General features: G+C 34.5%; 3 protein-coding genes across 5 annotated transcripts; 2 read left to right on the top strand and 1 right to left on the bottom strand.

Annotated features, from left to right (window-relative positions):
- Nucleotides 1-5,823: 5,823 nt before the first annotated feature.
- Nucleotides 5,824-9,713, top strand: LOC108483430 (uncharacterized protein At1g76660). Of its 3 annotated transcripts, none has more exons than XM_053029830.1 (3): nt 5,824-5,882; nt 7,758-8,946; nt 9,232-9,713. In XM_053029830.1, exons 1-3 carry the CDS (start codon nt 5,853-5,855, stop codon nt 9,438-9,440), a joined length of 1,428 nt encoding a protein of 475 aa, XP_052885790.1. In that variant the 5' UTR covers nt 5,824-5,852; the 3' UTR covers nt 9,441-9,713. The 3 variants fall into 3 exon arrangements, with proteins under 3 accessions (XP_052885790.1, XP_017642307.1, XP_017642308.1); XM_017786818.2 differs by lacking the exon at nt 5,824-5,882 and adding an exon at nt 6,104-6,586 and having other exon boundaries at nt 7,755-8,946; XM_017786819.2 differs by lacking the exon at nt 5,824-5,882 and adding an exon at nt 6,106-6,586.
- Nucleotides 9,714-33,798: 24,085 nt separating this feature from the next.
- On the top strand, nt 33,799-35,568 carry LOC128280640 (uncharacterized). Its single transcript, XM_053018867.1, has 3 exons — nt 33,799-34,161; nt 34,543-34,875; nt 34,924-35,568. The coding sequence occupies exons 1-3, from the start codon at nt 33,799-33,801 to the stop codon at nt 35,566-35,568; spliced, it is 1,341 nt and encodes a 446-aa protein (XP_052874827.1).
- A 22,366-nt stretch (nt 35,569-57,934) lies between these two features.
- LOC108483176 (stromal processing peptidase, chloroplastic) lies at nt 57,935-70,055 on the bottom strand. Its single transcript, XM_017786430.2, has 24 exons — nt 69,511-70,055; nt 69,067-69,364; nt 68,711-68,952; nt 68,075-68,273; nt 67,646-67,693; nt 67,338-67,445; nt 67,057-67,245; nt 66,665-66,964; nt 65,953-66,054; nt 65,138-65,272; nt 64,666-64,890; nt 63,877-64,080; nt 63,587-63,757; nt 62,920-63,069; nt 62,394-62,531; nt 61,983-62,210; nt 61,741-61,893; nt 61,422-61,548; nt 59,913-60,033; nt 59,447-59,567; nt 59,267-59,347; nt 58,992-59,093; nt 58,640-58,790; nt 57,935-58,300 (listed from the first exon to the last, which is right to left on the bottom strand). The coding sequence occupies exons 1-24, from the start codon at nt 69,675-69,677 to the stop codon at nt 58,209-58,211; spliced, it is 3,852 nt and encodes a 1,283-aa protein (XP_017641919.1). The 5' UTR covers nt 69,678-70,055; the 3' UTR covers nt 57,935-58,208.
- Between the last annotated feature and the right edge of the window lie 2,034 nt (nt 70,056-72,089).

Raw genomic sequence — 72,089 nt, 5'->3', positions numbered from 1 at the left:
TGGTAATTTTTCTATAACATGAAATTTACATTGAATTGAATAGAAAGTGAATTAAATTAGTTAAATTGTATTATATATTTCAAGACAAGCAACCTTCAGAATTAAATCGAGGAAAAGATAAAGTTGTGGAGTAAACGATCGTATTCTCCGTTTGAGTTTGAGGTAAGTTCATATAGTTAAACAATTAATGTTTATTTATTTGATTGATGAATGATATCATGGAATTATTCATATTTATTGTTGAATTTTGAAATGGAACTAAATGTTCAAACAAGTACATTGCAGGATTGAGTACAATCGTCTTATGCAAGTGATGAATTAACGAATAAGAACATGGTTGGACTATGGCAGTATTTGTATGTAAGACCATAGCTGGGCTATGGCATTCAAATGATTGGACCATAACCGGGTTATGGCATTACGAGTGTAGGACCATGGCAGGGCCATGGCAATTCACGTGTAAGACCATAGTCGGACTATGGCATAAAGAAAACAATATACTCATATCCATAAGCTGTTATCAAATTTGGAAAGAGAAGGTAAGTATATTTATCGATATTTAAAGAATTCAATGAGCTCCGTGATAATACGAGGTGATCCGAGTTAATACGAATTAGTACAAGTATTCATGAGAAATACGGAAAATAATATATAGTGATTGAATTCATGCATGGCTAACCTACTCATGTTTATGTGATAGGCTGTTGGCCGAATTGGAATTTGTCTATATTTATTTATGCTTATTTAAATTGTGGATGAATTGGTAAGTTATATTGATTAGTATTACAAACTTACTAAGCTTAATTGCTTACTCGGTTTATGTTTTCGTGTTTTATAGTATTTCGAAAGCTCATTTGATTTGGAAGCCGTTGGAGATCGTGTCGCACTATCAAAATCTCATTTTGGTACTTTTGACTTGGTATATTTTGGGTTAAATGACATGTATAAGTGTTTTGGTTAAGGTAGCCGATATGTTGGTTGTGTAATTAGCCAAGTGAGTTGGCCTGAGAATGATATATGTTTTGATATGTAAATATGTATATATGGCCTTTTGATATGTTGTGTATAGTGGCTTTGTGAATGCCTTGTTGTGGATTGGCATATTGTGTAGCAAATGGTTGGAATTGATATGAGTATGCATGATAAGTTCTAGGAACAAATTCTCATATATGAATTTGACCTTTTAGGTAAAATTTGTAAGTATGTTTGATGTGTGCTAAAGTGGTTAAGTGAATGTGCTTATGGATATCATGTTGTATGTGTGATAGTGTATGATATAAACTTGATATTGGTTGGCTTGAAGTGCTTGTTTATGCTATGGTTGTATGTGCATTGTTGAGTTTAGGTTGGCACCACTTTGGGTGAGGAAAATGGCTTAGAAAATAGCCTATTTTTTTGTCCACACGGGCAGGGACATAGGCGTATGTCTCAGTCGTGTGTGACACACGACTATGTGTCCCCTGATACTTATTTAAAAACCAAGTCAGTAGCTTCACATGGCCTAGCACACGGGCGTGTGACCTGGCCGTGTGGCACAAGTCAGTATACCCTTCAATTTTCACACGACCTAACACACGAACGTGTGAGACCATTTCGAAAGGTACACGGCCTGGTACACAGGCATACAGTCTGATCGTGTGACCCAAGTCAGAGAGTTATACGGGGTCAGACACGGGCTGGGACACGGCCATGTGATCCTATTTCGAATGCCCTCACGGCCTAACCATATGGGAATGTGTCCCTTGCACTTTAAAAATTTTCTATATTTTTCTAAAAATTTCTTGAGTGCTCAGTTTAGTCCCGAACCATTTTTAATGTTTATTTTAGGGCTTCAAGGGCTCGTATTAGGGACTATATGAATGAATTTTAATGGTTTTTTATTTGAATAAGAATTGTATATGAAATGTTTAAATGATTGAATTATAAGTCTGGTTATGCTCCGTAACCATGTTCCGGCATCAGATACGGGTTAAGGGTGTTATAGAAATCCTCTCCATGTTCAATTTCAGAATCAGTATCATCATCATTAGAGGTAATAAGGACACTGAATGTAAATGTAAATGCCACATAGTTGCGTAGGCGTTTTTCATTTGAGTCTGAACTAGTAATAGAATCTTCACTACTCCAAGTGACACATATGGATTTCTTCTTTTTCTTCAATGTGTTTGCGCATTAAGCCTGGATGTGCCCAAAACCTTGACATCCATGGCATTAGATTCCTTTCTTTTTTTCTTTGACAACCTTTTCTGTAATTACCACACCTTTAGATCTATTTTTTGGGAAGGTTTTTGGTTGCTTCAACTTCTTGAATCTCTTAGATTACTTCTTGAAAGCTTTATTAAAATTTTGAGTAAGTGAAACTATTTGTTCCTAAAGAACTTCAATCATAGTGAAACCTGCAGTGTCCATTGTGTCAATTAATTGTAAAGCAATACTCTTTTCACATTTTGATATGCTCCCTCTAGATTTATCAATTATAATCTCGAAAGTCTGTAAGAACCTAATTAGTTCATCAATCCTCATATTGCTTCTGTCTTTTGCTTCCTATATGACAATTACTTTGATGAAAAATCTCTTAAACAGAGATCGTAGTACTATTTTAACGAGTTTTGAGATAAACTATTCATCTTCAAGTGCAAATGCCTGGTTTGACAAGACACACAACTCTGCATAGAATTCACCAATTGTTTCATTATCTTGCATCTTCAAAGTTTTGAAATTTTTTGTCAACATTTTCATTTTTGATTGTTTTACTATGTTAGGACCTCCATAAGTAGTCTCAAGGATATCTTAAGCCTTCTTGGCAATTATGCACTTTGAGATTCTTTTGACCTCCTGAGTATCCACACCATAAAAAAAATTAAGAGCTTTGGAATTGGAATTAGCAAGTTGTTTTTTTATCAGTAATTTAGGCAAATTCAGATTTTAGAGTTCTCCTCGTTAATGTTTCAAAAATAGGGGTTCACAACTAGAGAGGACAGTACACCAATCTTTTTCATCCATAGACTTGATGAAGGCTTTTATTCTAGCCTTCTAGTAAGAGTAGTTGGAACAATCCAACATAAAGAGATGAGACACTAAAGATCCATCCATTTTTAATTATCAACACAAAAAAATCCACTAGCTACATTAAATGAGAGGCTCTGATACCAATTGTTGAAGACTTAGTCGATAATTGCAATGCAAAATAAGCAATGCTAAAAGAAATGTAACTAATAGTGTCAACTAGAGGTGCCACAACAACAAGAACATAGAAAAACACAACCAAAATGTTTATGCTTTGGTTTCCTCACATCTGCAAAGTCTAGCTAGTGAAATAATCCACTATCTTTCAACATTATACAACAAGTGGTTTAAGTCCTAATCCACCTCAGTTTAACAACCTCACTTTTGCACTTAAAGATCCAGTCACTCACCTGTAAGTTTTCCCTTTGAAAACTTAGGTTGTAAACCAAACAAAACCTTTATTTATACTCTTAAAGCACTCACACTAACAAGTACCTTATTGAACAAATAAGCATAGAAAACTCTCGATACAAAACCTATACAAGTCTCAAGTATATATATACTTGTTTTGACTTGGTAACATACTAGATCAATTACAATCAATCTCACTTACAAAACAGTAGCTAAAATGGCATATATAATATATTAATAAAGTCTAAGATACTCAGAACACATTTGAAAAATCAATCTTCAATGCAGTCTTAATATAATCTCCTTATATCAAAGGATTTAATTGTTTGATCCAATCTGATTCAATCTTCAAGATATGTTGCTTTATATAGATTAGTCTTTATAGATAGGCTATCATATTTCCATAATTAACAAACTCCTTAACCTAAGGATTTTGTTCAAAAATATTGCCAACTCCAAAAATGGCAAGCTATGTTGCTTATCACAATGTCGGGCATAGTGTCCATTACTTCTGGCACTACTTGAGCCATTGCTCACATAATTACCTTAATGGTCTAAAATATTGAACTTTTAGTTTAGGTTTAGTCCTTGATAACTTTATAGGGATGTTTGGTCATGTAATTTAAGATTATCAAGGGTAATTTTACATTTTAGAAGTATATTCTCATGTTTAGATGAAGAATATTACCTTATATAGAATTACTAATAGTGCAAGTGTAAGTTTTTAGTTTTTATTAAATTTGTTATGTGAATTGCAACTACTAGAAACAACTTAAAATTGGAAAAGTAAAACAAAGAACACAACCCACTAGTTACCCGATTCAAATCCAATTCTACGCCTATAAGACCTTGCATAGAGGTACGCTTTCACATCTAAGGTTGTGTTTGTTTCATCGAAACAACTTTTGAAAAATAATTTCTAGAAAATGGATTTATTTTATGAAATGTTTGGATAATTATGTGTAAAATATTTTTCATTATTTGGTAAATTTTCTTGAAATAAATTTCTAAAATTTGTTCTTTAGTGAAACAAACACAATATAAGTATATTTGTTACAAAATATTAAAGCAACATATTCTTTTAACAATTGAAATTTATTTTATAATAAATAATATTTTTATAATAATTAGTATAATATATAAACTTAATAATAAAAATACCAAATTAAAAATTATTATAAATTAAATATATTACATATATGAGAATGAATAGTGACACATTAAACTAGGAGGGATAAATGAAACAAAACATGATTTAAACAAATATTCATATTTATATAGTTAAAATATCCATATTTTATAATTGATTATTAAATATTTATAAATTTTAATATATATTTATTATTAAAACATAAATACAAATATTTTAATAAATATATTATTTAAAATTTGAATTTATTATTGTTAAAATTAATTATTAAAATAAAATTGTAGTATTAAAATTATTAAAATAATAAATTATATTAATAATTTATTATATTATTAAATATAAATAATTAAATATGTATTTTGAGCATTAGAATATTAATTTTAATATTTTAAATTTTATAAAATTAAAATAAAATTATTATTAATATAATAATATTAGGTTTGCTCATAAATGTCTCTTTTTAAAAATGATTTATGCTTTTTAAAATGGTAATTAAATTTACAATAAAATGAACTTATTTTTAGTTGATTGTAAGTCATTTTCAATCAATCAAGCTATTTTCCATGAAACAAGCATAAGAAAATGCAAGAATATTACAAGTCATTTTCTATGAAACAAGTGTATCTTAATTTTTATTTTTATGATTTGACATGATAGATATTAATTTATCAAGTTTTACATGAAATTTAATTTTATGGTTCTCACAAAATTTTGATATATTTGTTCATTTTTATATATATATTTTTTGCATATTTGTGTTGTTTCTATTCCATGTGATGTTTTTATTATTTTCTTTTTATTATAATAATACAAATTTGATTCTAAAACCGTTGTTGGTGATAAATCCAGCTAAGCAACAAAGAAATTGAAAATATCAAATACAAATATTTTACGTGGAAATTTTTTTTCGAAAAGGATAAAAAATCACGAATAAAAATAATTTCGCTAAAACGGCAAAAACTAAGAGTACAAAAGATAGAGATAAAACTAAATTCGAAACTTGAAATAAGAATTTTCAAAATATAAACACAAAATTCTTAGAAAACTTGTAAAATTAATACATAAAATGTGTAATGGGTTATATTTCTAAGGTGAAAAAGATAATATTTATAAGCTAAATTTATAAGCCGATGATATTAAAATCATAAAAAAAACAGAAAAATAGGAGCATAACCCCACAATCAATTACTTAAGAATTAAGTAATTATAGTAAGGTTACATTAATATAAATATTATGTATATTAGAAGTTAACAATGTATTTTAGTTTTGTAACATCAAATTAATATGATGATGAGTATGAAACAAAACAAAAAGGTAAGAGTGATTCCATCTTTAACAGACTCTATTTCTTTTTGCAAAAGTTGATAGCTTCCCTTCGATTTCTTCTATATTTTTCTTCTTAATATCGATGTCATAACTAATTTAAGTAGATGAGTATAGTCATAATTAGTGATAGAAAATACATGCATGACATCTCGTTTTAACCAAAAACAATATTTGTTGTAAAAATGAAAACTGAAATAGAGAAGATGAGTAAATGGAGGTGGGCAGTAGAGGAAGTATCCATGAATTGAGGCCCACTGAAATGTCATGGCTCCACTCTACTTTAATTAATTCCCACTTTCTTCCTAATTTCACACTCTGCCTCTAATCAATATATATATATATCCTCTTTTTATCAAATCACAATTTAATATTAATAAAATTAAAAGACGAAGGAAAAAAAAAAAGGTAAGCAAGTAGCAGGCCAGGCCTAGAGCAGTGTAAAGAGTAAAGAGTAAAGGAGTGTTGTCGCTCTTCTTCATCTTCCAAATGTTAGTGAAAGAAATGTAATGAATGATGGGTTCTTCAAACCTCCTTCTCTTAATTTAGCTTTCTCCTACCATTTCATATGTTTTCTTTTCATACTACTGCCGCTCCTATATCAAAACTAACTTCTTAATTCCGAGTAAAAGGAAAGAAAGAAACCGCCGCCCCTTATGGGTTCCGAGCAGAACAGGTTCCCTCAGCAAGAACGGGTACGGTTTTTTGGTACCTTGTTGTTTAGATCTGTTCCTTTTGCCTCCAATTTTGTCTCAGATCTGATTTCTTTTTTCCTATTACTTCTTACTACTACTGGCGTCTACTCTGCTTAGATTTGCTTGCTACTTGTAATATGCTGGTTTTGTGTTTCTTGTTTCTTAGAAAAAAATAGTAAAAAAAGAAATTTTAAACTGATCTGAAGAAGAAGATAATTTTTATCTAAGCTGGGCCCATTTGATTGAGACCTACACTCTTGATGAAATGCTGGATTCTTGGTGTGGTTAATTGGCTTTTTGTTTTGTTTTGTTTTGTTGAATTGTCACCAGTCGTCAGATTTTTTTTAATTTTTTAATTTTATTTTTTGAAACCATACATACATGTACTTAGTTTCTTGCACTCTTGTTCAATTTCTTGCACTCTTGTTCATTCTATAGATCCAACTACTTCTCCACTTCCTTACTGCTTGGCTTGTTCAAATCTTGTTTGCCAAAGAATTTTTGTTAATTACAGTTAACTATTTGAGATACATAGATCCCTTAACCATGCCTAAGTTTAGGGTTTAGGGTTGCATTCTTCTAGACTGGCGCTCATTTTCTTTTACATAAAATTCTTGTTCTCGTTCAGGGAACATCAGTTTTCTGTTTTGGGTTATTAGGTAGAAATACCATACCTGGCTTTGGATTATCATTTATAGTTGGGTTTTACCTGCACACACCTTTCAGTCTCTCATCTTGTAAGGATTTGCTCCCTCTCTTTCGTAACGTGTGTGCATGTGAGATGTGTCTCTATATGCAAAATCTTTTGACACATCTCCAAAAAGATTTTTTTGTGATCTGTCGGTATATAACATATATTGTATATATCTATGCTTCAATGGTGCTCTCTTTTTTTTAAATATATATTATTTCCCAAATGTATTACAGATTCTTGATTTCTTGTACACGGATTCTGAAAATTCTGGGTATTTGTTATATGCGCCATCTTTTAATGTTGCAGTAGCCAGTAGGTTTAGATATATTTGTAGCGCTTGATTAGTTTTTCTGAATTTGTCTGGCTTTTGTAGAAACTATGAGGGTTGCTAGTTTTAACTTGTTTAATTTCAAATTTTCTTTTCTATTGACTATTGAGGATCTAATATAACCTTTCAATGTTTAATCTTGTTAGCAGAAGAGATGGGGAGGATGCTGGGGGGCATTTTCCTGTTTTGGTGGTACACAGAAAGGTGGAAAGCGTATTGTACCTGCATCTCGTATGCCTGAGGGCAATGCATCAGCCACCCAGCCTAATAATGGTACTCAGGCTGTTGCTGGATTGACCAACCAAGCTACTACGTTAGCTCCATCTCTTCTAGCACCACCTTCTTCTCCAGCGTCATTTACAAATTCTGCACTCCCTTCAACAGCTCAATCACCAAGTTGCTTCTTGTCATTATCGGCTAACTCACCTGGAGGACCGTCATCCACAATGTTTGCCACTGGACCATATGCCCATGAGACACAACTAGTTTCTCCTCCTGTTTTCTCAACCTTTACTACTGAGCCTTCCACTGCTCCTCTCACTCCCCCTCCTGAGTTGGCCCACCTGACTACGCCCTCTTCACCTGATGTCCCTTTTGCACGGTTCTTGACATCTTCTGCAGATCTTGAAAGTGCTAATAAGACTAATTATATTGCTGCAAATGATCTTCAAGCTACATATTCACTGTACCCTGGCAGTCCTGCCAGTAGCCTCAGATCACCAATCTCTAGGACCTCTGCTGACTGTTTGTCATCATCCTTTCCTGAACGGGAGTTCCCTCCGCAATGGGATCCTTCAATTTCTCCCCAGAATGGCAAACATTCAAGGAGTGGTTCTGGCAGGCTATTTGGGCATGATGTAACTGGTTCCTCCATAGGGTCTCAAGATACTAATTTCTTTTGCCCTGCTACATTTGCTGAATTCTATCTGGATCAGAACCCACTTCCGCATGCTGGTGGGAGATTAAGTGTTTCGAAGGATTCAGATGTTTACCCTACCAGTTGCAGTGGGCATCAAAATAAGCAGAGTAAAAGTCCTAAGCAAGATGTAGAAGAACTTGAAGCTTACAGAGCCTCCTTTGGATTTAGTGCAGATGAAATAATCACCACTACCCAATATGTGGAGATTACTGATGTTACAGATGACTCATTTACAATGAGACCTTTTCCTATAGATAAACCTGCTTTTGAAGAAAGTACAGAACCTGCATCGATTGCCAAAGGATCGAAGACAGATAGGATACAGGAAAACTTTCTGGATGAGAAGGGAAAATCAAAATCTGATCTTGTCAATTGGGCTGTACACCATGATGTGCAAGTTGCATGCAATGGATACGAAGGTAAAGTGTCCTCTAGTTGATTTAAAGTTCATTTATTACTCTGGCTGTTGTCGGTTGTGAAGAAATCATAGGACCAAAATTTTTCTGAGAATGTGGCATTTTCATATTGATCCTTCTAAGCATTCTGGATTTCATCTCTTGCGTAATTTCTAAATAATGAATAGGGCATATATATATTACGTCGACTTGGTATTTGAACGAGTTTATGCTTCATTTCAGTCATGAAGATAGTTATTGTGCCCTGTTGCATGAAATTCAGTAACGTTCTCTCCTAATATGGTGCAGATCAGAAATCAAGGAGGCAGGTGGGTGATGTCTCAGGATCAAGTACACCTATCAACCATACCTTGACTGATGAAGAGGATATATACTTGAAGAAGAGTTCATCAAGGAGCAGGAAATATCAACTAGGCTTGTCTAGCTCTGATGCAGAGATTGACTATAGGAGAGGAAGAAGCTTAAGAGGAGGTAAAGGAGATTTTGAATGCCATTGAGAAACAAGTAAGTTATGAGCTGCTTCCTGATGTAGTGAACTGCAGTTTTCTTTTGTTATAACTTGTGTTAATGGTTCTTTCTTTCTTTTGTTGTCCATCTCTGGGTCGGGTGTGTGACCTGATCTCTCTCTCCGATTACGAGTGTATTCTGTTATATTGACCCTAGCTTCCTGCTTCACTATGATTTACATGTTTTGTGATGCATGTAATTATATCTATATTATACTCTTGTAAAATGCAATTTAAAGCTCAATTTACATGTTTTGTAATGCATGTATGTGTGTGGGGTGGGACCATATCTGGATATTAATCATGCTTCGTTTCTGCATAATATAATGTCAATGTGATAACTGAGCTGAGAGAGTAAATTTTATTTAAAGAATATGGGTAGACATTTGTGTCTTTTCTAATTATGTATAAAAATTGAAATAAATACATACCTAAAATTCTCATAACCTCTCTAAATCCCACTCTCTAGGTTGTTGGTTTTATCTAATCCAATATTTTATCATTAATTTTGAGCAGAAAGTAAAAAGTGTTTTACAACTTCTACCCACCATTCTATATGAACAAAAAAGCTCAATTCAATTGGCCTGAGAAACCCTAGTAGCCATTTAAAGACATTTTGAAGACAAACTAGATCAAAATTAACATTATGATTTATTATTCTAAAATATTAAATCAATAATTAATAAAACAGTTATTTATAAAAAAGAAATGAACATAACCTTTTATTTTTCATTTTTCATGTCTTTTTATTTTATTTTATTTTTTCTGAATGGTCAAGTCTTTCTTTTATTAAATAAAAATTATATGTTAATTTATTAATTTTATAAATTAACTTATTATTAACCAAATTCGTAAAATTTAAAGTTTAGTTGTAAGATTTAATCACATAAAAGTTTGTGTAGTAAGTTTAATGATATTTTGAAAGTCTAATGGCAAATATTAATTAAAATAACAAATTTCAAAATTCATGATGGAAAATTTACATTTTAATCCAATATTGATCAAAATAAAATATAATGATAAATTTCAAATAATATAGTTACAAATTTGCATTTTAACAAAGTTGGTGAAAGTTATTATTTGGAACCAACAAAATCGTTTTAGCATTAAAAAGGGAAAATTACCAATAAAAGCCCCGTTTTTTTTAAATTTACCGAAATGGGCCAGGTCAAAAATTATTAATCGGAATGGGTCAGTTTTTACAAAACGCGTCCACGTCGGTAGCGTTGTCGGGAAGAAACGCTTCCTCAAGGAGGCGCTTTCACGTGATGAAAACGCTTCCTTGAGGGCGTGCATTCATCACGTAGGCAAAGCGCTTCCTTGAGGAAGCGTTTCCGTGTTTGAACAAGAGTAATACTACTTTTTTGACCGTTGGTAACCCCCCCCCCCAACGGTCCAAAAAAAAAACTATAAAACCCCTCAACCCCTTTCATTTTTTTCAAACTTAAATCCTTTCAATATTCTCTCAAATTCTTTTCAAATCTCTCAAGTTTCTCTTAAATTCCTCTCAAAATTCTCGTTAATTTTTTTCAAAAAAGCTCTAATTTTATTTTTTCTAGGTTTATTTTTTAAAACAAAAAAAATTTGATCGTGTTATCAATGGTCGGAGAATTAATTCGCTTCGATGATAAACACATATTCGTTGAACAAATGCAAATGGTAAGTGTTAAATTTAATATTTAAATATTATTTAAGATTTTTGTCATTTATGCAAATTTAAATAATTTTTATTTTATTATTTCTTATAAAAGTCTGTAGATCGGATATTGCAATGCTATATCCGTAACATGATTGGTCCTCCATCACCGTTGATAGAGGATTACCTACGGGAAGCGGGTTTTTGGCACGTGGCAATGATGGGCCGGGAGTGCAAGTTAGACCTGAAACTTATTAGTGCGTTGATAGAAAGGTGGAGACCCGAGACGCACACATTTCATCTTCCATGTGGAGAGTGCATCACTTTGGAAGACGTGCATTTGCAATTAGGATTGCCGGTGGACGGGGACGCAGTCACTGGGTCCGTTCATTCTGCTGATTGGGGAGCGATATGCTACGAGCTTTTGGGTGCTATTCCGGACAATATTAACGGAGGTCGGATCGAGATGGGTTGGTTACGAGACACATTTCCGGAGCCGGATGATGATTCTACCGAACTAGAAAAAATTCGATATGCTCGAGCATACATTTTTCAAATAATTGGAGGTTATTTGATGCCGGACTTGTCACGAAACCTTGTACATCTGAGATGGCTGCTGAAACTCGTTGATTTTAGAACAGCTGGTGAATTTAGTTGGGGGTTTGCCGTGTTGGTAACACTGTACCGGGAGATGTGCGGGGCTACGCGACCGAATAAAACGAAAATCGGAGGTTGCCTATCACTACTGCAATCATGGGCACGGTTTCGCTTTCCATTTTTATGTCCTCGAGTGGACCACCCATATACATTCCCACTCATAACGAGGTAAATTTTATATTAGATTTTACAATTATTACGTAGATTTATGCTAAAAATTTATTTAATTAGGTGGAACCATTCGGCAAGTTATGCTCGATTACCTACCTGTCTTGAAAATATACGGCTTCTATTAGATCAACGATCGGAAGCACAAGTAAGTATTGAAAATATATATATACATACATAATAAAATAGTGGATTCGTATTTAGTATTTAGTATTTAGTATTTTTTATTTAACTAATATTTCCATCATTTTTATATAGTTTCAATGGACACCATGCGAGGATCCGGCAATTCGGGCAGTAATTCTAGATGAATACTTGCAAAATCCGAATGCTTGGCATGTAAAGGTCCCATTGGTCAACTTTGCTATTGTGGAGATGCACCAATCAGACAGAGTATTACGGCAATTTGAATTCCGACAACCGATTCCTGTGGCACTTGAGGTGTTGGATGAACATCACAAAATCAACTTACGGCAATTGCATACAGATTGGCCAAGATTCTGGTCACACAATATCCAAATGTGGGAAGATCGGTATGATTATATACCTACTCGGGAACCGATCATCGTTCCAGAGTTGGCGTGCGTGCCAGAATACATGCCATAGTTTAGGATCCATGGTAAGCCATATTTACTGTTAGAAGAGGAGAGGCAGTGGCAATTGCGTGTCCAAAGGGAACGACGTGGCCCTTTAAATCCTAGAAGAAGGGACGACGACGCAGCCCATCAACAAATACCACACAATCACCCTACCAAAGAACAGACCTACACGATCCCGGCCCAATAGTTCAACTGTCGACACTCACAAAGACAACCTCTTGAGATGATGCCGTGTACGTATCCTAGCCCTTTTATGTATCCTAGCCCTTATATGTTTCCTTTTCTAGTCCTATGGCAGGTTGGAATGCATGGCTCGGTTCATCTCCATTTCGACACTCGAGTGGACCGATCTATAGGCGTACCGTCATACGAGGATCGCAGTGTAATACCCTTACCCGTATTCATTGCTTAATAGGATACGAGGCATTACCGAGTTTACAATTAAATTTTTTATATTCAATATAGCCCTTTATAAATATCTAACCTTCCCTGCAATATTAAATCGAGACCAATCCACATCAACCAAATCAATTCAACATATTTTCAAGATAAATTCATGCATATTTATAAGATAACGTCATCACATATCTAAAACCAGGTTTGTTAACCATACTAATGGCTAACTTTACATTCATTTCACGTTAACATTTACTTTGTTAGCTTATACATGCCATTGATTTCCAAAATAAAGTTTCTTTATATACCGAAATCCTGAGGTTGAAGTGTGATGTGTCTCCGACCAAATCCGATCTCCGAGCTCTTAACACTACAAAACAGGAAAAAGGAACGGGTAAGCACTTTGTGCTTAGTAAGCTCATGTAACAAGAATTATACTTACCTAATATTTTCAATACAATATAATAAACATTCATATATCCATTCAATGCATTATTACCCTAACATGCACAAACTCAACATTCAAGTTAGTACAATAATTTCCATGTATCAATAATATATATACCATGATTGATGAGCTCGTCAATACCATGATTTCCATTTCCTTGTTATTTTTCCATATTTATCCCGTTGAATTTATCGGAATTTCGATGGATTTTCAGAGGTACACATTTTTTTTTTGAATCATTCAGAGGTACACATTTATTGTACAATTCCGGGTCCGTCAAATCATATTCATGTGCGCACATATCCATTTCAGAGAGCACACTCTGCGAACCTCAACCTTGCAATGGGATTACCGTCTAGGCTAAATCCTCGCAATATAAACTCATAGAGTATTGTCGGGATTACCACCCGAGCTAAATCACCGCAACGACAATTACTCTAATGAGCTTGGATCTGAATTATCATCCAAAGCTAAATTGAGACCTAATTGGATTACCCGTCTGGCTAAATCCATTTTACACATATTCTTCGGAGGGCTATATCAGATAGGATCACCCGTCCTGCTAGATCCTTTTACCGTCAATTCCTTTTCGAGATCCATCGAATTTTCCTTTCATTCAAACGGGATTTCTTCCCATCTTATCAAATATACCAATGTTTCATAAATTTCCATATAATGAACATTCAAATCATATTCAGATCAAAAACATGCATTTCAAGCATTTAAGAATATAATTCAAGTTACACGAACTTACCTTGATACTTGTTTGTAAACAATAAAAATCTACTAATCCCGAACTTTTTCCTTTCCTCGATCTAGCTTCGTATTTGAATCTTCCGGATCTAAATAAATAAATTTAATTATCAATTTAATACATTTCATGTTCATATGCAACATTCTCTATAATTCAACTATTATTTATAGTTCACTCAAAGCTGTCTACTTGAGTCATAGTCACTAAATTATTTATAACTTGAGCTACGGAACTCAAAATTAAGATACGTTAATTTTCTCTGAAACTAGACTCATATATATTTTTACCATAAAATTTTCAGAATTTTTTGTTTAGCCAATAAGTACAGTTTATTCTTTAAAGTCACCCCTATTCTGCTGTGGACAGTTCTGACCCTTCTTCACTAAAAATTAATTATCTCTTCATACAGAATTCAAATAATGTTCTCGTTTGTTTCTATTAAAATAAGACTCATTAAGGATTCTAGACATATAAATTTAAGCCCATAATTGTTTTTCTTAAATTTTTTATTATTTTTCAAAGTCAGAACAGGGGAACCCGAATTCATTCTGACCTTGTCTCACAAAATTCATTATATCTCAAAATTTACAAATCCATTGCTTACACTATTTCTTCTATGAGAAACTAGACTCAATAAGCTTTAATTCCATTTTTTTTCATCTTCTAATTCGATTTATACAATTTATGGTGATTTTTCAAAGTTAGTCTACTGCTGCTGTCCAAACTGTTTTTGTGCAAGCAGTTTATTACCATTTTTCCCCTAAGCTTTTAATAAATGATAATTTCGTCCCTACTCAATTAGCCTCTCAATTGAGCTGATTTTTATCAATTAACATTTTATTCTATCACCTTAAACTAGTTTACAACCTTTAGGAATCAGAATTTCAGCAATCGACTTTAATTCCAAGCATTTTCACAATTAGGTCCTAAAAATCAATTTCTATTGAAATTACCTAATAAAATCATCTCATAAACAAATTAAAGCTTTAATTTAATTCTATTTCATCATAAACTTACAACACTCAACCATGGCGACTTTCAATTTCATCCATGAAATCAAAAACTAATGAATTTAATAGTAGGACCTAGTTGTAAAAGTCTTAGAAACACAAAAATTACAAGAAAAAGGCAAGGATTAACTCACTTGGTGCAAAAATTATGAAATGTCAGCTTATAGAACCCTCCTATGGCGTTTTTAGCTGCTGGAATTGAAGAGAAATGAAGAGAAATCTAGATATTTCCTATTTAGTCCTAGCTTTATTTAGTTAATTTTGCAATATTCCAATTTTACCCTTAATTTATCAATTTTTCTGCTGATTTCATACCCTTGCCGTCCAGCACAAATAACTTTTGGGTCTAATTGCCTTTTAAATCCTTTCTCATTAGACTCTTAAGCTATTTAATCACTCTAGCAACTTTTACACCTATTACAATTTTGTCCTTTTCATTTAATTGACTACCCAAACATTAAAATTTCCTAACGAAATTTTAATACCACATTAATAACATTTCATAAATATTTATAAAATTATTTTTGACTTGGTTTTACGAGATAGAGGTCTCGATACCTTGTTTTTACCCAATTTCTTCAATAATTTCTTTTTCTATCTAATCACTAAATTGGTAAAATTTTTCTATCAATATTTTCATACGATTTTCCTATCATATCAATTTTCAAGCAAAAATATTGAAATAAATTTCTCTTTAAATCGTGTCTATTCCGATAACCTTGAATTTAGGCCATTACAGCAGGAGGGGCCGTCGGGGAGCTCTTTGTTTTACCAATCCTCATCACCTTATGGGTTTCAAACACCTCCGCAATTAATGATGCAAACACCTCCACAGTCACTATTCTATCAAGGTGGGTCATCCTCCCAACACCCACAACCAGAATCCTCGCCGGAGCAAGTACAACCCCCGCCAGAAGCTGGACAAAGGAGGAATCCAACGCAGAATCATGACGACCTCCATGTGGCAATCGAATCCAACCGACACGGACATTGATTTTATTTTAATATATTTGTACAAACATTTTGAATCTTTTATATTATTTCATGTAATTAGATAAAATGTTGTTTTAAATAAAGTAATTGTAATTTACTTTTATATTTTTAATAAAATGGAAATTATTTTAAATAAGGCAACATTTTGAATATTTTATATTATTTCATGTAATTAGATAAAAGGTTGTTTTAAATAAAGTAATTATAATTTACTTTTATATTTTTAATAAAATGAAAATTATTTTAAATAAAGCAACATTTTGAATATTTTTATATTATTTTATGTAATAAAATATAAATAATACAACATATTGACAATTACAACAACTATCAACTATTGCGATTTGGACATGATCTACTTGTATGGCCTGGGTTCCTACACCATCCACATAACTTCTGTTGATTGGTTGTTTCTCGGATATCCATATTGTTGCGTATTCTAGTCGAGCAAGGTCGACCCTTTGGTTTACGCCGCAACTCTCTATCCGGTAACAGCTTAAATAGAGCAAGCGATACAGAGGGCCACTTACGCTCATCTGGGACCGGTGGGAATATGTGTCTTCACACGTTGTACATGTATTCCAATTTGTACACGTCGTCGACATAGCTCATGGGATATAGACGAAGATTTTGACAAGCTGCAATTACATGAGCGCATGGATAATGAAGTGCGTCAAACCTCCCACAATCGCAAGTCCTATTTCTTAAGTATACACGATATTGCCCGCTAGTAATACCTTGGTGCGGTTTGTAAAACTCTGTCACACGAAACCATAAGTTGTCTCGATCGTGACACACTGTGTGCATAGTGTTCACCCGTGCCTTCGCCTTGTTAATTTCTTGCAACACCTTTGCGCACCATACATGGCCTCCATGCATTTGGCCTACATAACTCGCTGCTCGTTTCGAAAATAGTGCCACTAAACGAAAATATCTCTCGCACAACTGATGTTATCAGTAAATGACGTGTTCCTTTCAGAACAGAATTTATACATTCTGTCAGGTTTAAGGTCATGTGACCATATCGTAAGCCGCCGTCGTATGCTTGTGTCCACTGTTCGAAAGGTATATTACATAGGTAGTCATGGCCCTCTTCGTTAACTGAATGGAAAACTGCCAACATCTCATGAAAACGGTCCTTACTTATCTCATACCCTGCCAATATAAGTTGATAGCGAAAATTACATACCACTTTTCCATTTAAAATAAATTCAATATTCCAAACGAAATTATATTAATAAAGATAAAGTTAAATATCCATGTTGGTTACTTGTCGTTTTTCTGTTGTAGAATGAAATTGCCCGTGGTAGTTGGACGCAAAGTGTCTTAGGCAATACCGATGGTGTGTGTGATGCCACATGCTTCCCTGTCGCGCAATTGCGGCTAGTATTCCGGTGCCCCGATCTGATATGACATAGATATTAGGTTGGGGGAAAACATGCCTCCTTAGCCTAGAAAGAAAGAAATCCCAGTCATCAGCTGACTCCCCTAGTGTTATTGCAAACGCAATTGGAAGGATTCTTCCACTGTCATCCTGTGCCACAGCTAGCAATAGCCGATGGGTATATCTACTGTACATAAAGGTACTTTCAATTTGTACCAATAGCTTACAATATGCAAATGCGTCTCGGCATTGCTTAAAGCTCCAGAAGAGACGTTTAAATACTTGGCATCCACAGAGCAATCGGTCGTTGTAGTATGCAGGTTCTGTTTGAAGGTCTGTTATGCAACTTGGGACGTATCTCTCTAGCACTTGACACCACTGCCATATTTCATTATATGAAGCGTCCCACCCACTATGCATCTTCTCCAAAGCCTTCTACTTAGCTATCCAAGCCTTGCGGTAAGAGGGCGTACCCCATTTGGTTACTTAATATTGGCAATTAAGACCGCATCAAGTCCTAGGATCTCGCCTTCACCGTGGGTAGTATTAAGCTAGCTAACATAGCTGAATCCATCTTGGGATGATCTTGTGAAATACCACAACGAAGCACGTTAAATAATGTAACATTACATAATAACAAGATTATTCAAAACCTTAAATATCAGACTGCAAAGACATGTATGTGGACTTTTATACTTTTTTATCTCCCATAACCCTGTCCTTTTCCTCAACGAGGCGTAGATTTTCCATGAACAACTTCCGTCTTGCACTGCACACTTCGCCTCAAACTTATCGAATTTAGATTTAACCACGTGGTAGTTAACACCGTTATTAATGCTATGTTGTTTCAATGCACCAAGAAAATTATCCTTATTGGAAAACTCCTTACCAACTTCAAATTCACTCGAATCCAATAACGAACTTGTATGATCACGTATTCTGTGTGGTAGATCTGGAAACTCCAATGTATTATCTGCAGATAGATCAACATTATGCATATGGGCTGGAGGCGAGTATGCCCTGAATCGTGGATCTTCTTCTTCATCTGAACCCCCTTCAACATCTTCGAGTTCGGTTGGAATAGGCTCCGCTTGAAAATAATCCAACTTCGTACCATCGCCGCTTGCCTCGAGGTGGATCCACATTGGACTCATCATCTAACCCACCATCATCTGCGACGTATGAGGTCCCCTCACCAGTGAACATCATGGGGAGTACATCATCCCTTCTTCTGGGCGTTTCATAACGTCCCCAATTGGATGTAGATTGCTAAGCACTATAAGTTGATGTCGTTCCCCAGTACGTATTTCCAGCATCAAATATCGACCCACCTAGGTGCATGTCCCATCCACTAACAGAGTGTCGTGCAGGGGTTGTGTATTCCATACTGCTACCAAAAATTGGCGGTTCTGTGTTATGTAACCCATTAACGGAGTGTCGGGCAGGGGTCGTGTATTCCTCTCAAACAGCAGCCGCAAACGTATCATTTGGTGATGCAAATTGTACATATAACTCAATATATGGTGCTCTACTAGCAAGATGAGTCTGTACTATTGCCTCCAAGCTACGAGCACTTTTGATGTCGAACGAGTCATATGTTACTGGATCAATAGAAGCACAAAATTGATACCTAATAGACAACACTTTCATTGGCGTCGTTCCGAATATTTTACGCCTAATCTTTTTACGAAGTTCATCAACTCTATGTTCGTTAAAACCAACAGTATTGTATTCTCCGAAAAAAACAACACCGTTCTCGGTGACGAACCTCACCATCATAGTGAATAACAAAGACTAATGCGTTCACTCATCTTTAATTTTATCCTTCTTAGCCTCTTTTTTTTTTTTTGCTGTAAGTTATGCAACCCGAGAACAAAATTTGGCTCATTTATAGCCCAAGTTATTTCGAAACCATCAGAGCAAAAGAGCATCCACGGGGAGCTTCTTTCAAGACTTTTGCTGAAAATGCATCTTGCTTGAAGCGTTTTGACACTATTTATGCGATACCGCCTTCTCAAAATTATTTTTCAGAGACCATCAGTAGCAAAAGAGCATCCACGGGAGCTTCTTCCAAGAATTTTGCTGAAAATGCATCCCGCTTGAAGCATTTTTACCACTATTTGAGCGGAACACGCCTTCTCAAAATTATTTTTCAAAGACCATCAGTAGCAAAAGAGAATCCACGTGGGAGCTTCTTCCAGTAATTTTGTTGAAAATGCATCCTACTTGAAGCGTTTTTACCACTATTTGCGCAGAACGCCTTCTCAAAATTATTTTTCGAGACTCATGTAGTAAAAGAGCATCCACGTGGAAGCTTCTTTCAAGATTTTTGTCGACAATGCATCCCGCTTGAAGCGTTTTTACACTATTTGCATGTATATCGCCTTCTCAAATTTATTTTTTCAGATACTACTATAGCAAAAGAGCGTCCACGGGAGCTTCTTTCAAGATTTTTGTCGACAATGCATCCTCGCTTGTGCGTTTTAACACTATTTATGCAGAACCGTCTTCTCAAATTTATTTTTCAGAGACTCTCAGTAGCAAAAGAGCGTCCACGTAGAAGCTTTTTAGATTAACAAATAATTTAATTAAGTTACCCTAAACCCCAAACCCTAATTTATTTGATTTTTTTCTTAAATACCTTAAAACCCTAAACCCTAAACCCTAAAATCCTAATCTAATTTTTTTTAAATTTATAATTAATTTACTCAAGTAACCCTAAACCCTAATTTATTTGATTTTTTCCTTAAAAACCATAAACACTAAATCATAATCTAATTTTTAAAATTAGTAATTAATTTAATTAACAAACACTAAACCTTAATTTATTTAATTTTTTTTCCTTAAAACCCTAAAATTTAAAAATCCAAAATTCTCAAAACCCTAACTCTAATTGCAGAAAACCCTAATAAAAACACGGGGAAAACGCTTCCTCAAAGAAGCGCTTTGCCTACGTGGACAGAAAGCGCGCCCTCAAGAAAGCGTTTTCTATCCACGTAGGCAAAGAGCTTCCTTGAGGAAGCGTTTTCCTACTGTTTCCCCTGACAACGCACTGATGTGGACGCGTTTTGTAAAAACTGGCCCATTCCGATTAATAATTTCTAACCTGGCCCATTTCGGTAAATTTAAAAAAAACGGGACTTTTATTGATAATTTCCCCCATTAAAAATGATACACAGAATTTTTAAATTTATTTTATATTAATTTTATGCTCACATTTATAAGTGAAACATATATATATATATATATATATATATATATATGTTCCAATTTCAAACTATATATAATGTTCCAATAGTTGCAATTGAAATGTTGCAAATAACCATTACACTTTGTTATTACTCAAAAGTGATAGTTATGTATCTTGTTATTAAAAGTTGTGCTACTTCATCATTAACAAAAAGTTATAATTATCTAATGAATAGTTGAGTTCTTTGTTAGTAGATCACGCTATCCAAATAGGTATCTATTAGACAATTATGTATTCATAAAGAGACATAATAACTTATCTGATTAGAAGAAAATTTTCATTTGTATGACATATCATACCAAAAGGCACCAAGACAAGACAATCAAAACTTGTAAAGTTTCTTTATATTTTCCTCTATCTTCTAAGTTTGAAAGAATGTTGTATAAGAATTAATATAGAAGTTATTTATAAAATTAATATTTTTGTTAAATTTAGATTTACATTTTAAATGTGAATAATAGAAGGACTAAATTCCTGAAAATAAAGTAGAGAGACTAAATTTCAAATCTATAAACTATATTTTAACTAAAAAATATTTATATTTGATATACTAACATTTTGTAAATGATGAACTATCAATGAATTTATTTAATTATTAAATGAGAGTGAGTAGATTTACTTTTAAATGTTTTAGATGATGTGAATATATAAATAGAAACTATAAAATCATTTAAAACGCTAGAGTTCATTTTGTTGTCTTTAAAATGTAAAATTCTATTTACCAAATAAATATAATATTATTTAGTTTAAATTAATAATTTATTCTTATTGGACTTAATACTTATTTTTGGCCACTATAAAATACGTGAGTTGTCAGTTTACTATCTCCAATTTTCATAAAAGCACATCTATGTTTAATAAATGTAAAAAGAAATCCTCAATTTTAAAAATACCAGAAAATTTTAATGAAAAACATAAAAAGCAATATGAAATTCTATTTTTAAAACATAAAAGTTCTTAAAAATCTAAAAACTCATAACTTTTTTCCTATTTTTTTAATTGTAATTACTCTTAGAATGTGTTTGGATGAATTTTTTTTAGATTTTAAAATGCTAGTATTTTTAGAATTTATCGATTCAAAATGTTACAACTTGTAATTTCTTTATTTGGATAAGTAATTTGTTTAAGAAAAATAAGTTAATAGAATTTTGCAAATTAAAAATTAATTACGCTTAAAGTTTAATAATATAAAATATTCAATATGAAATTTTTAAGTTTTTAAGTTTTTATAATATAGGGAGATCATGTGTATTAAATAAAATAAAATTATAAAAAAACCACTGTAGATGGCCCATTTCGCCCGGGCCCAAACCAATACTAAAATTAAAACAAAATACCCTCAGACCCAATTCAATCAAGCCCAATACAAACCCAATCCTAAAACCCATTTACAATGCAGCCCAATTGGCCCAAAGCTTAAACAACTTCAGGAAAAAACCCTAGCCCTTGCCCTCGCGCCGCAAGTCACCCCGAGCGCCCCACTACTCGAGCCAGACACCTCCTCCCCGCAACGTGCGCTGCTCCACCACGCCACGTCAGAGTTGTGCACGCCATATACCTGCAAATACATTGAAAACCGATTGTAGAAAGCTATAAAAGCCTTGGAAAACATTTGTAAAAGGAGTTTTTTTCCCAATTTTTTACATACATAATAGCAAAGAATGCACGAAAGCAATCCATATCAATAAAAATCAGATTGAAGATTCAGGAGGTTGTTTTTTTTATTCTTTCTCATTTCGTATATTTTTCCCTTTTTGTTTTTTCTTACTTTCTTTTTCTTTGCAAATTGATTTTAAAATAGAAATCGGAGGAAAAGAAACTTACCTGGGTTCGCCGTGGATCAGCGTCAGAGGCGATGGCATGGAAGTGCCGATGGCTCTCCATTTGTGGTGCACCAAGATAGGGTTGAAACCCTAACAGAGATTTTTGGTGTTAGTTTTTTTTCCTCTTAAAAGACGGCAGATGTAACACCCCTAACCCGCATCCGCTGCCAAAACAGGGTTTCAGAGCATTACTACCATTTGCAGATCACTTAAAAAAATTAAAATACTTACCGATTCAATGCATCATATAAAATAAATATATTACCATTCAATCAACAGTTTGGCAGTTGTATAAGCATCAAACAACAACATTGTTAGTATACTTGCACATATCTCATATAAATTCAACATTGATATATCTATTTTCTCGACATGTCGCACTTGAGTTTAATAATAGTCTCAACTTACATAATTTCCTTTTATCAACATATCAAAGATAATCATATATGTACATGTCATGAAACATATCATGCTCTTACCGTTTCTTCACAAGCATATATCATTCATTTCATTATATCAATATTTTATGCTCCATCATTTCAATATATTTTATTTATATTTATTCGGTAATAGCTTATATCAAACTTAACATAAATTATATTCCATGTACTTATACTTATTTCATTTATCCATTTTCATAATTATTTCATACAACGCTTTTGTACATATATTTCCATATGACCAGTTTTTGTAAACATTTCACACAACCATTTCATATAACCATTCGTCATCTGATACATTTTACCTGAATATCAATTGTTCAACAGATGTCATAACGTCTCCCATCCACGGTCTTATTTATCTTTGACGTGATGCCATAGTGTCTTTCAACTATGGTCTTACTCATTTTCTGTCATGTTGCCATGGTATCTTTCAACCATGGTCTTATTCTTTTCATGTCACGTTGGCATGGTATCTTTCAACCATGGTCTTACACATTTCATATCAGTTGCCATGGTATCTTTCAACCATGGTCTTACACATTTCATATCAGTTGTCATGGTATCTTTCAACCATGGTCTTACACATTTCATATCGAGAGCACACTCCCTGAACCTCAACCTTGCAATGGGATTACCACCCAAAGCTAAATCCTCGCAATATAAACTCATAGAGTATTGTCTGGATTACCACCCAAAGCTAAATCCTCGCAACGACAATTACTCTAATGAGCTTGGATCTAAATTACCATCCAAAGCTAAATTCAGACCCTAATTCAGATTACCCGTCCGGGCTAAATCCGTTTTACACGTATTCTTCGGGAGGGCTATATCAAGATAGGATCACCCGTCCAGGCTAGATCCTTTTTACCGTCAATTCCTTTTTAAAGATCCATCGAATTTTCCTTTCATTCAAACAGGATTTTTCCCATTTTATCAAATATATCAATATTTCATTAATTTTCATACAATGAATATTCAAATCATATTCACATCAATAACATACAATCTCAAGCATGTAAGAATATAATTCAAGTTACACGAACTTACCTCATTACTTGTTTGTGTTTATAATTTCATTAATCTGATATCTTTTCTTTTCCACGATCAAGTCTCATATTTGAGTCGTCCGGATCTTTATAAATAAATTTGATCGTCATTTTCATTCATTTCATATTCTAATGCATTTAATTAATGCTCTAGGCAAAATTACCATTTTGCCCCTAAACTTTTAATTAATGACGATTTCATCCTTTGGGTCAAGAAAATAAAATTCTTGCAATTTAATCCTTATTTCCAGATATTATTCTCATATATATTAATAACAATCCATGAATTCTATAAAATATCAGAATTTTTCATAATTTCAACACTTTTCAATTTAATCCCTAAAACATGTTTTCCCCCGATCTTGAACTAAATTAATAATTTCATTCAATTTTGTAATTTAAATAATAAAATAATCCATTTCATGCAATTTGGTCAATTCTGACATGTTTACAAAATTTCCCATAAAGTTTTACTTTTATTCAATTTAGTCCCTGAGCCTAAAATATGCAAATTAGCCATGCTAGATGAATATTCATACATATTTTTCCTCCTCCTCCTCTCCATTCCACATCCTTAATGTAGATAACACACTTGTAAGTAACATTATCCATAATTTTTATTATTTACTTTTATGAATATTCAAGTCGTCTATCTCGCATCATAGTCACTAAATTATTTATATCTGGATCTATTAAACTCCAAATTAATATCCGATAATTTTCTCTGAAACTAGACTCATATATATTCTTACCATAAAATTTTTAGAATTTTTGGTTTAGCCAATAAGTACATTTTATTTATTAAAGTTACCCCTATTCTGTTGTCTAACAGCTTCGACCCTTCTTCACCAAAAATTAATTATCTCCTCGTACAGAATTTGAATGATGTTCCTGTTTATTTATTTGAAAAAACTCATTCAGGATTATAAACATATAAATTTAAACCTATAATTATTTTTATCCAATTTTGATGATTTTTCAAATTCAAAATAGGGGAACCCAAATCATTCGATCTTGTCTCACAAAATTTATTATATCTCATGATTTAAAATTCCATTGCTTATATAATTTATTCTATAAGAAACTAGACTCAATAATATTTAATTTCATATTTTATTCATCCTATAATTCGATTTCTAAAATTTTTGGTGATTTTTCAAATTTAAACTCATCTTGTTGTCCAAAACTATTTTAGTACAAGATATTAATTACCATGTTATAACACCATTATTTTCATTTTCTACACCATTTCTCATCACTTTCTCTTATTTTCTCTTCACTAACATATCAAGAACATAGGACCTTATGTAAGAAAATGCTACTATAACATTATTTCCATGCTTTGTCAATAATAACAAACTTAAAAACATATTGAAATCTTGATATACTTACCTTGTTCTATTGATACTAATCTTTAACTTGATTTTCTCTCTCCTCCAGCTTCTATTTCTTGAATCCAACTTGATATTCTAACTCCCCATGCTCTCCTTAACATTTTTGTCTCTTGGTAGCTATGGAAATTCATTTGATTTTTGAGTGAAAATGGTAAATTTTTTATAAAAGGACCAAATTGTAAAGAAAGCAAAACTTTCTTTCTTCCTCTCTTTCTCTCACGTTAGTGCATGAGAAAATATGGATGAGAATTTCTCAACTTTCTTTCTTTATATACTAATAAAATATCTTATTAAAATATTAATAAAATAATATTTATCTAATTAAATAATTATAAAATATCAAAATATCTCTAGCATCATTATTACTTTCTAGATTTCTCTCTCTTCCAATTGACCATTTTTCCCTTCATTATCTTTTAAAATTCCATCATTGAGTCATCATTTAATTTGGTAAAATTACAATTTTGTCCCTCATAGTTCTTCATCTATTCAATTTGGTCCTAATTCATCCATTTTCCTTAGTTTCTAGATCATTCCACTCTTAAAATATTTACACTATTGCTCCTTCAAATTTTTCATATTTACACTTTAACCCCTCAAATTTTGAATATTTACTCTTGTGCAACAAAACTTTTCTCACTTTTACAATTTAGTCCTTTCTTGAATTAATATATCATAATATACTTCTCAATATTGACATAACTCAAAATTTCCCTTTTTGTCACTTTATTTCCTTATTTTACTATATCAAGGATAATATCTTACTGTAAAATTTTTTAGGGTATTACAGCAGAACAAATGAAATTGAGGCCAAAATTTAGGGTTTTTACGCATACAAAACGACACCATTTCGTGCCTGGGGCTTGAGTGACAAAACGGTGTTGTTTCAAGGCCTCAATCCGCGCAGGTGACCTAACCCGGGGAGGATCCGCGCGTTTTTTCAAAAATAGGGCATTTGCACAATCGGTCCCTCCCTCTTGCCCCATTTTAGGGTTAGGTCTTTTAACCTTTTTAATTTGGCCTAAAAAATTCGTATAAATTACATTTCGATCCGCTTAAACGCTATGCTCAGAACCAGGCTAATTTCGCTTTCAATCCTCATTCTTGTTGCGTTGCTTTAACCCTCAGCTTTGTTTTAATGTTCTATTTTACCCACTTAGGTTTAATTCAATTTCAATTAAGGTTGTTTTTTATTTTAATTAAGTTTTAATTCATATTTTTTATTCACCCTTTAAATATATTATTTTAACATGCTATTTTGCATGGTATTAATTAATTATATATTGTAATTTTTTTATTTTCTTTTGTATATTCCATTTTGTTTTATTAATCTATTTATTTTAAAATTCTCTTTTATGAACATTCTTTACTTCAAATATTATATTTTCACTTTTGTGTATATTATTTATATTAAACTGCTCGTATTTTAGACATTTATTTATTCGTATATATATCGCTTTTGCATATCATTTATATCGCTTTTATATACATACATACATTCTTTTCACGCTTGCATATGTAAATAATACCTATATCATCAATTCGAATTGTTGTACATTATGTTTTTGTATATATTGAGGATTTGTATTATTTTATTATTTTCTTTCAAATTTATTTATGATTAAACATTTCCTTTTAAATTTATATATAGTTTTGGTCTTTTAAAGCTATTTTATGATGAATTATTGTTTATTTCAAATGTCTCTTATATTATTATTTTCACACATACATTTGTAATAAGTATTTCATTATATGCATATTATTTACCTAGATGGATTTATATTTTGTATATTATGTATTTTGTTTTTAGTACTTCTTTTTAAAACTCCTTCATACATACCTCGTTTTTATTCTCACACGAAATTTGTTGTTTGCATATCAATGATTTCACATTTTGCACTTCTCACATTATTAATTCTTCTTTATTTTTAAAACTTGCTACATTTCATTTGTGTTGATTTGCTTGGTACTTCTCTTAAAATTGCCTTGTAAGTCATTGGCTTTTGTGTGTTAATATTAGTCTTTGCATAAGGTACATTGTCATTGCATATACTTTATTTTCATATGATTATGATTTGTTTGTTTAGAACGCTTGTCATGTAATATTATGCTATGTTCGTGATTATGCTTTTATTTCTTGCCATCATTGAGATTTAAACTCCAATCTATTTGAACAACATTAGTGGTTTCATTTCTTCTCCAAGCAAACCAAGCAAGTATGTTTTGGCTCAATTTTTATAATTGTTAAGGAAATACTCCATGTTTAGAAGTTTGAGAGATCGTGCCCAATCGTGTTAGGTTTCGATTTTTTCATTCGACTGAAATATAGAATATCCTTTTAAAATTTTGTCTATGTCCTCTTAAATTAAAAACAAGGCAATATTTCGTATTTAGGAGTTTGAGAGATTATGCCCAATCGTGTTGGGTTTCGATTTTTTTCATTCGACTAAAATACGGAATATCCTCATAAAATTTCATCCATGTTTTCTTAGAATTAAAATAAGGCAATATTTCATATTTGGAAGTTCGATAAATCGTGCCCAATCGTGATGGGTTTCGATTTACCGTTTGACCAAATAGCTAAATATCCTTTTTGAAAATTCCAAGTGCATGGGTTTTGAAAATTATAAGATGATCTTGTATTGAGGGTTTGAAATATCGTATCTAATCGTGCTGGACATGGCATTTTATTCCTTCTGAACGAGAGAATCCCAACACCCAATTCAAGTTATCTAAACGCTCTTAAAGGAATTGTATTTTTCAAAATCTTTTCCAAATTTTCAATATTAGGACGTTAATTGATCAATACGGTACCAATTTTGGGCGTTACGAGGGTGCTAATCCTTCCTCGCACGTAACTGACTCCCGAATCCTTTTTCTAATTTTTCGTTGACCAAAAATATTGTTTTAATAAACCAAAATGCTTTATTAAAATGATCGAACACAAGGTGACCCAATCACACTTAAAAAAAAAAGATTGGTGGCGACTCCATTTTCATTTTAAAGTCAACCCCCGTTTTTCAAAATAAAAATGGTTTCGACAGTTTGGCGACTCCACTGGGGACCAATAAGAGAGTCAAGCCGTAAAATTAATTATTTTCTGTCCTTTTTTCGAAAATTAAAAGTTTAGTTTTTAAATACACGATCCTCATTGCATTTCATTGGTGTTATGGTTTCCATCATTTTATTCATGTTTTTGAGTTTCTATGTCCCTTCGCATCATCTTGCATGACCATTGTGGTCGCACCTTTTTAAGTGGGAGTGAGAAGCTATACCTTCGTGAGGTTTTCACCTCCGCATGTGTTAGTAGACTACTTCCGGAATACATCCGTACCTACGTCTTCGTGAGGTTTTCACCTCCGCATAGCCATAGGAAAATGTATTCCCCTGAACTGAAATCAATCCGCATGAGCCTATAATGGGTGAGGGTTGAGGAATCTGCTGGTTCAGGTACCCTTTTCTTAGAACCGAGCCATATATAGTGAACTCTAAGAGCTCACCCTAGATAGAGCTATGTTGAACCCTAGTGATTACCTAGATAATTGTTTGATTATTTTCTTTATTTGCTTCATTTTATTATTTAACACTGACTTGTTCTGTTTTATTGTGGCTTTAATTGCATATCATTTCATATTAAAGAGGTGTCAATTTCTGTTCGGTTACTAAATTAGAAAGTTTATCATAGAGAACGAATTCCTTGATAAAGTAGAAGATAATGCGGTTGTCCGTATATGGTCAGAGAAGATGCAACTTGAGAAAGGAGATAGCCTGTCTGAGGGATATAGGTTAGAATTGTGGGCCTTCACCCGTATCTGCGTGACACAGAATGAGCTCCAGGAATTAAGGGATATATAGGCCAGTTGGGGCGATGAGACTAAGCAACTGTTAAATCAAAATTTCGGCGACCTACCCTACCTGCTCGACATTAAGGTAGATAAGAACTTGTTCCGGGCCATAACTCAGTTTTGGAATCCCGCGTATAGTTGTTTCACTTTTGGCAAGGTGGACTTGGTGCCTACTGTGGAGAAGTATACAGCTTTGCTTCATTGTCCAAATGTTCAAGTCGATAGAGCTTATTCTAAGGCTGCTAATGCCCTACCTTTTGTAAAGAAATTAATGAGTATCACCGGGATAAGTGAACAATGGGTTATAGCCCGAATTCAGCAAAATGGTGATGGTAAATGTATTCCTTGGGTGAGTTTAAAGGATCTGATCATTGCACATCCAGATATGAAAAAGAAAGTTGACCTTTTCCCTTTGAGTATCTATGGTTTGGTAATTTTCCCCAAAGCTCTAAGGCATATAGATGAAGAGGTTGCCGATTTATTTGATCGACTTGACAAGGGAGCCACACCGGTGCTGGTAATTTTGGCTGAGACATTTAAATCCTTGAGTGCATGTCAGATGGCAGGAGAAGCCAGATTTATAGGGTGCGCGCAGTTATTGTTAGTTTGGTTCCATAGCCACTTTTGGAAGGTGGATAAAGTTTCTTATTGGGTTTTCTCTGAGAATTACTCCCCGCTAAAGGAAATAACAACCACACCCAGGAGAGATGACATATCAGAAGATAATTGGATTGCACTCCTTCGAAATCTCGAAGAGGAAGATGTTGAGTGGGGAGCTCCTTGGTGGATTCCCGATGAGATCCTCTATCAGTGTGGGAGTTTTGATTGGGTACCTCTGCCTGGAATTTGGGGAGCCGTTGGATATGCTCCCTTGCTTATGTTGAGGCAATACAGATCAAGATAGTTTATACCAATAACGTATGGGTTAGCTTAGAGTGAGTTCTCGTATAGGGGGGACAATTATAAGAAGAGAGTTCGAGAGATTGTTGATGCCTGGAGACAGATACGCCGGATGAAGAGATTGACTGTAGGATCAATGTTGACTCCTGAATACAATGAGTGGTTGAGTAAAAGGATCAATGATAATGTCCCTGGGCCGAATTTAAAGGGTATTCAATCGATGGAAGAATACTTGCAAGTAATCCCCTCCGAGCTAGAAATCATCAAACAAGACTTTGAAAAGCGAAATTCAGAGTTAGGGAAAAAGATAAAGCAATTGGAGGAGGAAAAGATGCATTTGAGGTTGAATGTTGATGTTCAGAAACTCGAGGCCGAGAAGCTAAGGAAGGAAAAGAGGAAAGCTGAAGAAAAATTGGACAGTTTGAAGGCTGACTACAAGAGGTTACGTGTGTCAATGAGAAAGTTGGATTGGGGAAGACCTCGGAGTAGTGGCGACAAGAAGTCTAGGAAGAAAAAGCTAGAGCTGATCAGTAAGAAAAGAGGTTCCATGAGGCTCGAGCACGTGAAAATGCCTTAAAGAAGAGCTTGGTTGAGGGCCAAGATGAGAAGGAAATGTTAGTAGCTCGGTAGCGAAGCTAGAGAAGGCACTGCATCAGCACCGTAGGCGCAACTCCGACATTGAATTAAGAGCCAGCCTGAGCAGGATCGAGGATTTGAAAGGGAAGGTAGAAGAGCTCGAGTCTGTATTACAGAACTATGAATTTCGAATCGAATTCCTTAAGTTGAATAATGAGCAATAGAAGGAATAGCTCCGTTGATCGCAAGACCAGGTCAAAGATAGAGATCATATCATGGGCAAGGCTGTGGCTTAGATTTGAGAAGTGGCCGATCATTTACAGACCTTAGCAGTTCAGGATGATGTGCTAAGTGTGAAGTATGAGTTAGAGTCAGACCGGGGTCGTGAGCTAGCTTGCCTTCTGAAGAAAGTTAAAACTTTGGGCATTAGGGCAAATTCATATATATGATCTGTTTTATGTAAAGGATTTTGTTTTCTAGTCAAGTTTTCTAAATGAAATTGAATCATCTTACATTCATCCTATGCATATGCATTACATCGCATCATGTGCATTAAATTTCACAAAGGAACCCTAATTAATTAAAGAAACTTTTTTTCTAAGTTACCCTGGAACATCAATACTACACACAGAAAAAGACCAAAACTATGGATCAAAAGCTGGAAAAACTGGAACAAATGCAAAAAGAAATGCAGGAATGGCTGCAAGCACAGATGTAAGAGCAACTGACCAAGATTCAGCAGGATATGAAAGATCAGATGTAAGAACCACAGAAGGACATTATGAATCAGTTAACTCAGTTGCTGCTCGGAGGGCTAGGAAAAGGGAAGAGCCCTATGGTCAACCTTGAGGACGATAGTGAGATCCTTGCTTACCCTCCAGGTTTCACCCCAGTAAATACCTCAATACCACCGTAAAAGGGGTGTCTATCAGTATCAAACCCCAGTATCTGGCTGGTGTCTCAGCACCGATGAATTTCCCGATGGGCTCGTATTCTAAACCCAAGGATAATCGGGTAAAACCTTCGATCCCCAACTTTGATGAGATAGAAGCAGTGGAGAAGGCAAAATGAGAACTCCCAAAGCAGTTGGAAGTTTGGTACAAATGGCTAGAGGAGAAATTCAAGGCACTGGAAAGCGCAGATAATCAATGTGGTATGGATGCTAAAGAGTTAAGCTTGGTTCTAGATCTAATGCTCCCTCCGAAGTTCAAAATACCGCAGTTTGAGAAATAAAATGGAACCAGCTGCGCTGAGGCTCACATCACGATGTTTTATCGGAGAATGGCTGGCCATGTCAGTAATGATCAATTGCTAGTTCACTGTTTCCAGGATAGTCTGAGTGGGGCTACGACCAAATGGTACAATCAGCTAAGTCGCACCTAAATTAAATCGTGGAGGAACCTAGCACAGGCCTTCATGAAGCAGTATGAGCATGTGACGGACATAGCGCCTAACTGGATCACGTTACAAAACTTAGAGAAGAATTCAAATGAGAGTTTCAGGCAATATGCTTAGAGGTGGAGGGAAGTCGCTACGCAAGTTCAACCGCCGCTCTTAGAAAAAGAGACAACCATGTTTTTCATTAATACTTTGAAGGTACCTTTTATTAACCACATGCTGGGAGGGAGGATAAAGAGTTTCACAGACATAGTGATGTCCGGTGAAATGACAGAGAATGCGATAAGGTGTGGAAAGATAGAGGCTGGGGAGAGCGTCAAGAGGTCAGCCCGAAGAAGAGAGAAAATGAGGTCAGCAATGTGAGCATGGGTCATTGAAAACCAATCACAGTTAATCAACTGAGAACGACGGTCACGGGCCAGAAAACTTTGTCAAAACAAGAGCCCAATACAAAGCAGAATACAGAGAAACCCCAATTTACTCCCAGTCCTATAACGTATCAGGAGCTGTACAAAAATTTATTCGATGCACACGTCGTATTCCCGTTCTACTTAAAATCGTTGCAACCCCCATACCCCAAGTGGTATGATGTAAGTTCCCAATGTGAATATCATGCGGGCATTGCAGGACATTCGATAGAGAACTGCACTTCTTTCAAAAGAGTAGTCAAAAAGCTCATCAACATGGGTGTTGTGAAGTTTAATGATGCACCTGATGCGGGAAACCCGTTACCCAATCATACTGTTAATAGGGTAAACGCAATAGTCGAGAATATGAGAAGAAGAGTTAAGTTGGATGTAGCGGAGGTGAAAACCCCGATGAGGGAGGTTTTGAAAAAGATGGTAGAGAGAGGTCTAATCATGCAAGACTTTGGGAGCAAATCTTAAAAAGCAGGGAACTATTGTGAGTTCCACTGAGAGGAGGGCCATAAGGTTTAAACGTGATATGAATTCAGAGCCCTGGTGCAAGGTCTAATGGACAACAAGGAGCTGGAGTTCTTTGAGTTTGCTAAGGAGAAAGATGTATGCGCCTCAGAGGAGGGGCTAATAAAGAGGGTCTGTGAGGTCAATTACCCAGTCGTGATCATTTCACAACTGAAAGTCGATGAAGCTAGAGCAAGAACGACGCTAAGAGTTGTGATTTAGAAACCCCTGGCTTTTCCTTACAAGGATAGTAAAAGGGTGCCTTGGAATTATAACTATAATGTGATGTCATCAGAAGAAAGGAGACTGGTCAGCATGCCAGATACGAAAGCCGAGCCTGTAAAAGAGAAATTTTTTATGTTTGAATAGGGGGAAGAGAGGACAAACCACTAGTTAATGAACCGGTAACCGAGGATGAAGCTAAAGAATTTTTGAAGCTCATAAAACATAGCGAGTATAGTGTTGTGGAACAGTTGCACAAGTAGCCAGCACGCACATCGGTACTAGCTTTGGTCCAAAATTCAGAGGTACACCGTAATGCATTGATGAAGTTGTTGAAAAGACCACATTCATAACTCTGTGGGGAACCTTTTGCTATAAGTTGATGCCGTTCGGGTTGAAAAATGCGGGAGCAACGTATCAAAGTACCATGGTAACTTCATTTCACGACATGATGCACAAGGAAATTGAGGTTTACGTTGATGATATGATCGCAAAATCTCGAACTGAAAAAGAGCACATACAGGTTTTGAGAAAATTATTCTTGAGGCTGAGAAAGTTTCAGCTAAAGCTCAATCCAACAAAGTGTACTTTCGGGGCTGGATCAGGGAAGCTGCTAGGTTTCGTTGTCAGTGAAAAAGGAATCGAGGTCGACCCCAACAAAGTCAAAGCTATACAGCAATTGCCTCCACCGCGCTCTCAGAAAGAAATTCGAGGTTTTCTGGGAAGACTAAATCACATCGCCCGGTTCATTTTGCAGCTAACAGAGAAATGCGACCCCATATTTCAGCTTCTCAAGAAACACAACCCAGGTGTGTTGGACGAAGAGTGCCAGAAGACCTTTGACAAGGTTAAACAATATTTTTCCAATCCTCCAGTGTTAACGCCACCTAGCCCGGATAGACCATTGATATTGTATTTAACAGTATTTGACCATTCAATAAGATGTGTGCTTGGTTAACACGATAGGACAAGAAAGAAAGAAATGGTGATATACTACCTCAGTAAGAAATTCACTGAGTGTGAGATGAGATATTCGTCGATTGAGAAGCTATGTTGTGCTTTGGTTTGGACAACTTGGCGTTTGAGGCAGTACATGTTGTACCATACGACTTGGTTAATCTCGAAATTAGATCCCCTTAAGTACATAATGGAGTCAGCCACTCTGAATGGAAGGATGGCCCGATGAAAAATTCTACTTTCTGAATTCGACATAGTTTATATGAACTAGATGGCCGTAAAAGGGAGTGCAATAGCAGATTTTCTAGCCAGTAGAGCTTTAGAAGATTACGAGTCTTTAAACTTTGATTTTCCTAATGAGGATCTGATGTATGTGGCAACCACCCAAGAAGACACTCCAGAAGATCATTCTTGGAAACTGAATTTCAACGGAGCATCAAATGTCGTTGGTAATGGAATTGGGGCAGTCTTGATATCCCCAAGCGGAGATCATTATCTATTCACTTACAAATTGAATTTTGATTGCACAAATAATATGGCAGAGTACGAGGCATGTGTCATGGGTATCCGTGCATCCGTAGAGCGCAAAATCAAGGTGTTAGAGGTATATGGGGATTCTTCACTGATGATTTATCAGTTCAAAGGTGAATAGGAAATAAGAGATCCAAAGTTGATCAACTACCGAGAGCTGGTTCTGGATTTAATCAAGGTCTTTGAGGATATCACTTTTCATTATCTCCCACGTGATGAAAATCAGATCGCTGATGCCCTGGCTACGTTAGTTTCCATGATCAAAGCAAATAATCAAGAGGAAATGAAGCTGATCCAGATGAGTATTTGTGATGCCCCAGCTTATTGCTGCAATATCGACAAAGAAGGGGAGAGGGATGATCATCCTTGGCATCAGGATATTTTACGATATGTGAAAAATCGTGTATGTCCTGATCAGGCAACTGAAAATGATAAAAGAATGTTGAGGAGGCTGGCCGGTGACTATGTCTTAGACGGGGAAATCCTGTATAAAAAAAGGAAAGACCAAGTGCTACTAAGATGTGCTAACACTGTTGAAGCAAAGAAAATCCTGGAAGAAGTCCATGAAGGTGTCTGCGGGATACATGCCAATGGGTTCACAATGGCCAGAAAAATCATGAGATTCGGGTATTACTGGTCTGTAATGGAAGGAGATTGCATCAACTATGCTAAGAAATGTCATAAGTGTCAAATTTATGGTGACAAGATCCATGTGCCTCATTCACCTCTTCATGTTATGACTTCCCCATGGCCGTTCTCAGTGTAGGGCATGGACGTCATTGGGTCGATTTCATCGAAGGCTTCTAATGGATATCGTTTCATCTTTGTGGTCAAAGTGGGTGGAGGCTGCTTCATATGCCAATGTCACGAAGTCGGCAGTCAGCAAATTCTTGAAAAAGGAAATCATATGTCGATATGGCATGCCAGTGAGGATCATATCTAACAACGCGTTAAATTTAAATAACACCGTGATAGTGGAGGTCTGCAGCTAATTCAAAATTAAGCACCACAACTCATCACCATATCGCCTAAAAATGAATGGAGCAGTTGAGGCGGCTAATAAAAATATAAAGAAGAATGTGGGGGAAATGGCTGAGACCTACAAAGATTGGCAAAAAAAGCTAGCATTTGCTCTCTATGCTTATGGAACGCCGATAATAACTTCCACTGGGACAACACCTTTCTCGTTGGTTTATGGGATGGAAGCAGTTTTGCCTATTAAAGTCGTGATTCCTTCTCTTCGGGTTTTATCTGAATTGAAGCTAGATGAAGCAGAACGGGTCCAATCCTGGCATGATCAGCTGAACTTGATTGAAAAAAAAAGGCTGAGAGCTATCCGTCATGGTCAAATGTACCAAAAGCGAATAATGCAAGCTTACAACAAGAAAGTTCGCCCAAGAGTATTCCAGGAATGGGAATTGGTATTGAAAAAGATTCTCTTATGCAAAAGGATTTCAGAGGGAAATGGATGCCAAACTGGGAAGGACCTTATGTAGTGAAGAAGGCTTTCTCTGGAGGGGCATTGAAATTAGCAGAAATAGATGGTAAAAGCCTTCCCAACCCGGTAAATTCAGATTCAGTCAAGAAGTACTTCACCTGAAAAAGGAAAGGCCAAGGCAAAAACCCAAAAAGGGCATTTTGGAAAAAAAAAAGAAAAAAAATGGAGAGGCTAAGGCGAAAACCTGCAAAGGGCGTTTTGAGACCAAAGGGGTTTTGAGTTGAAAACTTGGAAAATGGCAACTCAAATTGTGATGAAGAATGGGGCATGTTGCGACTTTGTTCTACCAGAATTAACAAGAAGGAGGAACATTACATCTTGAAGGCATCAATGAAATACTTCGAACCTCCTAAACACACATCTAGCTCCCAAAGGTTTTTGAACAGTCCGAATAGAAAAGCTCACGCTGCAATATCTAGGGCACCAATTTTTCGTCTTATACATCTTTTGTACTTTAGTAAAATCTGTTAGCTTCGTTCTCAATAAAGTTTCATCTTGTCCATTTTGATAATCTTTTTCAAAGCATTTTCTATTGAAATATTGATTAATGGACTAATAATACTTTCATAAAGGGAGTTCTGCATATTACTCTAGAAGCTTTTAAGTAGTGCAAGAACCCGAAATAGGTCATTATTCAGAACCCATCAAGCTTAAAGGTTAGGGTTACTTGATAAGTTAAAAGATTTAAGTTAAGACTATTGCTTCAGATGTCTGTTAAAGATATCAGTTGAACAAGAAGAAATACGTCAATGAAAACAGCGAGCAATAACAGCCTAAACGATAAAAAAGGGCAGTTCTCATGACATTCTTCATTCATACCAATCTCATTCATAACGCATCTAGCTAGGAGCATTTGATTCATTTTGATCATGGCATCCTAATTATTTGACATAAGCATCACATCTAACTAGGAGCATTTGATTCATTTCGATCGTAGCATCCTAATAAGCGTAGATACATGAAACTGATTTTACAGATCATGTTCCTCAAAGGACAGTGTGGTTGTATCGATGAAGTCACGAGCCTTAACCCTCTAAGCAGAAAGGTAACAAGCTACAAATTACAGATCTTATCTCCATGTATCGGCTATGAAGCAGATCAAAAATTACAAATCTTATCTTCATGTATCGGCTATGGAGCAGATCAAAAATGGCGAGTCTTATCTCTATGTATCGGCTATGGAGTAGATCGAAAATGGCGAGTCTTATCTCCATGTATTGACTATAGAGCAAATTTTAGCCACCAGCCTTATCTCTTTGAGGCAGTAAGAGAGCAGGTTGAAGATACGAGTCTTATCTTCCTGAGGTAGCAAGGAAGCAGACTAAAAATTACAAATCTTATCTCCGTGTATCTGCTATGGAGCAGATCAAAAATGGAGAGTCTTATCTCTATGTATCAGCTATGGAGCAGATTTAAGTCACCAGTCATATGTCTCTGAGGTAGCAAGAGAGTAGGTTGAAAATACGAGCCGTAACCCTCTAAGCAGTAGGGTAACAGGCTGCAAATTATAGATCTTATCTCCATGTATCAGTTATGGAGCAGATCAGAAATAGCGAGTCTTATCTTCATGTATCGGCTATGGAGCAGATTTTAACCACCAGCCTTATCTCTCTGAGGAAGCAAGAGAGCAGGTTGAAGATATGAGCCTTAACCCCCTAAGCAGTAGGGTAAAAGGCTGTAAATTACCAATCTTATCTCCATGTATCAGCTACGAAGCAGATCAGAAATGGCGAGTCTTATCTCCATGTATTGGATATGGAGCAGATTTTAGCCACCGGCCTTATCTCTCTGAGGTAGCAAGAGAGCAGGTTGAAGATACGAGCCTTAACCCCCTAGGCAGTAGGGTGACTGGCTGAAAATTGCAAATCTTATCTTCCAGAAGTCGCAATGGAGCAAGTTGAGGACGTGGAATAGATTGAACGCACAATTTCTATATCCTGAAGATGCAGTGGGTTGGAGTGAGGCTACTTGAAGAAGATGGGCATAAAGAGGTCGAGATATGACAAGAACGGGCAAAATGGCCCTTTTAAGGTCTTTGCTCTATTCTCGTTACACTACAATGAGAAAATAATGGCAGCTATAGACGGCCCATTTCGCTCGGGCCCAAACCAACACTAAAATTAAAACAAAATACCCTCAGACCCAATTCAATCAAGCCCAATACAAACCCAATACTAAAACCCATTTACAATGTGGCCCAATTGGCCCAAAGCTTAAACAACTTCAGGAAAAAACCCTAGTCCTTGCCCTCGCTGTAACACCCTGAAAATTTCTGCAGGAAGATATTATCCTTAATATAGTAAAATAAGGAAATAAAGTGACAAGAAGAGAAAAATTTGAGTTATGTCACTGGGAAGTATATTATGACATAATGATTCAATAAAGGACTAAATTGTAAAAGTGAGAAAAGTTTTGTGGCCCAAGAGTAAATACTCAAAATTTGAGGGATTAAAGTGTAAATATGAAAAGTTGAAGGACTTAAGGGTGGAATGATCTAGAAACCAAGGAAAATTGATGAATTAGGACCAAATTGAATAGGTGAAGAATTATGAGGGACTAAATTGCAATTTTATCAAATTAAGTGATGACTCAATAATGGAATTTTAAATGAACACTAAGGGCAAAATGGTCAATTTGAAGAGAGAGAAATCTAGAGACAATGATGATGTTGGAGATATTTAGATAAATTAAATAAATAAATATTAGTTTATTAATACTTTAAATTAATTTTTAAATAATATTTTATTATTTTATTATTATTTTATTATTTTATTTAGTATATATAAGGAAAGAAAGATGAAGAATCATCATATTTTTTTTCCATGCAAACCAACGTGAGAGAGGAAGAAGAAAAGAAGTTTTATTTCTTTACAATTTAGTCCTTCCACCAAAAACTCATTGTTTTCACCTAAAAATTGAAAGAATTTCCATAGCCATCAAGAGAGAAAGATAGCAAGGAGATGATGGGGAGCAAGAATGTCAAGTTGGATTCAAGAAATAGAAGCTGGAGGAGAGAGAAAAATCAAGTTAAAGATTGAAGTCAATAAGAAAAGGTAAGAACATCAAGATTTCAATATATTTTTAAGTTTAATATTGTTGAAAAAGCATGGAATTGATGTTGATTTAGAGTTTTCTTTTATATGGTCTTATATTCTTGTCATGTTAGTGAAGAGAAAATAAGAGAAAGTAATGAAAAATAGTGTAGAGAAAGAAAATAAGGATGTTATAAACATGGTAAATAATACCTTGCACTAAAACAGTTTTAGACAGCAGCAATAGTCTAAATTTAAAAAATCACCAAAAATTGTGGGAATTGAATTAGAGGTCAAATAAAAAATTATATTAAATCTTGTTTAGTATAGTTTCTTATAAAAGAAACGGTGTAAGAAATGAAATTGTAAATTGTGAGATATAGTAAATTTTGTGAGATAAGGTCAGAATGATTTCGGGTTCCTCTGTTCTGAATTTGGAAAATCATAAACAATTTGAGAAAAATAATTAGGGGCTTAAATTTATATTATTAGAATTATGAATGAGTCTATTTTCAAGAGAAATAAACGAGAACATCATTTGAATTCTGTACAATGGGATAATTTATTTTTAGTTAAGAAGGGTCAGAATTGTCAGACAGCAGAATAAGGGTGAGTTTAAAGAATAAACTGTACTTATTGGCTAAACAAAAAATTCTGAAAATTTTATGGTAATAATATAAATAAGTCTAGTTTCATGGAAAATTATCGGATCTAAATTTCGATTTCTTTAGTTCAAGATATAAATAATTTAGTGACTGTGACGCAAATGGACAGTTTTAAATATACATATAAGTAAATAGTGAAATTATTGATATTGTTATTTGTAGCATGTTGTATAAATTAAGGATGTGGAATGGAGAGGAGGAGGAGGAAAATATGTATGAATACTCATCTAGCATGGCTAATTTGCATGTTTTAGGCTCAGGGACTAAATTGAATAAAAGTAAAACTTTATGGGTAATTTTGTAAAAATGTTAGAAATGACCAAGTTGCATGAAATGGATTATTTTATCATTTAAAATTACAAAATTGAATGAAATTATTAATTTAGCTCAAGATCGGGGAAAAACATGTTTTAAGGATTAAATTGAAAATTGTTGAAATTATGGAAAATTCTGATATTTTATAGAATTCATAGGTTGTTATCAATTTGTTTAAGAATAACAGCTGGAAATAAGGATTAAATTGCAAGAATTTTATTTTTTTAGCCTAAGGATGAAATCGTCATTAATTAAAAAGTTTAGGGGTAAAATGGTAATTTTGTTTAGAGCATCAATTGAATGTATTAGGATATGAAATAAATGAAAACGACGATCAAATTTCTTTATAAAGATCCGAATGACTCGAATATGAGACTTGAACATGGAAAAGAAAAGATATCAAATTAATGAAATTATAAACATGAACAAGTAACGAGGTAAGTTAGTGTAACTTGAATTGTATTTTTAATTGCATGAAATATTGATATAATGAATTACCTGATTTATGTTTATGAAGAAATGGAAAAAGAATAGTATTTATCATGACATGTAAATAGGTGATTATCTTTGATACGTTGATACAAGGAAAGTAATTAAATTGAGACGAGTAATAAATTCAAGTACAACATATCGAGAAAAATAAGTATGTTAAGGGACAATATGTTTGATTTTAATTGGTTCCAAATATAAACGTTAGATGAAATGAAATATCTGATAAATAAATCGGTAACTCCAGTAATGCTCTGTAACTCTATTCCGGTGACGGATTCGGGTTAGGGGCGTTAAACTCGTGCCGCAAGTTACCCTGAGCGCCGTACTACTCGCGCCAGACACCTCCTCTCCGCAACGTTCGCTGCTCCACCACGCCACGTCAGAGTCGTGCACGCCATACACCTGCAAATACATTGAAAACTGATTGTAAAAGGCTATAAAAGCCTTGGAAAACATTTGTAAAAGGAGGTTTTTTTTCCTAATTTTTTACATACATAATAGCAGAGAATACACGAAAGTAATCCATATCAATAAAAATCAGATTGAAGATTCAAGAGGTTGTTTTTTTTTTATTCTTTCTCATTTCACATTTTTTCCCTTTTTGTTTTTTCTTGTTTTCTTTTTCTTTGCAAATTGATTTTAAAATAGAAATCGGAGGAAAAGAAACTTACCTGGGTTCGCCGTGGATCAGAAACGGAGGCGATGACATGGAAGTGCCAATGACCCTCCATTTATGGTGCACCAAGATAGGGTTGAAACCCTAACAGAGATTTGTGGTGTTAGTTTTTTTTCCCCTTAAAAGACGGCAAAACAAATGAAATTGGGGCCAAACTTTAGGGTTTTTACGCGTACAAAACGGCACCGTTTCGTGCCTGGGGCTTGAGCGACAAAACGACGTCATTTCAAGGCCTCAATCCGCGCAGGTGACCTGACCTGGGGAGGATCCGCACGTTTTTTCAAAAATAGGACATTTGCACAATCGGTCCCTCCCTCTTGCACCGTTTTAGGGTTAGGTCTTTTAACCTTTTTAATTTGGCCCAGAAATTTCATGTAAATTACGTTCGATCCGCGCTTAAACGCTGCGTTCAGGAACCTGGGCTAATTTTGTTTTCAATCCCCGCATTCTTGTGTGCGTTGCACTTTAACCCTCAGTTTTGTTTTAATGTTCTATTTTACCCACTTAGGTTTAATTCAATTTCAATTAAGATTGTTTTTTATTTTAATTAAGTTTTAATTCATATTTTTTATTCATCCTTTAAATATATTATTTTAACATGCTATTTTGCATGGTATTAATTAATTATATATTGTAAAATTTTTTTATTTTCTTTTGTATATTCCATTTTGTTTTATTAATCTATTTATTTTAAAATTCTCTTTTATGAACATTCTTTACTTCAAATATTATATTTTCACTTTTGTGTATATTATTTATATTAAACTATCCGTATTTTAGACATATTATTTATTCGTATATATATCATTTTGCATATCATTTATATTGTTTTTATATACATACATACATTCTTTTCACGTTTGCATATGTAAATAATACCTATATCATCAATTCTGAATTGTTGTACATTATGTTTTTGTATATATTGAGGATTTGTATTATTTTATGTATTTTCTTTCAAATTTATTTATGATTAAGCATTTCCTTTTAAATCTATATATAGTTTTGGTCTTTTAAAGCTATTTTATGATGAATTATTATTTATTTCAAATGTCTCTTATATTATTATTTCCATACATACATTTGTAATAAGTATTTCATTATATGCATATTATTTACCTAGATGGATTTATATTTTGTATATTATGTATTTTGTTTTTTAGTACTTCTTTTTTAAAACTCCTTCATACATACCTCGTTTTTATTCTCACACGAAATTTGTTGTTTGCATATCGATGATTTCACATTTTGCACTTCTCACATTATTAATTCTTCTTTATTTTTAAAACTTGCTACATTTCATTTGTGTTGATTTGCTTGGTACTTCTCTTAAAATTGCCTTGTAATTCATTGGCTTTTGTGTGTTAATATTAGTCTTTGCATAAGGTACATTGTCATTGCATATACTTTATTTTCATATGATTATGATTTGTTTGTTTAGAACGCTTGTCATGTAATATTATGCTATGTTCGTGATTATGCTTTTATTTCTTGCCATCATTGAGATTTAAACTCCAATCTATTTGACCAACATTAGTGGTTTCATTTCTTCTCCAAACAAACCAAGCAAGTATGTTTTGGCTCAATTTTTATAATTGTTAACTTGAGCCCCCTCAACATAAGGAAATACTCCGTGTTTAGAAGTTTGAGAGATCGTGCCCAATCGTGCTGGGTTTCGATTTTTTCATTCGACTGAAATATAGAATATCCTTTTAAAATTTTGTCTATGTTCTCTTAAATTAAAAACAAGGCAATATTTCGTATTTAGGAGTTTGAGAGATCGTGCCCAATCGTGCTGGGTTTCGATTTTTTTCATTCGACTAAAATACGGAATATCCTCATAAAATTTCATCCATTTTTCTTAGAATTAAAATAAGGCAATATTTCATATTTGGAAGTTCGATAAATCATGCCCAATCATGATGGGTTTCGATTTACCGTTTGACCAAATAGCCAAATATCCTTTTTGAAATTTCAAGTGCATGGGTTTTGGAAATTATAAGATGATCTTGTATTGAGGGTTTGAAATATCGTATCTAATCATGCTAGACATGGCATTTTATTCCTTCTGAGCAAGAGAATCCCGAAACCCAATTCAAGTTATCTAAACGCTCTTAATGGATGGGTCGAATTGCTGAGCTCGGCTGGCAAGCGGGATCGTTTTGGCTTAGGGTATAGGCTAGACGCCAGACAAAGAAAGGAAGAGTTGAAGAGGAAACAGGATAGACGAAGGGCACGATTGAGTGGGGCAGAGGTCAAGTGGAGTCAACGACCTTTCCCCACATATCCAATACATTCGTGTCAGGAGGAATTATTCATCTGGAGTCAGAGATAACAAGAGAAGGGACAGCTGAAGACTTGATGGGCAATTTGAGCATCAATGCCCTATCTGAGGAATGAGTGATGGAAAGAGACTTATCAGGCATTCGCCCTTATGAGCCTGGAAGTGTTCTAAACAATTGGACTGTGGAAGAAATTCCTGTAGTTCTTATAGCTAATACAGAGTAATGTTCAGAACACACTTATTGTTTTAAGCCTAGAAACAATAAGAATCTTTTGTGAAATAGGCTCATGTCTAAACATCCTTATTTTCAATAAGAAATGCATTTTTGTATCTCATTCTGGGTAAATTTTCTTTCATATTCTCATTACATTCATAATCATACGGTACAAATAAGCCACTCTTAGATTCATTCTTCGGATATTTCTTTCGTGTTACAATAGGTCTCTAAATATCAATTACGCGAGCAACACTGTTATGGACCCTGAACATTCTTTTGAGCAATATATATGTTTAAAAGGATCTCATGATTTTGAAGATGACGAGGATTGTGGGTTATCTCCGGATTTGTTAAAGATGGTAGAATATGAAGAGAAACAGATCCTGCCCCATAAAGAGACAACCAAGAATGTAACTTTGGGAGAGGGGAAAGAAGTAAAAATCAAAACTTGCATAACTGAGGAAACAAGGCAGGACCTCGTTAAACTACTGCAAGAGTTCAAAAATGTCTTTGCATGGTCGTATCAAGACATGCCTGGTTTAAGCGCTAATATTGCATTACATCGCGTCCCAATAAAGGAAGAGTGCAAGCCAGTTCAACAAAAGCTCCGAAAGATGAGACCCAATGTCGTAGTAAAAATAAGAGAAGAAGTCAAGAAGCAATTTGATACTGGGTTCTTACAAGTGGTGAATTACTCGGAATGGGTAGCCAATGTTGTCTCTGTCCCTAAGAAATATGGAAAAGAATGGATGTGTGTAGATTACAGGGACTTGAACAAGGCTAGCCCAAAGGATAACTTCCCACTGCCTCACATTGACACTTTGGTGGACAACATGGCAGGTTACTCATTGTTTTCCTTCATGGATGGTTTTTCGGGGTACAATCAAATAAAGATTCATCCTGAGGACATGGAAAAGACCACATTCATAACTCTGTGGGGAACCTTTTGCTATAAGGTGATGCCGTTCAGGTTGAAAAATGCGGGAGCAACGTATCAAAGTGCCATGGTAACTTCGTTTCACGACATGATGCACAAGGAAATTGAGGTTTACGTTGATGATATGATCGCAAAATCTCGAACTGAAAAAGAGCACATACAGGTTTTGAGAAAATTATTCTTGAGGCTGAGAAAGTTTCAGCTAAAGCTCAATCCAACAAAGTGTACTTTCGGGGCTGGATCAGGGAAGCTGCTAGGTTTCGTCGTCAGTGAAAAAGGAATCGAGATCAACCCCGACAAAGTCAAAGCTATACAGCAATTGCCTCCACCGCGCTCTTAGAAAGAAATTCGAGGTTTTCTGGGAAGACTAAATTATATTGCCCGGTTTATTTCGTAGCTAACGGAGAAATGCAACCCCATATTTCAGCTTCTCAAGAAACACAACCCAGGTGTGTGGGACGAAGAGTGCCAGAAGACCTTTGACAGGGTTAAACAATATTTTTCCAATCCTCCAGTGTTAACGCCACCTAGCCCGGATAGACCATTGATATTGTATTTAACAGTATTTGACCATTCAATGAGATGTGTGCTTGGTCAACACGATAGGACAAGAAAGAAAGAAATGGCGATATACTACCTCAGTAAGAAATTCACTGAGTGTGAGATGAGATATTCTTCGATTGAGAAGCTATGTTGTGCTTTGGTTTGGACAACTCGGCATTTGAGGCAGTACATGTTGTACCATACGACTTGGTTAATCTCGAAATTAGATCCCCTTAAGTACATGATGGAGTCAGCCACTCTGAATGGAAGGATGGCCCGATGAAAAATTCTACTTTCTGAATTTGACATAGTTTATATGAACCAGATGGCCGTAAAAGGGAGTGCAATAGCAGATTTTCTAGCCAGTAGAGCTTTAGAAGATTACGAGTCTTTAAACTTTGATTTTCCTAATGAGGATCTGATGTATGTGGCAACCACCCAAGAAGACACTCCAGAAGATCATTCTTGGAAACTGAATTTCAACGGAGCATCAAATGTCGTTGGTAATGGAATTGGGGCAGTCTTGATATCCCCAAGCGGAGATTATTATCCATTCACTTGCAAATTGAATTTTGATTGGACAAATAATATGGCAGAGTACGAGGCATGTGTCATGGGTATCCGTGCATCCGTAGAGCGCAAAATCAAGGTGTTAGAGGTATATGGGGATTCTTCACTGATGATCTATCAGTTCAAAGGTGAATGGGAAATAAGAGACCCAAAGTTGATCAACTACCGAGAGCTGGTTCTGGATTTAATCAAGGTCTTTGAGGATATCACTTTTCATTATCTCCCACGTGATGAAAATCAGATGGCTGATGCCCTGGCTACGTTAGTTTCCATGATCAGAGCAAATAATCAAGAGGAAATGAAACTGATCCAGATGAGTATTTGTGATGCCCCAGCTTATTGCTGCAATTTCGACGAAGAGGGGGAGAGGGATGATCATCCTTGGCATCAGGATATTCTACGATATGTGAAAAATCGTTTATGTCCTGATCAGACAACTGAAAATGATAAAAGAATGTTGAGGAGGCTGGCAGGTGACTATGTCTTAGACGGGGAAATCCTGTATAAAAAAAGGAAAGACCAAGTGCTACTAAGATGTGCTAACACTGTTGAAGCAAAGAAAATCCTGGAAGAAGTCCATGAAGGTGTCTGCGGGATACATGCCAATGGGTTCACAATGGCCAGAAAAATCATGAGATTCGGGTATTACTGGTCTGTAATGGATGGAGATTGCATCAACTATGCCAAGAAATGTCATAAGTGTCAAATTTATGGTGACAAGGTCCATGTGCCTCATTCACCTCTTCATGTTATGACTTCCCCATGGCCGTTCTCAGTGTAGGGCATGGACGTCATTGGGTCGATTTCATCGAAGGCTTCTAATGGATATCGTTTCATCTTTGTGGTCAAAGTAGGTGGAGGCTGCTTTATATGCCAATGTCACGAAGTCGGCAGTCAGCAAATTCTTGAAAAAGGAAATCATATGTCGATATGGCATGCCAGTGAGGATCATATCTAACAACGCGTTAAATTTGAATAACACCGTGATAATGGAGGTCTGCAGCCAATTCAAAATTAAGCACCACAACTCATCACCATATCGCCTAAAAATGAATGGAGCAGTTGAGGCGGCTAATAAAAATATAAAGAAGAATGTGGGGGAAATGGCTGAGACCTACAAGGATTGGCATAAAAAGCTAGCATTTGCTCTCTATGCTTATCGAACGTCGATTAGAACTTCCATCGGGACAACACCTTTCTCGTTGGTTTATGGGATGGAAGCAGTTTTGCCTATTAAAGTCGAGATTCCTTCTTTTTGGGTTTTATCTGAATTGAAGCTAGATGAAGCAGAACGGGTCCAATCCTGGCATGATCAACTGAACTTGATTGAAAAAAAAAAGGCTGAGAGCTATCCGTCATGGTCAAGTGTACCAAAAGCGAATGATGCAAGCTTACAACAAGAAAGTTCGCCCAAGAGTATTCCAGGAATGGGAATTGGTATTGAAAAAGATTCCCTTATGCAAAAGGATTTCAGAGGGAAATGGATGCCAAACTGGGAAGGACCTTATGTAGTGAAGAAGGCTTTCTCTGGAGGGGCATTGAAATTAGCAGAAATAGATGGTAAAAGCTTTCCCAACCCGGTAAATTCAGATTCAGTCAGGAAGTACTTCACCTGAAAAAGGAAAGGCCAAGGCGAAAACCTAAAAAGGGCGCTTTGGAAAAAAAAGAAAAAAAATGGAGAGGCTAAGGCGAAAACCTGCAAAGGGCGTTTTGAGACCAAAGGGGTTTTGAGTTGAAAACTTGGAAAATGGCTACTCAAATTGTGATCAAGAATGGGGCATGTTGCGACTTTGTTGTAACACCCCAAACCCGAGATCGTCACCGGATTTGAACACGTGGTGTTACCGGGCTCACTTCCCTATTTCTCTATTTGTAATATTGATTGCTGTTCCAGGCAGGCTAGCTAACTGCGTCACTGTCGCCTTAAAAAATCATATCTCGAGTTTCAAAACTTAGAAACTGATTCCGTAAATTTTCCCTGAATTTAGACTCATATTTCTATCCATGGATTTATTTCTAGAATTTTTGGTCGGGCCAATTGGTACAGTTTATTAGTTAAAGTCGCCCATATTACAGGGGTCGACTACACTGACCTTCGCGCATTACAACCTGAATATCTTCTCGTACAGAGCTTCAATGCTCATGCCGTTTGTTTCTAATGAAACTAGACTCAAAGGGGAATCTGCACATATAAGGAAAGACTTCTAATTCCTTCTGGATAATTTATGGTAAATTTTCAAAGTCGAGACAGGGGACCCAGAAACCGTTCTGGCCCTGTCTCACGAGAACTTTAATATCTCTCAGTATACTGCTCATATGGTCGTTTCGTTTCATCCATATAAAAATAGATTCATCAAGGTTCAATTTCATAATTTATTAACTATTTAATTCTACTTCTACTATTTTTAGTGATTTTTCAATCTCATCTCACTGCTGCTGTCCGCAACAATTACTGCAGTAGACTATGCCAATTTCGTGAATCTTTCCTTGGCCTTACTAATCATCCATCATACATGACACAAATTATGGCCACCTTATCAAAATTAAAATTTCTAAGACTCGTGGCTATAGGTTCTAGCATCCCACTCGACGACCACATAGGCCATTTTCACATGGCTGAAAGTTTACAACCCACAATTCAACAAAACATAATAGCCTATACATGCCAAATGTTCTCCTAGTTCAACTACGAAGACAATACCAAAAGGTTTCCAGCCGGTGTGATGACTTCAACGACGGTTCCGAGCACGCAACAATACGAGTCCAAGAGACCTAAAATGGGTGACAAGAAAACACCGAGTGAGTTTATAACTCAGAAGTCATAAGCATTCATCAACCATCCATTAATAAAATTTTCGCAACATCAAACAATAAACGAGGCTAGGTACTTCATCCATATCGAAACTATACCATAATTCCTCGGACCTTTCGGTTCAATCTCATACCAAGTCATACATCCACATTTCATATTTTATACAATAAGATATTTGAGGCATTTTTACACACCAACTCATTCACACCACAATCATACAATTGCAATCATCACATAGATTTAAAGCTTACCAAGCTCAACCCCGAGCATGAACGTATTGCCTAATCGTCATGAGCTCAAGGTACTTACCCGATCCGCTGTCCGGGATCAACTCGATAATGTCGCACACTCAGTGCCAATTGTAACGCAAGAGCATATAGTGAATCCGCACACTTAGTGCTATATATTTTCAGCTCGCACACTTAGTGCTATATAATTTTCAGCTCGCACACTTAGTGCTATATATTTTCAGTTCGCACACTTAGTGCTATATATTTTCAGTTCGCACACTTAGTGCTGTACAATTTTTAAACCCGCACACTTAGTGCCAATCTTGTCACCGTGTCCATTTATACCCGCACACTTAGTGCCGAGACCAATACCTTATGCATGTTGTCGCCTTTATACATTCAACCATGGCATCATTCCATACACATACATTTTCATTTACACATCAACTCATTTAAACACAATTGCGTATATATTATGGTCATTTACATCAACACCAAATATATGCTTAATGACTTACTTTGTGTTGGGTAAAATAATTTCAAGTCGGCTACTCGATGACCTTCGCCTTTCCCTTGCTTGATTCTCCTTCTTTAACTCCTTGAGCTTGATCAATAAATCAACTAGTTTAACCATCTTGCTAAACATTCATAATTTAACTACACATGCATATGTATGCTTGTATATTCGGCAACCGTCCTCACTAATTACCCATTTAGTCGATTATACACATAATTAAAGGTAACATCACGAATGGCATACTTATGTATATATATATATATATGGGCATCACGATTAGATTTAACACCATCTTTATACTCAATTAGATGGCCGAATGTATGTATATATATACAATGTCAACTATAACATCTTTTAAACACCTAATTTCATCTCATGAACATTTAATCAAATTTTCCTAATCTAGCATATATTTTCACATCTATTTGTAACATCATGTAAATTCACATACAACTACAATTAACCAAGCTCTTCATCCAATCGTGCTCTCATGTTCGGTCATCCATATCTATACTAGCCATAACAAAATAATTTCTAAGTTTTAACACAAGCACAACACTTTAGTACCATGGCGAACACTTCATGCCTCATCACCACAATCAAAACACCAACCGCATCATTCCTATCACCGAGACTATGGTTCGCACCTTAGCTTCCCACATTCTTCTCATAACCCCTCATAGTTCATTCGGCCACCCATCATTCAACCAATAAAATTTCCTAGCAAACCCCTATGGCCAAGCACACACACACACACTTACATCTCAACTCACAATACCCAAAAAAATCACATACTATCTAAACTATCTTAAACAATCAAAGAGCTCCCCCTTTTCCATAGCCTAATGTTCCATTCCCCAACATTATTCAACATTTTGCATGGCTAAACAAGAACCATGATCGTTCACTCACAACAAGTAAACATCTTACAAGTTAACACAATGTACTAACCTCCTTAAGGCTTCAAGTGACCGAAATTCTCCCTCCTTCCTTCCTTCTAGCCGCCAAGTTCAACAAAGAGAGAACTCTCTTTCCTCCCTTTCTCTCCCTCACTCACGGCAATGGCAAAGGTAAGGATGAACATTCCTCCTTTTCTTTTCTTATTTTATTCCCTTTTCTTTTAATTCCTTTCTTTATTTTAGCTTGTCTCCCATTACCCAATTTCTCATTATAAAATCTAAGGCAAACAAATACATTGCCCATCCTCAATCTATCTTGGCCGCCACCATAAGGAAATTTGGCAATTTGACATGCAAATCCAAGCATTTTCTAATATGTATCAATAGGCCACTTTAACATTAGCCTAGCACATTTCTCAATTTCCTCACATAAGTCCTTTCTAATAAATTTCACCTACAAATGACGAAATTAAGGCACTAAATTTTCACATATGTATATTCACGCACAATAAACATAGAAAATAATAATTAATTAATTTTGTGTCTCAGTTTTGTGGTCCCGAAACCACATCCCGACTAGGGTCAATTTTGGGATGTCACATTTGTTCTACCAGAATTAACAAGAAGGAGGAACATTACATCTTGAAGGCATCAACAAAATACTTCGAACCTCCTAAACACACATCTAGCTCCCAAAGGTTTTCGAACAGTCCGAATAGAAAAGCTCACGCTGCAATATCTAGGGCACCAATTTTTCGTCTTATTTCCATGTATCGGCTATGGAGCAGATTTTAGCCACCGGCCTTATCTCTCTGAGGTAGCAAGAGAGCAGGTTGAAGATACAAGCTTAACCCCCTAGGCAGTAGGGTGACTGGCTGAAAATTGCAAATCTTATCTTCCAGAAGTCGCAATGGAGCAAGTTGAGGACGTGGAGTAGATTGAACGCACAATTTCTATATCCTGAAGATGCAGTGGGTTGGAGTGAGGCTACTTGAAGAAGATGGGCATAAAGAGGTCGAGATATGACAAGAACAGGCAAAATGGCCCTTTTAAGGTCTTTGCTCTATTCTCGTTACACTACAATGAGAAAAGAAGGGGAGCTATAGACGGCTCATTTCGCCCGGGCCCAAACCAACATTAAAATTAAAACAAAATACCCTCAGACCCAATTCAATCAAGCCCAATACAAACCCAATCCTAAAACCCATTTACAATGTGGCCCAATTGGCCCAAAGCTTAAACAACTTCAAGAAAAAACCCTAGTCCTTGCCCTCGCTGTAACACCCTGAAAATTTCTGCAGTAAGATATTATCCTTAATATAGTAAAATAAGGAAATAAAGTGACAAGAAGAGGAAAATTTGAGTTATGTCACTGGGAAGTATATTATGACATATTGATTCAATAAAGGACTAAATTGTAAAAGTGAGAAAAGTTTTATGGCCCAATAGTAAATACTCAAAATTTGAGGGATTAAAGTGTAAATATGAAAATTTGAAGGACTTAAGGGTGGAATGATCTAGAAACCAAGGAAAATTGATGAATTAGGACCAAATTGAATAGGTGAAGAATTATGAGGGACTAAATTGCAATTTTATCAAATTAAGTGATGACTCAATAATGGAATTTTAAATGATCACTAAGGGAAAAATGGTCAATTCGAAGAGAGAAAAATCTAGAGACAATGATGATGTTGGAGATATTTTAGATAAATTAAATAAATAAATATTAGTTTATTAATACTTTAAATTAATTTTTAAATAATATTTTATTATTTTTTATTATTTTATTTAGTATATATAAGGAAAGAAAGACGAAGAATCATCATTTTTTTTTTCCATGCAAACCAATGTGAGAGAGGAAGAAGAAAAGAAGTTTTCTTTCTTTACAATTTAGTCCTTGCACCAAAAACTCATTGTTTTCACCTAAAAATTCAAAGAATTTCCATAGCCATCAAGAGAGAAAGATAGCAAGGAGATGATGGGGAGCAAGAATATCAAGTTGGATTCAAGAAATAGAAGCTGGAGGAGAGAGAAAAATCAAGTTAAAGATTGAAGTCAATAAGAAAAGGTAAGAACATCAAGATTTCAATATATTTTTAAGTTTAATATTGTTGAAAAAGCATGGAATTGATGTTGATTTAGAGTTTTCTTTTATATGGTCTTATGTTCTTGTCATGTTAGTGAAGAGAAAATAAGAGAAAGTAATGAAAAATAGTGTAGAGAAAGAAAATAAGGATGTTATAAACATGGTAAATAATACCTTGCACTAAAACAGTTTTAGACAGCAGTAATAGTCTAAATTTAAAAAATCACCAAAAATTGTGGGAATTGAATTAGAGGTCAAATAAAAAATTATATTAAATCTTATTTAGTATAGTTTCTTATAATAGAAACGGTGTAAGAAATGAAATTGTAAATTGTGAGATATAGTAAATTTTGTGAGATAAGGTCAGAATAATTTCGGGTTCCTCTGTTCTGAATTTGGAAAATCATAAAAAATTTGAGAAAAATAATTAGGGTCTTAAATTTATATTATTAGAATTCTTAATGAGTCTATTTTCAAGAGAAATAAACGGGAACATCATTTGAATTCTGTACAATGGGATAATTAATTTTTAGTTAAGAAGGGTCGAAATTGTCAGACAGCAGAATAAGGGTGACTTTAAAGAATAAACTGTACTTATTGGCTAAACAAAAAATTCTGAAAATTTTATGGTAATAATATACATAAGTCTAGTTTCATGGAAAATTATCGGATCTTAATTTCGATTTCTGTAGTTCAAGATATAAATAATTAAGCGACTATGACGCAAATGGACAGTTTTGAATATACATATAAGTAAATAGTGAAATTATTGATATTGTTATTTGTAACATGTTGTATAAATTAAGGATGTGGAACGGAGAGGAGGAGGAGGAAAATATGTATGAATACTCATCTAGCATGACTAATTTGCATGTTTTAGGCTCAGGGACTAAATTGAATAAAAGTAAAACTTTATGGGTAATTTTGTAAAAATGTTAGAAATGACCAATTTGCATGAAATGGATTATTTTATCATTTAAAATTACAAAATTGAATGAAATTATTAATTTAGCTCAAGATTGGGGAAAAACATGTTTTAAGGATTAAATTGAAAATTGTTGAAATTAAGGAAAATTCTGATATTTTATAGAATTCATAGGTTGTTATCAATTTTTTTGAGAATAACAGCTGGAAATAAGGATTAAATTGCAAGAATTTTATTTTTTTAGCCTAAGGATGAAATCGTCATTAATTAAAAAGTTTAGGGGTAAAATGGTAATTTTGTTTAGAGCATCAATTGAATGTATTAGAACATGAAATAAATGAAAACGACGATCAAATTTCTTTATAAAGATCCGGATGACTCGAATACGAGACTTGAACATGGAAAAGAAAAGATATCAAATTAATAAAATTATAAACATGAACAAGTAACGAGGTAGGTTAGTGTAACTTGAATTGTATTTTTAATTGCATGAAATATTGATATAATGAATTACCTGATTTATGTTTATGAAGAAATGGCAAAAGAATAATATTTATCATGACATGTAAATAGGTGATTATCTTTGATACGTTGATACAAGGAAAGTAATTAAATTGAGACGAGTAATAAATTCAAGTACAACATATCGAGAAAAATAAGTATGTTAAGGGACAATATGTTTGATTTTAATTGGTTCCAAATATAAACGTTAGATGAAATGAAATATCTGATAAATAAATCGGTAACTCCGGTAATGCTCTGTAACTCTATTCCGGTGATGGATTCGGGTTAGGGGCGTTACACTCGTGCCGCAAGTTACCCTGAGCGTCGTACTACTCGCGCCAGACACCTTCTCTCCGCAACGTTCGCTGCTCCACCACGCCACGTCAGAGTCGTGCACGCCATACACCTGCAAATACATTGAAAACTGATTGTAAAAGGCTATAAAAGCCTTGGAAAACATTTGTAAAAGGAGGTTTTTTTTCCCAATTTTTTACATACATAATAGCAGAGAATACACGAAAGCAATCCATATCAATAAAAATCAGATTGAAGATTCAGGAGGTTATTTTTTTTTATTCTTTCTCATTTCACATTTTTTTCCCTTTTTGTTTTTTCTTGTTTTCTTTTTCTTTGCAAATTGATTTTAAAATAGAAATCGGAGGAAAAGAAACTTACCTGGGTTCGCCATAGATCAGCGTCGGAGGCGATGGCATGGAAGTGCCAATGACCCTCCATTTGTGGTGCACCAAGATAGGGTTGAAACCCCAACAGAGATTTGTGGTGTTAGTTTTTTTTCCCCTTAAGAGACAGCAAAACAAATGAAATTGGAGCCAAAATTTAGGGTTTTTACGCGTACAAAACGGCACCGTTTCGTGCCTGGGGGTTGAGCGACAAAACGACGTCATTTCAAGGCCTCAATCCGCGCAGGTGACCTGACCCGGGGAGGATCCGCGCGTTTTTTCAAAAATAGGACATTTGCACAATCGGTCCCTCCCTCTTGCACCGTTTTAGGGTTAGGTCTTTTAACCTTTTTAATTTGGCCCAGAAATTTCGTGTAAATTACATTTCGATCCGCGCTTAAACGCTGCGTTCAGGAACCTGGGCTAATTTTGTTTTCAATCCCCGCATTCTTGTGCACGTTGCGCTTTAACACTCAGTTTTGTTTTAATGTTCTATTTTACCCACTTAGGTCTAATTCAATTTCAATTAAGATTGTTTTTTTTTATTTTAATTAAGTTTTAATTCATATTTTTTATTCATCCTTTAAATATATTATTTTAACATGCTATTTTGCATGGTATTAATTAATTATATATTGTAAAAAATTTTATTTTCTTTTGTATATTCCATTTTGTTTTATTAATCTATTTATTTTAAAATTCTCTTTTATGAACATTCTTTACTTCAAATATTATATTTTCACTTTTGTGTATATTATTTATATTAAACTATCCGTTTTTTAGACATATTATTTATTCAGTATATATATTGTTTTGCATATCATTTATATTGTTTTATATACATACATACATTCTTTTCACGTTTGCATATGTAAATAATACCTATATCATCAATTCGAATTGTTGTACATTATGTTTTTGTATATATTGAGGATTTGTATTATTTTATGTATTTTCTTTCAAATTTATTTATGATTAAACATTTCTTTTAAATCTATATATAGTTTTGGTCTTTTAAAGCTATTTTATGATGAATTATTGTTTATTTCAAATGTCTCTTATATTATTATTTCCATACATACATTTGTAATAAGTATTTCATTATATGCATATTATTTACCTAGATGGATTTATATTTTGTATATTATGTATTTTGTTTTTAGTACTTTTTTTTTAAAACTCCTTCATACATACCTCGTTTTTATTCTCACACGAAATTTGTTGTTTGCATATCGATGATTTCACATTTTGCACTTCTCACATTATTAATTCTTCTTTATTTTTAAAACTTGCTACATTTCATTTGTGTTGATTTGCTTGGTACTTCTCTTAAAATTGCCTTGTAATTCATTGGCTTTTGTGTGTTAATGTTAGTCTTTGCATAAGGTACATTGTCATTGCATATACTTTATTTCCATATGATTATGATTTGTTTGTTTAGAACGCTTGCCATGTAATATTATGCTATGTTCGTGATTATGCTTTTATTTCATGCCATCATTGAGATTTAAACTCCAATCTATTTGACCAGCATTTGTGGTTTCATTTCTTCTCCAAACAAACCAAGCAAGTATGTTTTGGCTCAATTTTTATAATTGTTAACTTGAGCCCCCTCAACATAAGGAAATACTCCGTGTTTAGAAGTTTGAGAGATCGTGCCCAATCGTGCTGGGTTTCGATTTTTTTATTCGACTGAAATATAAAATATCCTTTTGAAATTTCGTCTATGTTCTCTTAAATTAAAAACGAGGCAATATTTCGTATTTAGGAGTTTGAGAGATCGTGCCCAATCGTGCTGGGTTTCGATTTTTTTCATTCGACTAAAATACAAAATATCCTCATGAAATTTCATCCATGTTTTCTTAGAATTAAAATAAGACAATATTTCATATTTGGAAGTTCAATAAATCGTGCCCAATCGTGCTGGGTTTCGATTTACCGTTTGACCAAATAACCAAATATCCTTTTTGAAATTTCAAGTGCATGGGTTTTGGAAATTATAAGATGATCTTGTATTGAGGGTTTGAAATGTCGCATCCAATCATGCTGGATATGGCATTTTATTCCTTCTGAACAAGAGAATCCCGAAACCCAATTCAAGTTATCTAAACGCTCTTAAAGGAATTGTATTTTTTTAAAATCTTTTCCAAATTTTCAACATTAGGACGTTAATTGATCAATACGGTACCAATTTTGGGTGTTGTGAGGGTGTTAATCCTTCCTCGCGCGTAATTGACTCCCGAATCCGTTTTCTAATTTTTCGTAGACCAAAAACGTTGTTTTAATAAATCGAAATGCTTTATTAAAATGATCGATCACAAGGTGACCCGATCGCACCTAAACAAAAAGGATTGGTGGCGACTCCATTTTCGTTTTAAAGTCGACCCCTGTTTTTCAAAATAAAAATGGTTTCGACAACCACCACTTTAGGTGGAATTTAAAATATGAGATTGAACTATCGAGATCCCCTCTTAAAATTACTCACAAATTTTAAAATTTTTCCATATTTTTATCTAAATAGATAAATTTATTTTAAAATTTTGAAAATAATAAAATTTTCCTACAAATCCCTCGTTCAAACACACTCTTATTTTATAAATAAAATAAAAGAATTCGTACAATTGTAAAAAATAAAAAAATAAAAAAAACTCCTAAAAGAATCCCAAAATTCTCTTTAAATTTCAGAATGAATCTTCAATGGAATTTGAGACTTGAGAGCCATTCAAGATGCACAAAACCAAATTTATTTAATTATCTTTCATCTTTCATTAAATGATTTAATCGGTTCCATTTTTACGAAAATTACTTGAAGTTAAAGTAATGTGCATTTCACAAACATTGTGATTTTTGGTATTACCATAAAAATAGAGGAAAAATATTTATCAGAGAATTTTAGGAATTTAAATTAAACATAATTAAAATAAAAATATATATATTTAGAAATAAATTCTTAATTTTGAGATTCTTTTGATTTTTATTTTATGATCTTTTAAATTTTCTAACATTTCTTAGAAAAGTTTTTAAAATAAAATTGACATTTGATACACCGAGCTAACCAAACCGAGAATACACCCATTGTACATGGGTCATTAGGTATTAAGCCCTTTTATATTTCTGGAAAAGGGGAAAAAGTTATGAACTAGCCAACCAACTTGACTCAAAAATGCAGTCAGCATACATGAGTGACGTGAGAAACGAAAACCCACACCATATACATGCTATACTTCCTGCAGAATGAGGTCTGAAATCATTATTTTTCCTAATATCTATTTGATTAGGAGCTTTATTCAGCCAAAATTCCCAAAGAATACAAAGCCTGTTGGTATCAAAATCATGTAATTACATTTCAATGTGTGACATTGACATACATATAGCAGCATCTTCATGGTTGGCTTGATTCCATATGAATTTGTTGCGTTGATCCTCGAATAATCCTCCTCAACGCTTCCACTTGGGAGAGATTTCCCATCGTTGCTCTAAACCCACCTTTTTGCCGACACAACAGCATCTGGCATCAAACAAGTTCATGTTGTTGGCCTTGTCATGGTAGATAAACCACGCCCTACAGGAATAACTCCTTGAAACCCTTCGTTTGATTCTTCCTCTTCTAAGGAAGCTGCACACAAGTTCATCCAACCAAATCAAGGGAAAATAACCCATAAAGTTTTTGAGTGTAGAATTTAGTATAAAATTAACTTTTAGAAATTGTGATAATAACTGCTTTTAACTATCGAGAAAATGTGAGGCATATTGTCTATCCTGTTACTAAAAATTAATCTAATTATTATATTATTATATTATTTATTCCTTGTTTCCATGTCCTAATTATCCACATATTGTCCATGGCATCTCATACCCATGTCCAACTTTGCCTTAATCCAATTTCCACAATCTAGCCCATTGGTTTTAAGATTTTTATCAGGTTCAAGGCATTTAAATTGAAGCATATCCTCACCCATAGCACCTTCACCGGCATTAACCCCTGCAATTCCAATACATGAGTAAAAAGAATCTTCGTCCACTTTCAGCTGGTCGTAAGCAAGGTAGATGTCCTCAATAGAAGCGGCCTCATATAGAGAAGTAAGCTCTTTGACGCATGATATGTCCTGAATTCCAAAAAATAAAAAAATTGGGAATTTATTACCGTCACCATGAGACTGGTAAGAATGAACAAATTTTGGTCCATCTTTTACACATCAAAATAAGTTTCAAATATAAAAATTATCTCAAGTATTGGGATTTGGAAAATAAGAATATAATAGTAACACAATATAACATAACACTGAACTGTCTAATTTTCATTTCACCTTTCTAGGAACCGAAGAAGCTTGTAGGTGAGCCAACAATCCTAGCCAATATGCATTTGACTTTATTTCTGCTTCGTGTCTCATTAAAAGAGTCCTCTTTGCCTGTAGATTCAAGGATTGCTTTTATAAACTTCAACAAATGACAGCTAGCTTGTCTAAGTAAAACTGTAAATTCTGCTTTTTTTTCACCTGAACCACATTCTTCCATAACAATTTCCAGTTACTTGGTAACATAAAAAAACTCATTAAGTCATATTAGTTGTATAAGAACTAACCCTCTCCAGTTCCCGTGGAGCAACCTTGTTGGAGTGCAAACCTCTAAGAACATTCTTGCAAGCATCAACAGCTTTATATACCTGGAAGTTAATCCCAAAAATAGGTGATGAGGAAAAAAGACAACAATAACCGCAAAAACAACAAAAGAATGCAGATCTATCTGTCGATTGATTGCCCACCTTGCTAGGAGTTGATGTTACAGATATGACATACCATCCAAGCTTAAGTCGATCAAACAAGTTCAACTCAAATGAGACATCATATGTTAACCCAAGGGAGTCCCGGACGGTTGTAAAAAGCCTGTGTCAAGTAGGGCAGAATTTGTATTAGATAATTCCCAAAGATGTATGGATTTGTTAAGGATGCCCCAGAAGAGTAAAAACTTGAAACACTTAAAACATGAACAGAACTTTTATTAGTACATGAACAGAACTTTTATTATTTTAACTAACAATTGCAAGTGAATAATCCTAACAGTCTTGATTGCAATTTCAACGCTCAGGACTTGTGACATCTAACAGCGTAACAAGGTACAAGCTGCCACAGCAATCAATAATTGATCATTTTGCAACCACTAAAAAATGTGCATTTGTGATCAATGCAGATTCACTTGCTCAATATATGCAGTTGGCTAAGAAGAATTACCTAGAATTTATAACCTCAGCTAGCAGCCCCATTGTTATGCCAAAGAAAAGTGGATGATCACGAAGCTTTCTTTGCAGATCCTTCTGAACATTGTTTCCCTCCTCGGAATGGAGTTGTGCTTCTGCAAAGTAAATGACCAGCCATGAGAGATGAAAAGTACCTTCTTCTTTTTTTTTTTTTTATTTCAAGGAAAATACATCTCATTTTGACACAAGTATTTAAGAATATATATAATTTTTTTTTCATTTAAAAACCATTCAAAGTTACTTAACTTGTATTCTGCATTACTAACAAATCCATTGGCTCAGACAATAAATGCGGACCCTTTTGGCTCGCAAAGAAACCAAAAACATGGGACATAGAAGTATTGATAGTCAGCTTTGGCATCTCACAGCACAATAAAATCCTGCTTTATCTAAGAGAAGCTTGGTAAAGCGCACTCTCAATTCCCTCAGGGACTCCTACCATTCTTCCCTCCATGGAACCAGGTCAAATTCTCAACTATGTTATAATAGGAAGGGAAAGACAAAGCAAAGGCAAATTGAAAGGTAGACTAAATGGCCATGCACAAGCTGCTAAGAAATGGAATTGCTCTGTTTGCAAAAAATGCAAGATTGTTAAAGACCCAGGTCAGAACAACAGTGGCCACATGATTCTCAAAAGCTTAAGCTTAAGCTCAAGTGTTGTTTCTGGTTAACTAGAACCATTCCATGGGTCTGATCATTCACATTCATATCCAATGTGTGATGGACTCTACATGAGTATCATCATGACCAGACATCATGATCAAAACCCACACTACAGGAACCAAGAACCAAGTTCATACCAGTGCAATGTTAGAGGCTTAGAGCTCACATTGTCAGATGCACTGACATCAACTGTAGTGATCCAGATCTAAGCAACTTCTATTGTGTGCTTATGTGGCTCTCAAAACCTGGAACTGAAGTTGTTACAAGTAATTGACTATAACACATATGTGAGTCTTAATTTTCACATTCACATTCACGTTCAATATGCGATGGAGTATTGCAGACCCATCAACTTAAATCCTTGATATCCTCACCAAGACTTCACATTTCAGTCATAATCAGTTCCACGCCACATAAACAAGATCTTACCAGCATGATGTGGGAGTCCAGACTGGCAGGCATGTACTCTAACACCAACTTAAGGCCCCAAATTCAACCACCACATACCTAGCAAGTTATAAAGCCTAAACCATGTTATCCTCCAATGACTAAGCTCAAGCTGTTCTCAGTGATTGACTAGAACCTTTACAAGGGTCTCATAAATCACATTCATACCAATGTTCAGTTGGTTACCACAATTCATACATCTTACAATTTAATCCACTCAACAGCAAGCTTGATGGCATGGCTTTTCTAATTGTTCTTATATTAGTAATTAATATAGGACACTATGAAAGCTTGCACTCCCTGGCAGTCCAACGAGCTAAAGACTTGGATGGAAAAAGAATATCAAATTTCTACAAATCATTAGGGAACTCACCATCAGTAATTGGAATATCAGCAACTGACTCCAATAGGTCTTTCCCATCAATTGTAAAACCCCAACGGTTAGGTGCAGGGCCTGCGATATATGCACAAGCCCTTTCATCGGTGTCCTTCAAAAATACCTGTTTGAAAGAAAAAAAACACATCGGGTTGAAGAAAATCATATGTAAAGAATTTCTACGAAGAAACCAAAAGAATGCATGGGTAAATGCACAGAACAATTCCAGAAAATTTTCCCAAATACATGATGTAACTATAACTTGAGAAATATCTTCAGAAAAAAAAAATTGCTATAACTCGAGAAATGGTCTCACTTGTTGAAACTGCAAGTCAGATGGAGAAATTCGAAACAAGATTGGACTAAATTCAGGCTCTCTTTCAGAGTCTCTTGATGCTCTAACTGTTCCCAGATAATCCAGAATACAGGACTCAATCTCCTCCTGTGAGAAGTCCCCTACAATACTTACCTGAACAAAGAAGACAAACAGATTTAGATTAAAAGAAGGCTCATTTTGAATGTCAGCTACAGTGTGAAGATTTGAGAGTGAATATTTACCTCCATATTATCAGCTACAAACTGATTCATCACAGCATCTTTTACAGATTTGAGTGTTAAATTTTGTAATGATTTTGGAGTAGGTTCAACAAAGCGCTCATCACCATCCATCATTGCCAACATGAGTTTGTGAGCAGTTGAGCGTTCCAAACTCTTTGGAATAGACCGATAGTAAGACAAATACAGTTGTCTAGCTCTATCAAATGCATCCTCAAGCCAGACACTATGCTGCAAATCAGAAGCCCTCATTTATTACAACACAATATCATTATATCATAATTTTATGATGAAAATCAAGTTTCCACAAAGGACCAACCCTTTCCCAGCATTAATATGTTTCTTACACTAGATAACTAGTAAACAAAAAGAAAATATCAACATGTATAGTTATAATTATCAACATGGTGATACCTCAAGCACCATATGAAGTAACTGGAAAGCAGCATGCATCCCATTGTCTCTCAATGTAAAACGGAACTCCATCGAAATAAATTCCTCAGTGGACTCCAAGGAGCAATTTATCAGGTGATTCACACAAAAAAGTTCTACCTGGTAATCACATCAAAACACAAAACACACATAAGAAAAATAATAGGTGGGCAAAGAGGCTGAGAATTTTTAGTGAGATTATAACAGCGTGAAAGTAGTAGCAATCGGAATGGACCAAGTTATAACAAATCACTATTGAATATTGATAGAGCTGAGAGAAATGAATGTATGATCTTTGCAGAAGAGATCAATAGGAAGTGATCCTCAATTTTTCATTTTAGCAAAAAGACCAAATATTTTATCATCACTCGACATGCATTTCCATACTTTTTTTCCCAGTCAAATACTATTTAAAAAGTTGAACCCATTAAGCCAAGAAAATAATCATTTTCACAGCTTTTTTCAAATTATCTATTTAAGAAGTAATAAGAACATGAAAAAAAATGACCTGTTCCCTTGAGAAGTTGCCAACTCGACCACCTTCACTGAGAGTTCGGACACCAACTACTACCGCTCCTTTAGAACCAGAAGTTTCAGCAGCTCTTCCCCCACCAACTATGAGACGCATTACACCTCCCCTGGTTTCATTCTTTGAGATCTAAACAAAGAAAAAGGTTTCATATGAATGAATTTTCAAACAATTCCACGAAAGAGAAAGACATGTGGAACCGACCAGGCATACTGTTGTTTCTAAACTCATTTAATACATCCATGATGAGTGTAATAGAAATCAAATCTCATCAGCCAATCAAATAGCACCTAGTTGAGGTCTTCATGCAAAGATACATATTTTGAATCTGAGATTTGTAAAGAAATATCATCTAAATTTAGTAATCCAAGAATCTACTTGCCTCAACAAGAAATTACTGTCAAGGAAAAAAGAAAAGTTGAAGAATAACTCAGGATAAGACATTTCAACCAACAAATTCAAACACACACAACATAGAAACATTAAGCAGAACCGTAAGATTTATTTGGTAGATCAGGACTTAATCTTCCGAAAACTACATGGAAAAACAAAGGACTCAAATCCACACATATCAGATAGTACTATAGACCCAAATAACCATTAATTGGTCAAAAAAGTAACTAAAAGCAACAAATGCAAGGCATACTTTATAATTTACTGGAATTCCATTAGAAAGACGGCATTGAGTAATCCCTGTTTCCTTGTCGTGCAATTTTGTGACATTTATTTCAGGACTAAGAGGAATAAAAGAAGGCTTCTGCTGCATTCTTAACTCCTGCAACTGCTGCGGAGATATTAATTCTTTTGGCACCTCAAGCTGCAGAAAAGAAAAGAAATTTAGTAGCGACCTTCCTTGAATATACTTCTGCAAAGATAATATAAGCAAACAAAGTTCAGAGTGGAATTTAATATTTTAATATAGGTATAGAAGAAGACCTCAGGCTCAGCTTCAATATGTTCTTTCAATCCTGATTCTATAGAAGATATGATCTCACTTGCAGTTATCTTGAATTCAGTTTCACCAATGCCATCGATGTGGACTTTCTTCGGAACACACGCAACAACTGCTGCTGGTAGGGGTGCAGTAGGTTTTCCAAAATCAGAGATAAATTCTAACACCTGAGCACCTATAGAGTTGACCTACATGACAGACCAGTCAAAAAAAAAGTATGTAAGGAATTTGTTTTAATTTAAAATTGTGATGTTATCTGCCAAGAAACGAGAAAAATCACATGTTTAAAGTTACACCTGTCTCATGCACTAGCACTACACGGAAAACCCACATCTATAAACCAACTTGATATTTCTTTCCAAGGAATGAATAAAATCTTTGAGCTAAATCATGTTTTGCGCAACTGACTAGAACAAAGGAATTTAAGAGTTATAGTCCTTTAAATCATAGCAACTAGCTCTGTTATGGTATGCAGGGGACACAAAAACAGAGCATTACAGGCAATGTTAACTAAAAGCCATGGTGAAATTGACGCTATACATCCAAGATGCACAATTTTCACAGACAGAAAAATTGTGTGCAGGACTGTTCCAAAACATCCTATTAACAGACTTAAACCAACATTAGTTCCACTGCCCTAGCTCATAAGCTCAACTATATGGAGCAAATATGCCTGATTAAAACAGAAAAGAAAAAAAACAAAAAAGCTCATGGGGAGAACAGAAAGCATGAAGAACACTGACAGAGGCTAAGATCATTATCAATGAACTTACTTCATCAAGAGTAACTGTTCCAGCAACAGCCATCAAACTCTCATGTCCTTGTCTCTGATCCATAACTATATGGCCCAGTGCATCACTTTCCATAATAAAATCCAAATTGTCAACTGATGACACATTGTCAATCATTGCTGACAGCTGTTCACTATCTTTTAGCAGTGCATCCATATAGCGAGTCAATTCACCCTTAGTAACACCAAATTCCTTGAGCCTTCGAACCTGTGATCAACAGAATATATTAGGATTTAAAGCCATTTGATGTTGAATCAATCAAAGCAATATTCTATTATCACCCCATAATAAACACATAAGGAAGGAAAAGTTGGGAGGTAACAGCAGGAGAACAATGTGCTATTTAACCCATTGTTATTCCAACAAGAGCATCAGGACAATTACTCGACCACACCATTCAGAATGAATCAACAGAAGAAAATAGAAGAAATTGTATACGATAGGAAACACAAACCTCTTGAACAGCAACCTTAATTGCATTCTGCCAATTCTTGGGCTCTGCTGTGATCGTAAGAGTTGTGACAGTGCATCCTTCCCTTCCTGAATCACTATGGTCCAACTCAACTGAAGTAAACGGTGGATTTGAACTCTGCAAAATGCCATAGATTAGCCCAAAGTTTCAAAAGAAATGTTTATGTTATTCTTGTGACTTGGAAGTGGGATGTATGGTGGGTGGCAATAAACAAAATGTGCAATTCAACTTTTATGGTATACTGCTTTAGGAGATCAACTTCAATTCAGATGTAATGATTTGCCACTCAAAATGACTTGCAAAAGCAGATCACAGAAACAAAGGTTGAAATTCTAGAAAAAGAACAGAAGATATAGTATGAATTCTCTAGTTAACTTGACCCCATTTCTGGGAAAAAAATCATTGTAATTTGCCACTGTTAAAATTCCTGGTAAACCATTCCTTAAAATTAGTAATCTACCCCATATACCTAATACTATAACCCCCACGAGTTAATAATAACCCATTTGACATTATTATTCGAGTTCAATGGATTGCAACATAAACACAGTGTTAAACTAAATAAAATTGAGATGAAAATTGCCACTATGGTTAATTTGTTCTCAGTCGCAAGATAAGACAGGGAACAGCAATTGCATGCAAATTGGGACTCAATAAAGCTTTATTTGTGCAACATGAAGGAAGCATGATAAAGGGTAATTTCAGAATTAATCATACACCAAGGCATTTACATAAAAAGGCAAGTTTTCTAGGTAATAAAGCTGGAGGGGTGAAACGGAGTTGAAGAATCACCACACCTTGTATCTTGTATTAATACGAAAATGCAAGGCAGACAGAAATATCCTTTTCATCAGAACATTTCTCAAGTCTCTGAAAGTTCGAACCTTGCTCACAGGAATCTGCACAAAGATTTAGTGATTTACAACACAATAACCGAGTCTAATGCCACACCTAGGTCTAGTTGTTAAAGTTTCATGTGGTTGAATAACAATACAATTTAACAAGGGAGAAGACAGACTATCATACATAAATGAAGAAACGAACAATGCACCAGGAGAACACTGTACAACTACTAGGACAGCAATTTTTTTTCTGGGAATAGTATGAGGTAATTAATGAGAGAATGAATGTCAGTACAATTAAACTCTACATGAACGGAAAAAAAAAGGCATCTAAAATTTTTATTAGAAGAATCATTTGATCAACAAAGCATAAACTGCCTTTTTCCTGCTTATCTATGATGCTCTTACTTACATGCCAAACCATATGTTATGAACCATTAAGACCACCTTTGATAAAGCACATTCCTATTTACAATAAAACTAAAGCTGCAGAGAAGGGACCCTAATTAATCTAAAATTAGAGCAAAACAGCAGGCATTTTTAGCCCAAAGTCTTAGCACAACAGCAGAACATCAACATGTATTCCTGTGAAAATAAAGAGAATATGAAGATTTTAACTTTAGAAAATCTAATAAAAAATTCACTAAATAAGCTTAATCTTCCAAACCTTGCAGAACATGTTAATTGAAAAATTTTGAAGCAGCTCATGCTGAAATATTTCTGGAGGCTTCATGTCGGTATTATGTCCAGGAAGAGACCAATTGTGCTTTATAGGAGGACGAACAGCATGCCTTTCCTTTTTAAGAATTTTAGATTGATCTGAAGAATTAGATGATCTTTCATGAGATGAACTTCCAGCAAACCCAGCTGAGAGCTTCGGAACTAGAAAATTTGCCATGGCACCAAATGCACTAGAAGTAGGCGGTGAGGCCGTCTCATTTTCAAGGCCAGTTTGTTCAAAAACAGCCTGCATAAAATCAAATGTTGCAGTCAAGAACCTCAATGCTGCTTCTTAGGACAACAGACACAAGAAATAATAATAAACAGCTTGTGCCATACTTCAATCTGATTTATTGTCTTTGAGATATTATCAATGTCCCCCACAATGTACAAAGTTGCATTAGCTGGAAAATACCACCGTTCATGAAATTTTCTTATTTTATCTGCATCCCACTTCTTGATCTGCTCCTCTAATCCAATTGGAAATCTTTTGCTTAGCTTGTTTTCAGAATGCAGATGTTGTAATAACTGCATTAAAAGAAAGAAATAATGATAAATTAGAACTCAAGCAAACTTAGAATGATAAACAAAACAAACCATAGTATCACCCTTATTAGCACCTGACAGTCAACACGGTACTCTATTGTATTCATCATTTGTAATTCTGAAAGTATAGCACGCCTCTCTTTTTCAACCCGCGAAGAAAGGAATTTCGGATGGAAAGCTATCTGTATGAATGAAACAGGAATGATAAGCTGAAATTTCTTTACTGTGCTTAATAGACTTCTTTTTAGGGACAGGTGGGAGGGGTGGGAAATGGGAAAGAAGAAGAAGTCCAGCTGCAATTGCATCAGCACTAAGTCCTTATCTTTAAAATGGGCCAAATTATCTTTCAAAAAAAAGACTTTGATGTAGTTGAGTTTCATACCTCATTCAAAGCATCCAGAACAAGTGGAAGTAAATCTTCATCAGCATCCTAGTAAACAAGTCATTCACCGTCAAATATACAAGAAACATTTTGTAGGAATAAACCCACCCCTTCAACCAATAGTCAGTTTGAAAATATCAACAGAGAATTCTTCCATTAATCTTTTCACAGATTGTCAGACAAATACAGAAAGATAAAATAGCTATGCTGAAACAAATTATACTTGTTCAAGCAGAGAAGAAAAACAGATATTAGAAATAAATATACAAATATAAAGCACATGGCAAAGATTAAAATACATATATATACAAAAAGTGGCAAAACACAAGAACTTAAATCCCTAAGGCAAGCAAAAAAGCAAAGGTAATACAACTGAGTCTGAAAGCCAATGTTGGAAGAGTAATTGTATAGAAAAGGACAAGGACAAACCTTGGTACAAGTAGGTGAGTGGATGTGAAAAACTGTATGGTGAAAATCAGTGTAAGCATTGGAGCGAGCCCCAGTACCAAGAAGCTTTTCACGTTTCTTGCTTCCAAGGAATGCAACATGTTCAATCATATGAGCTATTCCTTGCTCATCATCTTCCTCATCAATCGATCCCACATGAACCTCCATGTGTGCTTCAAACCTAAAGTTATTTTAAAATATTACTATGTAAATGCAAGAAACAAAGAATAATGTCTCATCCACATGAAGTAGGTCTGTTGAAAAATGCCTCCTATTTCAGTATGTTATTATTTAAGAGTCAAATTTGAAGTTTTTGGATACTTAAACCCATCACAAGTACTGTGAATTCAACATCCTGAAAACCATTAAGATGTAAAAGAAGCTGATTTTGAAACTCAAGATAACTATCAATTCTTATTACAATCTACATCTAGGAATTGAAGAGAACTAGTAAATTACGCTCATGTGATTTAATAATTTTAACACCCAAGAAGAATGGGAAAATAAACATTCAAACATGCACTTCTAAATGCTAATCAGGATGGAGTAAGATTTTATCTAAGAATTCTTTTACATCCTTAAAAACATGAGGCCGCTAAATTTGAGAGGGAATTATACCTGTTTGGTGGAACTTTATTTGGCAAAATAAGGTAGCGAAGGCCATTTTTCAATTGTCCTCGATGTAACTTTGGGTTGGAAGGAAGTTCAGTGGATAAAAACTCCTCTAGTTCAGCTGTTTGTAATTGAGGATATAATGAATCAAAATCCTGATTTTCCAGAAGACCATCCGGACAGGTAGTACTTGCAGCATGTGGTTCATCTGGACCAACAGTAGCACATGGAGGACAGAAACGCTTGCCCTGAAAGAATTGCTTAACAAGATTAACGAATTGAATAAAAATGACACTCAGGGATCTTTTTCATTTTTTTTCTCACTGAAGAAGTTGAAAGCAGCTCAAGATACGAATACTTACAGAAGTGCTGAATGTGCGGGTAGCGAGAGGAAAACGAGATTTATGGATAAAGAATGCTTGCGCAGATTTTGGGAGACGAAAGGGGGTTGTCTCGCCGTAGCAGTTGCGGCTAAGGGAGGAACAGCATGGGATCCACTTCTTTAACTGCTGTGAGAGTGAGACAGAGGTACTCCATTTCCATGCTTTGGGAGCATCGCTCTTCTTCTTCTGCTTCATCTTCATCTGCCTCATACTATTATTATTTCTATTATGGTATGCCAATTCAATAGAATTTCCATCTCTAAGGTCACCTAGCCACCTTCATGCACCAAAATATCCCATTTTAGGCAAGGGTTTGCTATGTTGAGAATTGAGAGATAGCATTATTACTTGTAAAAAGATAAATTAAGCAAGTCCGATGCTTCAACATGAAAAAGATGAAGAAGAAGGAAAAGAAGAGATTACCGGGCAGCAGCAGCGGTTGGATGGAAACGGGTCAAAGGAATAGAAGCGGCGGGAACAGGAATGTTAACCCTAACTAAGCTTCTCCGGCCTCTGGAACTGGAAGAGTCCCATCGGTTATGAGGGACAAGGATTGCGGACATCACCGATGAACTTGACGATGTTGCCATCACTGCGGCTGCTAAACGGAAACGCTATGAGCTTATTTGAATTGCCTGGTAGTTGAGGAAGATAACTAACCAAATTGGAGAGATATTGGTTATTGCCCCTTTTTCTTTTTACTTCTCCCCTCAGGGTAATAACTGAGTTTATAAATAATTGCCCTTGTTTGTTTTCACTATGATAATTGAGTCGAGTGATGATTTGGGTTTGTGAGAGGCCTCCTTCTCACCTTCACAATAATATCAATATAAAAATCTATTCCGGCTGAGCGGCCAATGCCATACGTATTTTCGCCAAGAAAAGTAAAACTACGCAAACATGAATGGAAAAACCAAGACCCACGTCACAATCGGGGCAATTGTGGTAGCCACTTTCCTATTGGTTTAAGTAAAACTAGTTAAGAGATCTTTTGATAAATAAGACACATTTTTTAAACGGATCGGGTTTTATGCAATTTCCTTTTGTTGTTGTTAATTTTATCCTTATTTTAGAATTATTTGAAATATTTTGTAATAAATTTTTAAGTTGTTGAAAAATATTTATTTTAATGTTTTTAAGTATATTTGATAGATTCTATTTTTTAATTTTTTTATATAAAAAAATTAATGTGAGTCGATCCGGTCTCGAGTTTAACATTTTTGTCTGAGCTAGGCTTGAGTAATATTTTGGACCTATTTTTCAAATTAGATCTAAACTTAGAAAACAGGCTTAAAATTTTATATCAATCTGAACTGATCTGATCCATGATCAGATTTATTTTAAATTCATCTTAAGTATTTCTACAATATATATATATATATATATATAATTTAATTTAATCTTTTATTATTACATAAATGTATTATACTTTTTAAATTTTATTCTCTTGACTTGTCTAAATGAACAAATTTAAGCAATATGATGTGAATATTCTATAAAAATATTTATTCTCTTAAAATGTGTATATTTAATGAAGAAAAATTTATTCATACTAAATTATAGATTAAAAGACAGAAAGGAGATATTGGAAGGTTGAACAAATTGAGAAAGTTTTGATAACGGTAAAGTTATAAAGATGGAAGCAAGTAAAACACAAATAAAATCAATCACATTACGCAAACTTCCAAATTCAATCTTCTAGTGATTGAATCCTTAAAATTAGTAACTAAACTAAATTAATTGTAATTTAATATAATTGAATAGCAACTTATTTATAAAACCAACAATTTTGTGAAAAGAATATTACGTTAGAGTTGGGCCTTGAAAGCTAATTCGAAAATTAGATAGTTTAGATAAAAATATAAGTCTAAAAAATGGATTTGAATAAAAAACAATACCCATTTTCTAAATGAGAAGGGCCTCGGGTAGGATTTTTGGGGCCCATCCCAACTCGAACGAGCCTAAATTTTTTCTCTATTGTTTTGTTATTGTTATGTTGGTATTTTACTGTCATTTCACCATTATATTACTACTATTTTATTATTATTGCTTGAATATTATATAACTATTGTTTTATTATTAATTTTGTTCCGTTTTGAGAGCCATTTGTTTGCTGTGCTGCAACTATCTTAATTTATTTTAGTATGAAGACTTTTTTTAAATGTATTTTAATTGTTTTTAGTGTATATGATATATTATATTTTTTATATTTGTTTTTATATAAAAAATAATCTAAAAAAATTAATACAGGTAGGTCAGGTCGAACTCGAGTTTAACATTTTTAATCTGAGTCGAGTTTGGACAGAATTTTAGACCTATTTTTCGAATCAAGCCGAACCTGAACCTAGAAAACAAATCTAAAATTCTGTTGCCGGCCAACTCAACCTATGATCGATCTAATCTCAAGTAATCTATTTCCTTCCCTCAATTATAAAAGAATAAATATTCAAAAAATAATATTAAGCCTAAATTTAGGATTATCAAAATATAATTACAATGATATTCGATATTGATTTAATTATATATTTGAATTTAAATTAAATATTATGTATTAAGTAAGTGCATATTAAAAATTTTATATGAAAATAAAACAAAAATAATTATTTAAATTATTTCAATTAATATGTCAAAAAATAAAAGTAACCATTTCTTAATAAAAATATGGTCCTCCATAATTCCATGTTTAATATGTTAAAATAACCAAATATTCCTTACAAGATTCACTTGTAAATTTTGAATAAATAAAAGGAAAAATATTTGTTACAATGTTGGTAGAGATTTTAGATTTTATAAACAGGATTTGAGATTAATAAATGTCTTAAGATATTTTAAAATATTAAAAATAAATAAATAAATATTTTAGGTTATTTTTATGTTTTTTTCCTTTTACTTTTATTAACGAAAAGGAATATCTAAAACGTATATGAAAATAATAATATTTTAGAAATCAATGATAATAAATAAACTTTTCATCCATAGTGAAAAAATTAATAAATTTATAA

Source organism: Gossypium arboreum, chromosome 1, assembly GCF_025698485.1.
Source record: "Gossypium arboreum isolate Shixiya-1 chromosome 1, ASM2569848v2, whole genome shotgun sequence".
Classification (NCBI taxonomy): Eukaryota; Viridiplantae; Streptophyta; class Magnoliopsida; order Malvales; family Malvaceae; genus Gossypium; species Gossypium arboreum.
The sequence above is the reverse complement of the archived record's forward strand: the minus strand, read 5'-3'. Positions and strand labels throughout refer to the sequence as shown.

Bases quoted from the DNA above. Each gene is read 5' to 3' on its own strand.
- LOC108483430 (XM_017786818.2), top strand. From the start codon at position 6,548: ATGGGTTCCGAGCAGAACAGGTTCCCTCAGCAAGAACGG. The intron at 6,587-7,754 runs GTACGGTTTTTT...TAATCTTGTTAG, and splicing joins GGTTCCCTCAGCAAGAACGG to CAGAAGAGATGGGGAGGATG. The intron at 8,947-9,231 runs GTAAAGTGTCCT...AATATGGTGCAG, and splicing joins TGCATGCAATGGATACGAAG to ATCAGAAATCAAGGAGGCAG.
- LOC108483176 (XM_017786430.2), bottom strand. From the start codon at position 69,677: ATGGCAACATCGTCAAGTTCATCGGTGATGTCCGCAATCCTTGTCCCT. The intron at 68,953-69,066 runs GTAAGTATTCGT...CAATTCTTTCAG, and splicing joins CCCGCACATTCAGCACTTCT to GGCAAGCGTTTCTGTCCTCC. The intron at 60,034-61,421 runs GTGAGTTCCCTA...TTTACTTTGCAG, and splicing joins TGATATTCCAATTACTGATG to AAGCACAACTCCATTCCGAG.
- LOC128280640 (XM_053018867.1), top strand. From the start codon at position 33,799: ATGATCGCAAAATCTCGAACTGAAAAAGAGCACATACAGGTTTTGAGA. The intron at 34,162-34,542 runs GTTAAACAATAT...TATATGAACTAG, and splicing joins GCCAGAAGACCTTTGACAAG to ATGGCCGTAAAAGGGAGTGC. The intron at 34,876-34,923 runs GTATATGGGGAT...AAAGGTGAATAG, and splicing joins GCAAAATCAAGGTGTTAGAG to GAAATAAGAGATCCAAAGTT.